The 69,137-nt window shown below is 55.8% G+C and overlaps 4 protein-coding genes across 4 annotated transcripts; 2 read left to right on the forward strand and 2 right to left on the reverse strand.

The window, feature by feature from the left end:
- The first annotated feature begins 18,485 nt into the window (after positions 1-18,485).
- LOC138062779 (olfactory receptor 14A16-like) lies at positions 18,486-21,637 on the forward strand. The gene is made up of 2 exons (XM_068921784.1): positions 18,486-19,091; positions 21,560-21,637. The coding sequence occupies exons 1-2, from the start codon at positions 18,486-18,488 to the stop codon at positions 21,635-21,637; spliced, it is 684 nt and encodes a 227-aa protein (XP_068777885.1).
- Positions 21,638-24,678: 3,041 nt separating this feature from the next.
- LOC138062780 (olfactory receptor 14J1-like) lies at positions 24,679-25,269 on the reverse strand. The gene has a single exon (XM_068921785.1). It carries the CDS (start codon positions 25,267-25,269, stop codon positions 24,679-24,681), a length of 591 nt encoding a protein of 196 aa, XP_068777886.1.
- Positions 25,270-38,873: 13,604 nt separating this feature from the next.
- LOC138062781 (olfactory receptor 14A16-like) lies at positions 38,874-39,464 on the forward strand. Its single transcript, XM_068921786.1, has one exon. It carries the CDS (start codon positions 38,874-38,876, stop codon positions 39,462-39,464), a length of 591 nt encoding a protein of 196 aa, XP_068777887.1.
- A 725-nt stretch (positions 39,465-40,189) lies between these two features.
- On the reverse strand, positions 40,190-45,476 carry LOC138062782 (olfactory receptor 14A16-like). The gene is made up of 3 exons (XM_068921787.1): positions 44,979-45,476; positions 43,294-43,367; positions 40,190-40,217 (listed from the first exon to the last, which is right to left on the reverse strand). Exons 1-3 carry the CDS (start codon positions 45,474-45,476, stop codon positions 40,190-40,192), a joined length of 600 nt encoding a protein of 199 aa, XP_068777888.1.
- Positions 45,477-69,137: the final 23,661 nt, after the last annotated feature.

Consider the following 69,137-nt stretch of genomic DNA (forward strand, 5'->3'; position numbering starts at 1 on the left):
ATGGCTTTCCCCAGGCTCAGCCTGGACAACATTCATGGGAAATGAGAACACTGCCCCAGATTTGCTCCCCAGCCTTGCCCATGGTTATGGAACATGGGAAGCACCAGGGTCCCACGTAAAGCCCTCTGGATGATGCGTGTTAAGGGCCTAGTTGCTCTTTTCTGGCATCTCATCTCTCTCCTAAGCACCACAGACTGAGAAACCTTGCTGAGGCCTTTTCAAAACAAAGCGCCTGCTTTGGTGCCTGAAGGAGGAAGGCTGCGTCCTGTCCCATCCTGTCCTACATCCTCCTTTGACAAGAAGAGTGACCCACAGGAGAAACCTGTCTCACCAGGCTCACCAAAGCATCTCAGCCCATGGCCACCCTTTGTGCTGTTTTACCTCACATGACTTTGATCCCATCTTTAAAAAGTGTCAAGCCCCAAACATAGCCCCAAAACCCAGCTTCCCGCACAGGTCTGCCTGGTTGGTGCAGGGGCAAAGAATCGACCTCTGCCGTGACCCATCTTAGATTTTTCACAGCCTTTGTCACCATCTGGTCACGTTCCTGAAGGAGTTATCAGCAAGTTTTGGAAACTAACTGGGGATGTAGGCAGGTGACTGCTTTCCAGGACATGAGGGGAAGTCTCTCTGCTCGCTCCCTGGCTGTGCTACCTCCATGGCGGTGACCTACTGAGCCCTGAGATGACACGGGCTGAGGTCACAGTGGGATGTGCCACATCAGAGAGGTCTCTCCCCGGTGCCATGGGAGAGCCCTCACTTCCCTGCAAGGCCAGGGCACGGCTCACACACTCCCCACTGCTGCCCTTCAGAGCTGCTCCACAGCAAGGAGGGAGGACAGGAGGCAGTGGTGCTGCACTGTGGGGCTCCTCACCAACAGGCACAAGAGCAGGGACACATTGGAGAGGAATTGTGGGGGAAGCGAGTCCTTTTTCCCTGGAGGGAGAGGCGAGCCGAAGGAAAGGGGCCAAACGAGATGGAGACTGCTGGACCAAGAACATTAGCCCAGACCACAGGTACTTGTTTTCCAGCGCTCCTGCAGCTCTCCACCAAGGGTAAGGGATTGAGGAACTCCTTCCTGAGGTGTCGCACAGAGACTGTGAAATGCAAAAACAGTTGTGGGACCTGGGCAGTGGGGGTGTCTGGACAGGGTTGGGGGCAGCCACAAGAGCCCTGCTGGAGGGTCCCATCTGGCTCAGGGCACAATGGGGCAGGCAGGAGTGCTGGGTCCTGGGGCTGGGGCTGTCCTGAGCCCCGAGGCTCCTGTGGGGCTGGCTCCATCCCCTCCTGGTAGGGTGGGGGGGTCAATCCAGGTGCAGGTGTCTCTGGGAGAGGGAGATCCCCCTTGGGGTCTGGCTCTGGCAGGAAAGGGGTCCTGGCTCCCAGAGGCTGCAATGTCCACCAGATCCCAGGGGGATCTCAAGAGCCTGTTGGAAATGCCCACAGAGCACATGAGACCTTCACCTTGTAATAACCCTCAACATGGCACCAGACCCACCACCAATGATGGTGGGAGGAAGGAGCTGCCTGCTGGGTCATGTGTCTGCAATGTTGCCATGGCATCGCCCCCAGTGCTGCCCTGCTACTGGCTGACAAGAGGAGGAGGTTTGGGTTGGGTTGCCTGATGTCTCTATCAGCCAATCACAGTCCAGCATGTGGGTTAAAGAGAGTTATAAGTGCAGCGGGAGCAAAGCAGGAGAGCAGGAGTGGGAGTGAGTGGGTGTGTAGGTCTGTTCCCATACTGGCCCCGGCCCCGGCCCCGGCCCCGGCCCCGGCCCCGGCCCCGGGACAGGGGCAGTGGTGCTGGCAGCAAGGCTCCTTTCCTCCAGGAGCTGCCAGCGGAGATAGGACCACGGGACAGAGTGGCCTGGGCCCAAGGCAAACTGCCTGCGAGCCAGACATGCTGGCTGGCCATGAGCAGCTGCGCCGGGGCAGCACAGTAGGGCTGGGTGAGGTTTTTCTGCAAGATGGGATTGCTCTTTCTGCCCTTGGATTGGTGGAGGTGGGAAGGGAGCAGGAGCAGAGGTGTGAGTGGATGTTCAGAGGAAGTGCTTGTTGCTCCCTCTTGGAGGACTAGAAGGAAACAGAAGGCCTGGAGAGTGGGCCTGGGTGTGATTTGGGGCATTTGAGGGGGGGTGTCCTGGCTGCTGGCCTGTGTGGTGGTGTGGCCTGTGTGTGCCTGCTGCAGAGGGGCGTGCTGGCTGTCCACCGTGTGTGAGGCTCAGGGTGGGGGTGAGGTGTGTGCCAGAAGTTGGGTGGCGTGTGGTGGGGAGAGGCGGTGGCCCCAGGGTGTTGGTTGTGGGTGCGGGAGGAGACGTGTGGAGAGAGCAGTGCTGTGCGTGGGCAGTGCCATGAGGCTGGGGAGGTGGGGAGCGCTGCGAGGTGAGCAGGTGCCTTGGCTGCTGGGGCCCCGGCTGCCCTGGTGGCCCCGTGAGCCAGGCACGCTGGCAGCCAGCTGCCTTCTGCCCACTCAGCTTCACGCCATGAGTTTCCTCCGCTCTTGCCAGGCTCTGCAGCCAGGACCCACACGAAAGTGCAGGGAGCGCTTCCCCTTGCTCTGAGAGCTGTACGAGGCATGCTGTTCCCTCCTTTCCTCTCGGTTGCTTTTTGTGGGGAGAGCTTTGGTCTTGCAGCAGTGTTGGCTGAAGGAGCAGGAGGTCGTGGGAGGTGCTCGTTCATGGCTGGGCGTTAGCGTGCTGGAAGGTGTTTGGAGGAGTGAAGGCCTTGTGGAGAGGTGTTCTTGGGAGAGGGGCAGGTGTGTTCTTGGGAGAGGACTCTCGAGGGGGGCTGATGCCTTCCGGTGCCAAATCTCCCTGGACAAGGAGTGCCTTGGAGGAGGGAAGGCAAGGCAAGGGTGGCCTGCAAGGGATGTGCAGCCCCGGCCTCTCTTCCTTCCAGCTGCCATCTCGGCAAGTTCCTGCACCGTCCCGCTGCAGGGTGAGCTCTGGGTGCTGCAGCAGGGCAGCGAGAGAGCCCCCTTGGGCAGGCATGAGTGTGCGAGGTGTGGTGTTGTGAGGTGCTGACGCGGGGAAGGTGGTGGTGTTGGCCTGAGGTTTGGGTGGGAGTGAGGAGCCCCACGGAGCTCTAGGGGCATTGCTGCGAGTCTCTGGAGCCAAGGGAGTGGTGGTGAGCACAGGCGTCCTCCCAGCAGCCTGCCGGCTTGTGGGCAGGCATTGTGGATGCTGAGCGCTGGAAGCCCTTTCCCCTTGGTGTTTTCTCCCTGAGCGCTTGGAGAGTTGCCACTCCTTTTTTGGGAGGTGGGGAGTGTCCTAGAGCCTTTGCATTGTGACCACTCTTGTTTTTCGGACTGCTCCCTGCTGACGCCGTGATGGGGTCGTGTCCTTGCAGGCCTGAGAAATGCAGGCGCCAAAGAGTGGAGCACTAGGGGCTCAAGTGCTTGCTAAGAGAAGAGAGGGCAGTGGTCCTTGCTGCAGGCTGCTGCCTGGTGCTGCTTTGGAGGAGAGCTCCTGGCGCCAAAGCTGAGGACAAACCAGCTAGGCTCTGCCACACGCCAAGCTCCTTCAGTGGGTGGCTTAGCTGGTGCTCTCGGGCTCTGCCTGGGCCATGCCCGGGGGGACCCTGGAGGCAGAGCCTGCGCTGGCTTTTCCATGTGGCACTCGCACTGCTGAAAGCTGCTGGCTTGGCTCGAGGCTTTGCTTGGCAGAGAAATCCCCGGCCTTGCTGAGCCGGGGCAAGGCAAAGGCTTGAGAGCAGCGGAAGCCTTGTGCCATGTCCCTGGTTGGAAGTGTGCTTGTCTAAGGCTGGTGCACTGGCCCTGTCGGTGCTGCTGAGTGTGTCTGTGTGCAGCCGTGTGGTCATTGGTGAGTTCCCTGAGCGTGGCCCGAGAGAGGGGGAGTGTTGCCAAAGAGTTTTGTCCTCCTGCCTTGAAGCCCCAAAGGGCCCCTCAGTAGGGAGGCCTGTGGGGTGAGGGCCTTGAGGGCACGTGAAGCAAAGCACATAGATAGGCAAGAGCTGGCGTGATGCGCCTCCTGGGAGAGCACTTGCCCTCTGCTTTGTGGAGGTGGGAAGGGAGCAGGCTCCGGGGTGAGCCGGGATGTTCAGAGGAAGTGCCTGCTGAAAGGCTCTGGAGGACTAGAAGCAAGCGGAAGGGTTGGAGAGTGGGTCTTGGTGTGTTTTGGGGCCCTTGCCCTTGGTTGCTTCTGCTCGGAAAAGCTGCCTTTCGGAGGGCTCCGAGAGAGGCTGTGCCCACGCGGCACGCCATGGCCTGGCCGTTGGTGGTGCTCTGTGCCTCTTGCTGGGCCCTGAGACCTGTGGCCCTGGAAGCAGCCTGAAGGGTGTTGGCAGAGCAGCTCTGAGCATGGCAGCTGTTGTGCTTTCCTAAGAGCCTTGGAGGCTGGGGAAGGGCCCGTCCTCCCCTTGCCGTTGTCATTAGCCCTGCTGGCGGGCCAGGGGGAAGAGCTGCTGAGTGCTGCCTCTGCTGGTGTCCCCAGCTGAGATGCCCTCGCCTCAGTCCTTCCCCGTGCCCCAAACTGTCAGGGCCCCAAATCAGAGAGTGCTTGTTGTCCTTGATGTGTAGGGGATGTGCTGGCTTGGTTGTGTTGGCCCACCCTGTGGGCTTGGTGGCCCCAGGGTGTTGGTTCTGGGTGCGGGAGGAGACGTGTGGAGAGAGCAGTGCTGTGCGTGGGGAGTGCCATGAGGCTGGGGAGGTGGGGAGCGCTGCGAGGTGAGCAGGTGCCTTGGCTGCTGGGGCCCCGGCTGCCCTGGTGGCCCCATGAGCCAGGCACGCTGGCAGCCGGCTGCCTTCTGCCCGCTCAGCTTCACGCCTGGAGTTTCCTCCGCTCTTGCCAGGCTCTGCAGCCAGATATCCCACACAGACTGTGAGATACATATAAACATGCAGCTGAGCATATTTGGAGTGGAAGAGGTCATCTTTCAGAAAGGGTTCCTTGCTGGAGATTCTTGAATTTAACACCTCTGAGATCTGTCCAACAAGTTTTATTTTACGCTAGAGGCATAAGCAGTTGCCTCTCTCCCCTAGCAGCAAAGGCTACGTGGGGGTACTACCTAAGTGGGGTACATCGTTGGTGCAGACACTGTTTTCTTCTCATGTGGCAGGTCCCCAGAACCTCTTTGCTTATAGTGCAGTAGTATCCCCCAATCAGCCCTTAATTAACTATCCAATTAACCTCCCTCCAACCCAGTGAAATATGGCAAGTGAGGGGAGAGGGTCTTCATTTGATCTTGCCAAAGGCCTCACTGCTTTGGGGCTCTCTGCTGCACCTTGCACCCTGCCCTGGGCTCAAACCAGACATCCTGGGACGGACATCCAGCAGGAGGCCACAGAGAGCAGTTCAGATCATGTGGGACTTTCTTCACCCACACAGTTCACAAGGAAATGGTCTCTCCACAGTGGAGCGCTCAGAGGTGCTCTTTCCAGGGGCGGTGCCACAGTCATTGGCCCATTTGAAATGGGCCAAATAAGGGAAACTTCCAAAGACCAAGTATTTCTTCAGAAAGTCATTGGCCTTTAAAACCACTTCTCCCAGAGGTGCCTGCTGCAGGGAGTAGTAATCTCAGCTGCCCAGAGCTCACTTTCTGTGCTGAAGACTAAGCAAATGAGCCCATTGCTTTTGGACTGGGAGAAACATCAGCTGATGCTCAGGCACTTTCCTGCAAGTCAGCAGGAAACACTTCCTGGGTCCGAGCTGAGAATCAGCGTGCCAAGCTGGAGTTGTTTGATGCCAATAACCGCCTCAGAATTAGGTTCCTCCCCTTTCCACATGCTCCTCTCTGCCCTAAGGAGGTCATTTGGGAGCTGACCCTTCAGGTGTCCAAGTGAGCACATTTGGCAGTGTGTCACTGAGCTGGTCACTGAGGCCTGCAGTTTCGGAAGCTCTTGCCAGGATCTCCAGCTGGAAAGCTGACTCAATCCCAGTGTGTCTCCTTTCTGCTAGAGAGAGAGAGAAGAGACCCCCATAGCTGGCTCCTCATGTCCCTGAGGAAGGGGAAAGGCCAGCAGGTGGCACAGAGCTTGGAAGGTGATTGTGAGGTTGTTTCTGCCTCCCCATCTGATGGGCCAGTATCTGATGAGTAGCAGACCAGCTAGCAGGCCCATCTCCTGCTGACACAGAGCCTGCAGGCCCAGAGCCCTCGCCCTGCTGCCAGCGCTCTCTCCCCAAGGCAGCCCAGGAAGCCATGGACTGCCTTCACCCTGAGGACGTGTTGCTGGCTTATGCTGCTACATGCTGCCTCCCTGGACCCCCAGGCCCTTCTCGGCCAAGCTGCTTTCCAGCTGGTCGGCAGTCAGCATGTCCTGGTTCAAGACATTGCATTTCCTTTTGTGAAACTTCCTGACCGTTCCTCTCTGCCCATGTCTGCAGCCTGTCACAATCCCTCCGAATGGCAGTGCAATCAGAAACTTGCAGGCCCTTAGGAGGCACAGGCCCATGCAGGTGAGTGTGTGGTCCCTTCTGTGTCTGTAGGTGATGGGCCAGGAAGAAGCTCCTGGGTGGGAAACTGTTTGTGAGGTGACTTGTGTCTCAGTACCTGATAGGCCAGCAGCAGGCACAATACTTGGATTTTGGTTGTGAGGTCATTTTTGTCTCGGCACGTGATAGGGCAGCCACTGGCTCCCGAGCAGAGGAGGTGCTTGTGCGATTGCTTCTGCCTTAGTACCTGATAGGCCACTTGCAGGCCAACAGCTTGGATTTTGGTTGTGAGGTCATTTTTGTCTTGGCACGTGATAGGGCAGCCACTGGCTCCCGAGCAGAGGAGGTGCTTGTGCGATTGTTTCTGCCTGAGTACCTGATAGGCCACTTGCAGGCCAATGGTTTGGATGCTGATTGTGATGACGTTCCTGCCTGAGTACCTGTTGGGATAGCAGCAGGCACATGGCTGAAAGGCTCACTGCAGGCAGGTGGGCTTGGAAGAGGACTGTGAGGTTACTGGTAAAGGATCAGCTGGTAGGCCAAAAGTCTTAACAGGTGGGGACATTGTGATGAGAGCCATTGTCTTAGGAGGTGGAGACATTGTGGTGAGAGCCATTGTTTCTCAGAAGCTCCTTGGATGGTAGGAGGCACATGGCCGTAAAGTTGAAAGTCAGGTCATTCCTGTCTCTGCCAGTGATGGGCAAGGAGAAGGCACATGGGTGGGACCTCACAATCAATGCTGCAGCCGTGTCCCCTTTGCCTGCCTCTCCCCATCCTGTAAAGGAAGCGACCTCACTATCAACACCACAGCTGTGTCACCTCTGCCTTCCTTTTCCACTCCCCTCTTCTGACCTCTGCCTTCCCCCTTCCGCTTCTCCTCCTCTCTCCCAGCCATCGCCCCTTTACTGGCACCTCCCTCTCCCCTGTCCCCATGGGATTTTACACGTGTGGTGGGTAGTTCACACTTCAAGATGAAAATGGGCTCCAGAGGAAGGCAGGCTGGGACAGTGAGGAGGTGGAGATGTGCTCTGTGCAAGAGGGTGGCTGGAGTGCACAGGGCTTTGCCCTAGAGATGGTGACGAGCCAGTCCAAAGCACTGCACAAATGGACCCTAAGGCAGGTGGAAAATGGGCTGGACCACTGGGCCAAAATGCTGTGACCAGTGGCACAAGGTCCAACTGGTTTCTGGTTACATGCAGCATCCCTCAGGGATCTACATTTTAGGCAGCACTGTTTAATGTCTTCGTTAACATGCTGGACATTAGGATGGAGCGCACTCTCTGTGTGTTTGTGGACTAGGTGCAACGGGGGCAAGCCTCTGAGCAACCTGCTCTAGTTCTCTCGGAGTGAGTGGGGGATGGTATTAGATGACGTCCAGAGGTCTCGTCCACCCTAAGTGCTGTGATTCAGTGAATCTTTCCCTGAAGAGCTCTGGCAAGACAGAATAGTGAGAGGAAGCAGAAAGGACAGGGAGGCAGAAGGCGGCAGAGGAAATAGGTCCCTCTAAATAAAGTAGTTGCTCAGAACATAGTTTCTGCATTCAGAGGGTTGGTAGAAAAGGTATTGGGCTGAATAACTGGTCACAAATATCTATACTCCACTAGAAGGAGGAAATACTGCACTGCATGCACTTGGTGCTGCTAAAAAGAAAGAAAGAAAGTCAAGATTCATTAGAACTGGTAAAACATACTTGACCTTCTGGAAATGGCTATGTGCCAGTTTGGGCACAGAGTAATTTTTTGGATAGGTTTCAAGTTACAGCTACACATTTTGATTCAGGCCTTTACTCCTTTGCCCTCGTATAGAGGCTGCTGCTGCCTGAGATGCCCTGGGGTGACTGAGTTCCCATGACTAGAAAGGGAAGGGCAGACACCTGGGTTAGGCAGAGACATCTGCCCTGGAGGGGTCAGGCATGGGGTGAGATCAGTCTCAGCCCTGTTGTCACCTCAGATGGGGTCGCACTTCACTGACAGTGCAGGGAAGGAGAAGGGAGTGTGGCTAGACTCATTGGGACACCTGTAGGACGTCACTGTGACACAGGTATGCTGAGATTTGTGCAGATGTGGCCTTCCAAGAATACAGCATTTTCTTGAAGCTGGTCAGCCTGCTTTCCTCTATCAGGCGAGAGAGCTCGGCATGTCAGAGGGTGACTCGCTCTGTGCAAAGAGTGAGGGGTGGCACGGACAGTTGTGTTCAGGGAGAGGTTTTATGAGCACTGGGCTCTGTGTGAGACACAAAAAGTTCTTTTTTAATGGTGTGGGCCTGATTATAAGAGAACTGTTAGGAAAATTACATGAAAAATGAAACAAGAAAGAAATTAAGAACAAGATTTAAAGCAAAGAAGTGTTTTGTTATACTTTCCAGCTTCAAATTTTGTCTGTGTGTGTGTTCTTATTGTCTTTCTTAATTTCTTTTTCTTTTTAATTTAGTGATCTGTTAGTATGATTTAGTGGTCTTATAATTTTTTTTTTTATTATTATTATTTAAGGAAAGATTTTCAGAACTGGGGTAGGATGCTGTCACAGGGTCACGGACACCTGGTGCCATTGCAGGTGCCCGAGTCCCCTCTGCCCAGCCTCCCTCTGCAGCTCTGAGGGGCTTCGGTTTCCCACAGGTCCCCTGGGAGAGCTGCCAGGTCCGTGAAGGTATCTCAGAGTCACCGGGGCCTCTCCAAGCGCCACTGGCTGCTTCTGGTTCGACACCTGAGCTCTGCCTGGAAAGGGGAAGACTTGGTTTTGACGTTTCAAAAATATGAACACGCTTTCATCAGCTGAAATGATTGAATAATTTTAATGTCAATGATTTCGTATGATGAAATAGTGGAAATCTTCAGGAAGGATATTAATCTCAGGAGAAGAAGTACTGATCTGCCCTCGACCTTATGTTTCCACTGCTCGGTGTATTAGGCTGTGGATGTCATCTCAGTCGTCTCCCACATATTTCCACATGTCCTGCCTACATATCAATGGAAATGGCTATGTGCCAGTTTGGGCACAAAGGAGCAGAGACACTTCTGAGGTCAACTTTGCATCAGACGATCTGGGCTTATGCACTTCCCATAGTTTCCCAGTTTTCCTCCTCCCCTTCCTCTGTATCATTCAGGTACCTCTCAACTCCCTAGTTGCTGCTCTGAGGTTCAGGGAGTCTGAAGCTTGTCTCGTCTTTCAGCACTCTCATTGTCTCTTCAACCAACCCCTTCACTGTGTTTCTATCTAGCCTCCCCCATCTATTTGTCAAGAACATGTCAAGGAAGGTTATTCCTTCCAGCCTTGTGGACCTGCCTGGAGGCAACTTGCCCTTGACATACACTTGAGGATTGTTTGTTATTTCTTAGGACACTGCATCATGTTTATTTGTGTTGGATCCGAATTGAGACAAATCCTTCTGTTTCTGTTTGCAGCTGATTTTCTAAGGAAAGCAGGTGGGAATTGGTGCCCAGGAGCTGTAACATTCAGCTACAGGCTTGAGTGGGAAAAGGCTAGATGTTAAGCCGAGTGAGGGAAGTCCCCAGGGGCCGAGGAGAGAAATGTGAGGGCTGGGGGAGGTGAGGAGGAAGGTTGTCCATACACGTCTCCTATCAGAAATACTGCTTTTCCTACATGTCCAGGCTTAATTAGGAAACACTGTGGGTCAGTGTGAATTGGAGAAGGTGGGTATCACTTCCCCTGAAACCTGAAGACTAAAGAAAGCTTAAAAAGCAGACAACTCTCAGGTGCTCCTTGAAATTCTTCTCTTTTCAATACCCTCCTGAAAACTTGCCAATTAGCCACAGAAGAGCTGAAGAAAATGATGGAAAGAGGCATGGGTTGTTAGGGCTTTCTGCATTTTAATGACCCCTCAGGTGTATTTGGTGCTGAGCCCGTGGACCTCAGATGCTGAGAGGAGGCTGAACAAACCTCTCCAGAAGTTGAAGGGAGAAGTAAATCTCAAAGTTTCTTGGAGTGTTAAGGAGTCCCACTGAGGGCTCATTACTGACAAAGTCTCCCCAGGGGGCTGATGAGAGCACAAAGCTGGAGGCTCTGATTGCAGGTAGGCCAAGGCAATGTGCAGGTGGCTGTGATGCCAAGTCAGCCTTGATGTGTGTAATGAAGCAGAGCAACCAGGCCCTGACACCCAGCCCTTGTGAAGGGTGGTGATTTCCCTCACACGTTGCTCAGAGCTCTTTCTGGGGGTCAGTGTGAAGGTGGGCATGTGCAGCTCCAACTGCAGGACAACAATATGGCATCTCTTGGTTCCCCGTGGACAAGGAGGTCCCAGTGGTTTAAGGTCCCAGTGGTTTAAGGAAACAACTTCTCAGAGGCCTTAGGAGCAGAGACACCAACCATAGCCAAGAGGCCAGAGACCTCGGTTCTGTTGGAGGCTTTCAGCCATGGCAGTGCCCTCAGCCGTCTCCACCACAGGCTGTCCTACACTGTCCCATGCCTGTGCCTGCATCCCTGCACCCTGTAGACACCCAACATGCTTCCTCCCCTTGCTCTATCCCCAGGATCTCTCCATATTCACTGAGGTCTCTCTATCCTGGCTGGTGTTCTTTTAAACACAAAGGCATGGGGTGACCTCAGAGGCCTCTGGGTGACCTGTTGCACCACAGCACTACTCTTCAAGTGACATGTCTTTTTCCTGAAGCCCAGGCTGTACCTCTCAAGATGCAGTTTGTGACCCTTTCCCCTCTTCGTGCTCTTTCCTACTACCAACAAAAGCTCCATCCCCTCTGGAACCACCCTTCAAGCAGTCACAGGCTACTACTATATTCCATTTGTCTTTGACACTTCACCTGGCTGAAGAAGCTCAGGTCCCTCTGCCTCTCCAAACAGGCCGTGGCCTTCAGGCCCCCAACCCCATCTTGGCAGACCTCCTCTGGACCCTCTCCATGTTCCTCCCCATTCCTCCAGCACTGGGCAGCCCACACTGGGACACACTATCCCACATGTGGCCACAGCAGTGCTGAGTCGAGGGGGATAAGAACTGCCCTTGTCTCGATGGCTATGCACTTCCTAATGCAGCCCTCTATGCAGCTGGCCTCATTTGTGGTGAGCACGCAGCACTGGCTCATAGGGCATCCCTCGTGTAACATCTAGGCCCTTCTCCTCAGGGTCACTCTTCTCCTGGTCAGGTCTCAGCCTGTCCTGATGCACAGCCTGTTCTGCCCCCTGAGGCAAGGTCTGCCACTTCTCCTTGCACAACATCATGAAGTTTTTGTTGGACAAAACCCCAAGTTTCTCAAGGCCCCTCTGGACTCAGGCTCCTCTGGGTCAGCTGTTAATGTATGCGTACTGATGGCTCATCCTATCTTGCAGTGCCTCTGGCAGGGTAACAGCATGAGGACCTGCAGGACACTACACGTAATAAAAGGCAGTACCAGTTTCAAGGCCCTAGTGGTAAAAGTAGAAATCACCATGGCAACCATCTCAGACAAGCCAAATGAATGCACAAAGAAAGGAAACCCAGGGCCAATGGGGAAACAGAGGTTGGCTGACTGCATGGGAGGCGAACAGGATTGTAAAAGAAGAATTTAGAAAGGAGAAAAGAGGGACAAAATGCAATAAAAGGTGAAGGAAAAGAAAACTGAAGGTGATTTGGGGGTGGCTGCCAAGCAGCCCTCAATCTGAATGCCTCTGACCAGAGCGGGACAAGGAACATGCAGCTGATCTGGTGATCCTTTTGGGAAATCTACTTCCATGGTCACGAGGAAGCTGAAGGTTTTCCCTAAGGTCAACAAGGGAAGACCCAGGGTGGAAGGAAATGCTGAATCATTCAGGCAGGTTGGGAGGGGCCTGAGGAGGTCTCTAGCCCAACCTCCTTCCCACAGCAGGGTGTGTATCAGCTCTAACCAGGTTGCTCAAGGCTTTACTCCTTTAGGACTTCAAAAACTTCTGAGGATGGAGATGGCACCACCTCTCTGGAAAACCTGCCCCAGTGCTTGACTGTCTGGATGGGTCAAAAGTTTCTCCTTACACCCAGCCTGAAGCTCTCTTGTTTCAGCTAATGCCCATTGGGGCCTCATCCTCCCATCATGCACAATGGTGAAGAGCCTGACTCCATCTTCTTGGTGACATCCTGGAAGGTATGAGGAGGCTGTGATTAGGTCTGCCCAAAGCCTTCTCTACTCCAGGCTGAACAAACCCATCTCCCTCAGCCACTCCTCACAGGACAAGTGCTCTGGTGCCTGGGCTCCTTGGGGGTGTGCCACTGAACTCACTCCATGAGATCAATAGTGTTCTTCTACACAGGACCCCCAAATGCCCTTCTACACAGGGCCCCAAATGCATGTAGTATCTGAATGTGCGCTAACAGGTGTTGAGTAGAGGGGGATAATCCCTTCCCTCAATCTCCCAGCTGTGCTCTTGTTCAGGCAGCCCAGGACACTGTGGCCTCCGTTGATGCCAGGGCGTGCTGCTGGCTCTCTTTGCTGCCCACAAAGACTCCCAGGTCCTTCTCTGCAGAGCTGCTGCCCACCTGACCACTCCCCAGCCCAGATCACTGCAGGGTGTTTTGTGTACCCCAGGTGCGGGACCTGGCATTTGTTTCATCTGTGAATTCCATAAACTTCCTGGCAACCCATTCCTCCTTCCTGCAGGGGTCCATCTGGATGGCAGCCCTCAACCATATAGTGTGAGACAATGATGTCAAACCCCTTGCTAAAACTGTGGTAAATGACATCCACTACTCTCCTCTCCTCCACAAGGACAGGCCTTTTATCACAGAAGGTAATCAAGTTGATCAGGAAGGCTTTACCTCCACTAAATTCCTGTGGACTGTTCACAGTCACCTTCTTCCTGTGCCCAGAAATGTAAAGCGAGAGAACTCATTCCATGACACATTCCTCACCAAAGTGTGGCTGAACGGCCTGCAGCTCCCTGATTTGTCCTTGTGGCCTTTTTTGAAGATGGGCACAGCATATGCCTTCTTCAGCTCATTGGGACCTCCCCTGATCTCCACAGCCTTTCAAAGGTGACAGACAGCAGTCTTGTTGCGATAGTGGCCAGCTCTCTCAATGTCCTCAGATGCAGCCCACCCAGTCCTGCAGACTTATATGGGTTGAGTTCTTGCAAGTCATCCCTCGCTTCGTCATCACTCACTGTTGGTTGTTTTCCTCTGCCCGATCCAGCAGTGAGCCAACATTTTCCTTTTTACTCTTTTATTGACCCTGAAGCAGTAGCAGCTCTTCTTCAAGCCTTTGATGTCCCCTTCAAGTGTCTACCCTTGGGGAGCTTTGGCTTCCCTAACACCATCCCTGCTTCGCTGGACAATATTTCTGAATTCCTCCATTGCAGCCTCTCCCTCCTTCTGCTTCCAGTATGCTGCCTGATTGCCCTGGAGTTCAGTCCTGACTTCCCAGTGCAGCCCAGCCACTCTCTCGAGGTGTCTACTAGTTTTACTGAGTATTGGGATGGAGCATCCTTGTGCTTGCCAGGTGCTGTCCTCAAAGACCTGCTGCCTTTCCTGAGCTCCTGGACCCTTCAGAGCTGCCTCCCATGGGATCTCCCACCACTCCCCTGAACAGGCCAAAGTCTGCTCCTCTGAAGTTAATGGTCTGTGCTCCACTCCTGTCCTTCCTCACTCCCCTCAGGATCTGGAACTTTACTTCTTCCAGGTCACGACAGGAAACTTTGACACTGAGTATCCCTTCCCTGGTCCGTTCCTCCCTGTTGGAAATGTCCAGCTACAGAAAAGCATCATGAGTATTGGCCTGTCGTGTGGATGTGCTAAGACGCTGTCCCTGATGCCTTCCAGGACTGTTTGCCCTTCTTATTAATGTCTGGGAGAGTAAAGTCCCTCTGATAAGAACCAGGGCCTGTGATCCACAGACTTTCTCATGTTGCTTCAAGGAGACTGCATCCACCTCCTCACCTTCATTGGGTGGTCTGTAGCTCCCATTGCGATGTCACCCTGACTCTGAGGCTCACCCACAAGCTCTCACCCAAACCCTTGCCCCTCCTGTGGAAGACCTCCACACATCCAAGCTGCCTCTTCAAACAAAGGGCATCCTCCTTCCTCATCTTCCCTGTTGATCTGTCCTGAAGAGCTTGTACCCCACCCTCTGTGCTCTCCAGTACTGTGACTGACCCTACCACATCTCAATTATTCTAGAAATGTTAAAGTCCAACTGGCCATGGTGAAACCTGTTACCAAGGGCCAAGAACACTGCGTGTGCGATGGTCCCACTTCAGAGCAGAGAGATGCTGGCGTAAAAAGCAGGTGGCAATGTGCTGGTGAAAGGAGGTTCCCCCTGAGAGGGCAAACCCGGCAGTGCCCAAGGCCAGGGAGAACCAGTGCTGGGCTGTGCAGGAATGGCAGGAGAGGGGTTTTCTGCCTGAGCTGATTCTGCTGCACCTTGGGGCCTGTAACAGAGGTGAACCAATCTCCAGGAAGGACAAGGTGCCACTGAGGAAGTCCCTAGGCCTGGGCAGCCTTTGATCCAGACATCCCGAGGACATCATTAACACAGTCCTTGTTCATATCATGTGAGGGGGTGAGAAGAGGTTCAGGGGGAGAAGAGCTAGGAGGGTTGGAGAGTGCAGAGACATGAGTGGAGACCTTGGTGTGATGTGCCTCCCAGTCCTGCAGCACCCCTGGGTGTCGCTGGGAAGGACCTTCCCTCCATGCCATGGTGTTGGTGTTCAGTTGCTGGCATGCAGGCCCCAAACCCCTTTGAGAGACTCTGTGGGGTCAGCCCCAAACACCCTCCACCAGTCCATGGCTTCCCTGGAGGTCCTGTGTGGTATGTGCCAGCCACTTGCGGTTCCTGCTGGGCACCCCAGGCACCTGGCATGGTGCTAGAGGCTCTTTTTATTGCCTGAAAATGAGAGCCCTGAATTAACCAGAGTATCTGCAAAGCCAGGATGTGCCTGTGTCTTAGCTTTGTGGTGACTTGAGCGGCAGTATATACAGCTGGTGGAGCCTGGAGAGTGACCTGGCTGTCCTTCTGGTGAATTCCTCCTTTTGGTCAGCTGACAGCTCTGTGGACTCCATAGAAACACATGGCTAAGGAAGGTTCAGACACTGAAAATATCTGGTGTAGTTTCAGATGGCCAAGGGAACCCACCCCACCACCCCTCTGGCCCACAGCTGAGGCTCAGGCAGGATGTGGGTGTCTCAGAATTGCTCCATCACAGCTGGCACACACACACACACAGGACTTGGACCAAGCCTGGAGTCTCAGCCATCACCAGGGCTGTGGGTGCGAGCTGCTGACTCCCCTCTCCACCCCTATTGCTCATGGTGGCAGCTCAGACAAGGGCTTGCATGCAGGCACCTGTTTTGGGCACAGCTGAGCTGAGGCCAGAGGGATCCCACCTGCTAAGGGGTTGTGGGCTGCCTGGGAGGGAGCTGAATCCCCCTGCTGCCCAAGGCCTGCCAAGCTGAGATGAACCACCTGCATTTGCTCCTCTGAATCCCTGCCCTGTGCAGGGGAAATGACCCCCTCCCTCTCCCTCTCCCTGTCCCTCTCCCTGTCCCTGCCCAGGTCTCCTGCCTGGTATGGGGACAGGAATAGGGCTTGAGAGAGGGGAACCTGTCCCCCTCTCTCCACCTCTGTCCCCTGATGGGATCAAGCACACTGCTGAAATCAGTCTCCCTCCACAGTCCAGAGAGGGACTGGAGGTGATGAGCACACTTGCAAGAGCATTTCCCAGAGGGGACCGTGCTGCCGCTCAGGAGCTGTGAGCCTTGGAGCCCCAGGACAATCGCGAGGGAGCCCGAGGGGCAGAGAAAGTCACGCCTGCAGCTGGGCCCCTGCTCCTGAGTGGGGCCAGGCTCCTGGGAGAGAGGGAGCTGGTGGCACCGTGGCAGCAGTGCCCATGTGCCCAGCTGTGTGCAGGAGCAGCTCCTCTGCCAAGAGCAGCAGGGCTGTGGGCACTGCCTGCTGCTGCTGAGAGGAGGTGAGAGAAGGCAGAGAGAAGTGGAAGACAGTGTGTAGTGGGAGGAGAGAGGAGAGCTCCTTGTGGGAGACATCTTCCCAGCCGTTTGCTGGGAGGTGTAATCCCAGGGCTGAGCCTCTTCACCATCACACTGAAGGGTGACAACACCTGCAAGGAAGCTCAGCAAGTGCCTTCACCACCCCTCAGCCTACAGGCACCACCTTGCCAGTCTCATGGGAGATCTTCTGGTCTGCTGTTTAGCTCCTGCACACAGGGAGATGCTGCTGGGCAGCTTCCTGCTGCTTGGAGGTTTCTGTAGGGCAGAGCTAGGATCACAGCAGGTGGGATGGGGTCTGTGTGGGGACAGAGGAACAGCTCCCAGCAAGGACACCTCCAAGCAGCAGAGAAATGATCCGAGAGGGAGAGGAAACTGCTACCTGAAACCTCATGCGAGGTTGGGGTGCAGGAAATGCTCTGCCAGCCCTGGCAGTGCACATGCTTTCCCCTCCGCAACCCCCCTGCATCTGTCCCCTGCCACCCAGCAGAGCCCTCTGCCCTCCAGGCCAAGGGATCTAGCACCCTAATTGCTTTTTCAGCACCCAGAGCCCCAGAAGAGGAGAGGAGCAGCTCTCCTGCCATATGCCCATTTCCTAAACCGTGATCGAGGGACTGAGGACAACTGCCCTGTGATGTCTGCATCTGGGAGGTGGTGTGCACAGCTGGGTTAGGGCAAGACCTTGCTCAGTGTCCCTCACTCTTTCTCTCTTTCCACCCTAGGCAGAAGCATCAAGGTGTTGCTCCTTGCTTCTCCCCCTGTCCGGGCCGCTCTTGTTCTTGCTCGGGGGCTTTCTGGGGATGACATTTGCAGCTACAGAGTCTAAAACAAACTCTCCTGCTGCAGAGCTGTCTCTGCAGATGGAGTGAGAGGAGGAAGTCTCCTTGTTGCCTTCGGGGCTCAAAGGAGCAGAGTGTGTGGGGCTGGGGAATGAGCTGACTGTCCCTTCAGGACATCCCTCCTTTAAGACCCTTGACCCTTCCCGGGACTGTGCTGCTTGGCTATGTGCTGCCCTCGAGAAGGGCACAGCTCTTCTGGAGGACATGTGTAATAGCTGAATGTCCCATGCAGAAGCCGCAGCGGTGCTAAGGAACTGGAACTGCTGCTGGCGGTGGCTGTGTGTGGGCAGCAGAAATAAGCCCTGTGTGTCTTTGGCTGCAAGCTGACTGTTGAGACCTCCCTCTGTGTCAGAGCCACATCACCGAGTCCTTCTTCTGATCATCAGAGCCATGCGCGATGTCACACCCTCTCCATCACTCTCAGAACATCTGAGCTGAGAAAGGGAGGAGAGTTTGGAGATGTGCGCTGTGCAAGTGGACACCACTGTCAGCACAGGCCACTTTCCTTTCAGGGTATGATGTGGCTGAGATTGTCCTGTGGCTGAGAGAGGTGCACGCGCAAGGCATCTGGGACTGGGACTGCTGGGGAGACCAGTGTGCTGGCTCTGTCGTAGGGCACTGAGAGAGCTTTGGCCTCTCACGACTCAATTGTCTTCACTCTGAGAGCAGTGTAGAGGGTGCATATTCCTTCCCTGCAGAGCAGACCAACAAGCAAGCCCCCCTCCCCTGCCCCCCACCCCAAATTGAAGCTGTTGCTTTGCTGGACAAAATGCCTCCGATTTGGGTGTGAAGATGCTGAAAAGTCCTTCTACATTAGAGCAGGACTGATGCCTCTGGAGGCCTCGGGCAGAGGTCCCTGCTCCTCATGGCACACTCAGCCAGCACAAAGTGGAGCTCTGGACAGGGAGTGGAACAAAGGTGCTGCTGAGAAGGAGAAAAGCGTGCGTGTGTGTGTGTGTGTGTGTGTGTGCGTGTGTGTGTGTGTGTGTGTGTGTGGGTTGGCGTATCTGTGTGAGAGGGAAAGAATTTTGTCCAGAGAGGGTCTCTCCTGACTTGTCCATGTCTTTTCCTCTTTGGAAGGTCCCCTTGTCCCAGAGGAAGCAAAATGTCCAACAGCAGCTTCCTCAATGAGTTCCTCCTCCTGACTTTTGCAGACACACGGGAGCTGCAGCTCTTGCACTTCTCGCTCTTCCTGGGCATCTACCTGGCTGCCCTCCTGGCCAACGGACTCATCATCACAGCTGTAGCCTGCGACCACCACCTCCACACCCCCATGTACTTCTTCCTCCTCCACCTCGCCCTCCTCGACCTGGCCTCCATCTCCACCACTGTCCCCAAATCCATGGCCAATTCTCTGAGGGACACCACGGCCATTTCCTACGCAGGATGTGCTGCCCAGGTCTTCCTGGTTGCCTTCTTTTTGTCAGCCGAGTATTCTCTCCTCACAGTCATGGCCTATGACCGCTACGTTGCCATCTGCAGACCCCTGCACTACGGGACCCTCATGTGCACCAGAGCTTGTGTCAGGATGGCAGCAGCTGCCTGGGCCGGTGGTTTTCTCAATGCTCTCCTGCACACTGCCAACACACTTTCCATTCCTCTCTGCCAAGGCAATGTCCTGGACCTTTTCTTCTGTGAGGTTCCCCAGATCCTCAAGCTCTCCTGCTCACAATCCTACCTCCGGGAAGTGGGGCTTCTTGTGTTTACTGCCTTCTTAATGTTTGGGTGTTTCATTTTCATTGTGCTGTCCTACGTGCAGATCTTCACAGCTGTGCTGAGGATGCCCTCTGAGCAGGGAAGGCACAAAGCCTTCTCCATGTGCCTCCCTCACCTGGCCGTGGTCTCCCTGTTCCTCAGCACCTCATTTTTTGCCTACCTGAAGCCCCCCTCCATGTCCTCCCCAGCTCTGGATCTGGTGGTGGCTGTTCTGTACTCGGTGGTGCCTCCAGCAGTGAACCCCCTCCTCTACAGCATGAGGAACAAGGAGCTCAAGGAGGCCCTGAGGAAACTCTTTCAATGGGTACACTGTCAGCACCAGTAACTGTCCAATCTGCAATCTCCTCCTCATTCCCATGGCATCTGGCATCAAGGCTACATCTTGTTCTTTTTTTTTTTTTTTCCCCTTACTTTCTCTGATCCATGCTTGCAAAAAGAATAAAAAGTGTTGGTTCATGCCAATTCTCCTCAGAAGTCTCTCATTTGAATATAATCCAGAGACCATGATGAAGCAGGAAGCCAGGCTTCCCCCTTCATCCCCCATAGATGGGGGAACCTCAGAGCCCGCTAGTCTGAGCTCCCTCGGATGCCCCCAGGGCAATGAGGGGAGTTTCCCTTTGTGAGGTCTCTTTTGTGATGCCAAGGGAGCACAGAGGCAGGCTCAGATGAGTATAGGCAGGGTGAGACCTTGGGTCCCATGTGCATTAAGAGAGCTCAGCTCCCCAGCTGCGATCTTCTTCCAGGTGTGATCTTCTACCTCTCTCCTGCAAGGGTGGCAGCCGGCTGTCACCGTGGGCTGGTCCCTTCCCTCTACAGAGCTCCAACACTCACAGTGGAGCAGGAATGGAGGGCGAGGAGGGTCTGGACAGACCCTCTGCTCTGCAGGACCATCTTCCCACTACCACAGCACACATTTCCTCACTGCTGCCTTTGAGTGGAGGCTGCAGGCTTCCTGCCGACATGTCCACCAACAGCAGCAGGAATTGCTCTTGTCAGGGTTGCTCTCCTCATTTCCACCCTGTCCTGCTCTGCTCTCATGTGCGTAGATGGCCTCAGTGCTCTTGTGACATGGTGTTTCCATGGGGTGGGCAGTGAGTGGAGCCTCACAAAATGAGGGAGGATCCATGGTGGAGTATCCAGAAGACAAAGCGCTAGATCCGGGTATGCTTGGGGAAACGAGGGCTCTGCAGTCCCCAGAGAGGCAGGGGGGGACCCAGGAGGTGCAGGGAAGGGGGACGGGAGAGTGATTCCTGCACCCTCAGTGAAACACCACAGGCTGGACACCACAGTGCACACCCAAACACATCTCCTGCCTTGGGCAACACCCTGGGCGTCACTCTGAGCACCATCGATGAGCATAGACAGATGGCAGCAGTGTCAGTGGTGATGATCCCTGTCCAATGGGGTCTGCTTCCCACCATGACCTGCTCTGCCAGGGCCAAGTCAGGAGTCACCTGATGGCCCCACAGCCCCACAGCCTACTCAACCTGCAGAGCAGCACCGCCAGCCTGGGGCCCTGTGGGGTGCACAGTGTGGGGGTGTAGGGTCAGCTAGGCCAGCACAGACACACTGGCCTGGGGAAAGGCTCTCTGGGGAGCAGGGACGTCCCAGGAGAAAAGCAGGGTAGCAGGCAGAGAGAGAAAATGAGAACGAGAAACAGGTTTCTCTGGGCACCAGCTCGGGGCAGGTGGCTCTGTCCCCGGGGCAGCAGGAGGTGCCGGAGGGGCTGCAGGGCCAGGGCTGTCGTGGTGTGCTGGGCAGCGGGGTGGGCATGGAGGGTCTGGAGGCAGCCAGGGAGGGGGATCTCATGGGCACAAGATCAGGGGAGACAGAGTGACCAGCCTCACTGTGGGGCCTCGTCCCCTTTGCCGGGGAGCTGCTCCCCTTGTCCTTGGGCCGTGTCGGAGTTATGCTGTTGTGGCAGCCCATGCCAGTAGTGCACGTGCACCACGAAAAGGGCATGTTGGATAGCCGTATGTGCCACTCAGAGATTCTTTAGCTGACCTGGGGGTTGCCTTCTTGAGGTGTGAGGGGGTTTACAAGAGCCAGCGCACACAACACTTAACAGTAAACAAACTTTATTCCTCCTCTCATAACAGTAACTGTATATATATGTGTATGTATAGATATGCATATATACATAGACACAATATTTATATACTAGTACAGAAATGAAAATTGACAATAATGACATTATTTCATATCTAAGTGTGCAGCAACAATAAAGAAACAACCTTTAGAAAGGGGAACAAGGTCGTGGAAGGGGATTGATGCCCAAGCTACTAGATGGCTGTGGCTAGAGCTGAACCGACAATGAACACGGCTGGGAGGCAATAGCCCCAGAGGGAAGAAGGGACACCTGCGTGCAGGGCCTGCTGCAATTATCCCTCCGGACGGGGTATTCTCCGTTCCCGGGAACGGAGCAGCAGCTCCCTAGCAGGACTGGGACACACGGCTCTTGCCGGAAGAAGCAGCACTCAGAGACCTCCCAGAAGACCCTCCGGACGGGGTGACACCTCATTGTAGGAGTCGGAGTGGGAAAGGTCAGGCTTCCTCTCCACGTAGTGCAGTGCCCTCGCACGGCGCCCCAGTTGAGGGGGTGTTGGTGACGAAGTCCCGTGGAGCATCTCTTCCGCCGCTCCGACGGTGGCCAGCCGCAGCAGCTGCTCGGCGTCTTCAGCCGGGGAAATGTGCCTGTAGGAGGTGGCTGGGCGACTCGAGAGCTCTGACAAGAGCTGCCGCAGCCTCTTCTTCCCCGGCCGCATCGACCTTCGGTGAGTGTCCACCTGCCTTCGTGAGTTCAAGCTCTAGGTCTCCAACACGCACACATGTGCTTTTATCCGGGGGTTTTTATAACTAGACTAATCCAGTAGGTAGTCACCCAGGAGGACTAACCTGACCAATCAAAACATGCACTTTCAATCCAGCCATTTGCATACCCGCTGCCTTGCCAGCCTCCCAGAAGGTTCCTTTGGTCGACAGCCCAGACCACCTCATCTGGGATGCCCTATCAACTTAAAAGGAAAGTTGCCGGAACCTTTTGGCATGGTATCGGTCCCGCTCCAGGTTATAGATAGGGCACGGTGATTGGCCGTTCATCTTCTAGTATGTTCCTATGGTGGGGAGGGGAGTTAATTCACCACAGCATCCCATCACTCCATCCCATCCTCTGCATCACTCATAAAGGCAAACAGCATTGGCTCCAGTAGTGACCTCTGAAGAACATCACTGGTAGCCATTAGTCCGTTGGACTTTGCACCACTGTTCTCCACCTTTTGGGCCAGGTGGCCTCCAGCTAATTTCCTGCATACTCCAGTGCTTACTGCTGCATTGCACATCTGCCCACTTTGGCGACAAAGGTGCTAGGGAAGATCATGTCAAAGGCCTTCCTCCATTCAAACTATACAGCATGCAGGGCACTCCCCTTGTCCACACAGCCAGTCATCCCATCCCAGAAGGCAATCTGGGTGGGTCAGGCACATGACTTCATGCTGGCTGATCCCAATCCCTTCCTGGGGCTGGAAATCACTCCCAGGAAGATTTGCTTCGCAGGGGCTGAGGTGACACGGAGCAGTCTGTCCTTTCCCAGAGGCTCTTTCTTGTCCTTCTGGAAGGTGGATGTAATGTTTGGGGGGAAGGTGGGGAGGGCTGGGACTGGAGAGCAGCTGTGGGGCTGTGCCAGCTCCTACCACACCGCTGCTCCCTGTGGCTTGGGGAGAGGGGAGATGGGGCAGCACGGGGGTGGTGGCATGGTCAGCAGAGGAAGGGCAGGGAGCAGTGGGGGCTGCAGTGAGGGGTCGTGGATGGTGTTTGTGCAGCACAGAGTCTGGCGCGTTCATCTCACATGTGAAAGTCCCGCACTGACCCCAGGCAGAAACAGGCCACTTCCCTGGTGCCCGGTGCCACCCTCCCAGCAGGACAGGGACATAGGAGGAGGGCGCTCTGCCTGTCCCAGTGCTCAGGACCTGCTCCCCGAGGCCGGCACAGCTTTGCCTGAGGGGCCTCTTGGTGCTCGGCCTCTGCTCTGCCGTGGCTGGGGCAGGGACAAGAGCTCGTGGGGCAGGGCTGGGAGAGCTCTCCTGGGGGTTTCTCTTTTGCAGGGGAGCCGTGAGGAGCATTGGGGCTCCCAGTCGCACCCTGTCCCTGCACCTGCGCACGGCCCCATGGCCCCGCTGTGCAGGCACTGCCCAGGGCAGGGTGTGTTCAGGGCTGGGGACATGTGCCCCTGGCACCGTCCCCCCACAGCCCTCCTGCTCTGGCACCCTCCCCCAGCACCCAGACCCTGCCCAGCCCCGACCGTGTCCCACGCGGGGGTCAGCACACAGCCATGGCCCGGGGTCTGCCGGGGTCGGGGCTGGGAGAGAGGCCGGGCAGGGCCGGCCGTTCCCCTCCATACAGGCACTGAACCCAGCAGGACGGAGCAGCCAAACACACCCCGAAACCTGGGGTGAGCGGCCAGGGTAGGGGGGATGTGTGTCTGCCGTCCCACCAGCCTCCCAGCTGGAACTGGCCCCAGTGGCACCAGGAGGCAGGCCACAGGGACACTCTGGGTCCCTCCTTCTGGTGTCCAGGAGATGCCCTACCCCCAGGCTGCCTGCAGCCCCCCGGGCCAGCCCCTCTCTCCACGACACACCAAGGCCCCCTGCCCTGGGGCACCTCCGGCCGCTCCTGCTGCCCCAGGGGCACAGCACCCTGCCCTTCCTGGACACACAGAGAAACACGTTCCTCTTTCTCCTCTATTCCTCCTTGCCAGTGCACAATTGCTCCTTTCCTCTTCTCCAGGGACCTCCCTGCTCCCCGCAGAGCCTTTCCCCACCTCAGTGTGTCCAGGCTGGCCTGCCCGGCCCTTCCTGGACCCTTCCCTGGGCTCCCCGCAGGGCCCTGGGCTGGCGGTGCTGCTCTGCAGAGGGAGTGGGCTGTGGGGCCACGGGGCCATGGGGTGACTCCACGCTGGCTGGGGTGGTCACGGTGGGAAGCAGACCCAGCCGGACGGGCCTCATTGCACCTGACAACCCCCACCAAGGGGTCTGTGGCCATGGACAATGCTCTGAGCAATCACAGGGCATTTCCAATGGCTCAGGCTGTGTTCAGGTGCGTCCCGAGATCCAGCCCGTGCTTTTTCATTGAAGGTGACATGAAGGACTCTCCAGGCTCCCTTCCTGTGCCTGCTAGGTCCCCACTGGCTGTGGTGTGATTTCAGAGCTCTCACTCACCTGTACATCCATTGGGTTTGCCCTTTAAGTGTGGGTGACTGCACTTGATTTTGTGAAGCTCCATTCACTGCCCACCCCAGGGCACATGGTGCCCTTGGAGATGCCCTGGGCTCTCCTGGAGGCTCCATACTGCCTTAGAGAAGGACAGGCATCCGTCTCCAGCCCTGTTGGATGGGAGATATCACCTGACCATCCACCACCTCCAGGAGCCCTGGGCACCCACAAGTGACAGCTTAATCCCACCTTCTTTCACTAACACATCACCTATGAGCTCATCACCTTGAGCCCACAGAGAGCCCCAGAAAAGCATCGGGGTCTCTCAGTGTGGAAGTCTTCAAGCACATTTTTGACTCCAACTTTGGAAGGAGAGCCCAACCTGAAAGCATTGCACAGAGGAAATCCTCTTTTATTAGAGCTAAGCCAGCTCTGACCCTGTGACAGACATTCACAGATTCCTCTGTGTCAAACAGGCTGGTTTTGGGCTGCTGGAGAAATGGGATGAATTCAAACCCTTCTGTACAAACACGATTATCACAGAGACAATGCCCACTGCACAAAAGCTGTCTGAGACAAACAGGAAATTGCTTGTGAGGAGAGATGGGCACCTTATTTCTGCTGAACTAGAATCATTTGGATCAGTTTGTTCAGGGCAGCTTTGAGCTCCTTGTTCCTCATGCTGTAGAGGAGGGGGTTCACTGCTGGAGGCACCACCGAGTACACAACAGCTACCACCAGATCCAGAGCTGGGGAGGACATGGAGGGGGGCTTCAGGTAGGCAAACATGATGGTACTGACAAAGAGGGAGACCACAGCCAGGTGAGGGAGGCACATGGAGAAGGCTTTGTGCCGGCCCTGCTCAGAGGGCATCCTCAGCACAGCTGTGAAGATCTGCACATAGGACAGCACAATGAAAACGAAACACCCAAAGACTAAACAGGCACTAACCACAATAACCCCGACTTCCCTGAGGTAGGAGTGTGAGCAGGAGAGCTTGAGGACATGAGGAATCTCACAGAAGAACTGGTCCACGACATTGCCTTGGCAGAGAGGTATGGAAAATGTGTTTGCAGCATGCAGGAGAGCATGGAGAAAACCACTGGCCCAGGCAGCTGCTGCCATCTTGACGCAAGCTCTGGTGCCCATGAGGGTCCCGTAGTGCAGGGGTCTGAAGATGGCAATGTAGCGGTCGTAGGCCATGACTGTGAGAAGAGAACACTCAGCTGACATGAATAAGGCAAACAAAAACATCTGGGCAGCACATCCTGAATAGGAAATGGCCGTGGTGTCCCTCAGGGAATTGGCCATGGATTTGGGGACAGTGGTGGAGATGGAGGCCAGGTCGAGGAGGGCGAGGTGGAGGAGGAAGAAGTACATGGGGGTGTGGAGGCGGTGGTGGCAGGCTACGGCTGTGATGATGAGGCCGTTGGCCAGGAGGGCAGCCAGGTAGGTGCCCAGGAAGAGCGAGAAGTGCAAGAGCTGCAGCTCCCGTGTGTCTGCAAACGCCAGGAGGAGGAACTCCTTCAGGGAGCTGCTGTTGGACATTTGCTCTGCCTTGCTTCAGGACACTGTCCAAGGAGGAACAGGCATTGACAAGTTAGCACAGGCTTCTCTGAGCCAAACCCATTGCCCTCCTCAGAGCAACCCCCACATTGCCTCTCTCCTTTACCTTGTTCTGCTCCCTTCCCTCACCTCTGCTTTGGGCTGAGTGTGTGGTGCAGAGCAGGGGCCTCTGCCCATGGGCTACAGAGGAGTCAGCCCTGGGCACCCTGAGCTGAGTGGTGGGGATGTGGTCTGGGAAGCGAGGGGAATATTCTGTTTTTCTCATTGGGAGAGATGAATACAGCGCTCATGCCAGCTGTGTCTGAAAGAGAAGGTCCCTGCGGGGGACGCATCTCTCCCAACCTTGCCCTCTTGATCGGAGCTGCCTGTATCTGAACCAGTCGCACCAGATCCCACTCCAGCATGGGAGAGAAACAGTGCAGTGAAGGCAGGGGCTGACCCAACCCTTCCTCAACCTCTCTGCCCCACTGACATGGACCCTGCCCTCACATCAGTTCACCCTCTGCACTCTTTCTTCAGGCACTGTCAGGGGAGTGGGAAGTTCCTGCCTCCGCTGCAGCTGAACCCCCTCCTTAACCCCACCGAGCGTGAGAGCAAGAACCAGAGCAGCACAAAGAGGTGAGGAAACTGTGAGGACTACTGTGACGCTCCGACCACAAGGAAAGCAAGGAGCAAGACACAGACGGGCTCTCAGGAAAGCCTTCAGCTCACCCAGCTGTGCTCACCACCTCCCAGACAGCAACCAGAGCAGGACAGTCACTCTCAGCCCCTTTGTCCCGCAGTGAGAAACAAAGCTCTGCTGGAGGTCGGGCTGCTGAGGAGGGGGCTCATGCCCTGCACCCCCTGGCCTGGAGGGCAGAGGCTCTGCTGGGTGGGAGAGGAGACACAGAGGGGCTTCCTTAGAGGAACATGTCTGCACGGAAGAGGTTAACGGGGAGGTCTCCACATTCCCCCTCCCACAGCATTCACGTTTCTAGCTTCCTCTCTTTCGCTGATCAGATCTTCCCTGCTCAGAGCTTTTCCTCCTGGGAAATAGGAGCTGCATCTCTATCCCTCGTCTTCTCCCTGTCACCGCTCACAGACCCCATCCAGAGCAGGGAAAGAGTTTTCTGAGGTTCCTCGCAGACCTCTTGATCTCTCTCTGTCAAGTCTAGGAACGTCAGTCTGTTGTCCAAACCTGGCAGCTCCTTTTCCAACCCTCCCACCTGCAGAAAGCAGGAATCGGAAAGCAGAGACTCAGGAAAGCTCCTGATCTTCAAGGCAACCCCTGCCATGAGTGACCTCCCGCAAAGGTCCCTTGGAAATACCATGGGGGTAAGCTGGAGCTGAGAGCAGCCCTGATCCACACAGCACCCTCTCGATAGCAGAATGAACCTGCTCTGAAGGGGGTCGCTCCTTCCACCCAGACCTTCTCCCCACAGCACTGTGGGGAGCTCCCCGGGCAGGCTGAGGGCTGACCCACGCAGGCAGCAGAGTCACTGCCCCAAGCACACAGCACCCTGGGGTGCAGGGCTCTGCTCTGAATTACAGCCCTGCGCACACCTGGGGGCACTCCCTGGCTTCACAGCCCTGCACCAGCCCTGCAAGCAGGTAGCCCTCATGCCCTGTCCCTGCAAGCAGGTAGCCCTCATGCCCTGTCCCTCTGACCGTGTGGCAGCGCATCCCTGCTCTCAAGCACCTCCTGCTCCAAACAGCAGAAGCTGGGAGAGCCACCCGGACAGACGCTCTCAGCTGTGGAAGGTGCCAGCTGCAGAAGAGCCCTCCGGGAACCACAGCAGCGGTGCCCTGCAGCCAGAGACTTACTGTGTTAGGGGCTGTGAAGGTTCTTCCCTGCAGTGAGCTCTCAGCCGTCCTCCCGCTCCCAACTGCCTTTAACTTCTGAGTCGCTCATCTCCTCCTGGCCCCTGCAGGCAGTGCCCTGAGTCTTGCTGCTCCATTCAAAGGAGCTGCACCTGGACAGAGCTGTCTCTCTGCAGCGCCTGCCAGGTTGCCCTGGGCTCCGGCAGTCCCAGGAGCCAGGCCCAGCTCAGGAGCAGAGGCCCAGCTGAAGACGTGACTTTCTCTGTCCCCTGTGCGCCCTCGAGATGGTTCCAGGGCTCCAGGGCTCAAAGTTCCTGAAAGGCAGCAGACTGATTCCCCCCTGACTGATTCCTCATGCTGTGATCTTCTCAGAGGCACCACAAGTCAGGGGGAGCCATCTGCACACACACAGTAACAGCTGACACAAGAGACCTTCAGTCTAGGGGACCTTCAGAAACTTGGGGAACAGGAACCTCATGGAGTTTTACATGGGGAAAGGGCAAGTCCTGGCCCTGGGGAAGGGTAAATCCCATGCATCAGGGCAGGTTGGGACCTTACCGGCTGCGGTGTGACCCTGAGGAGCAGGATGTGGGCGCTGTGAGAAATGCCATATGAGCCAGTGGGGCACACTCATTGTGAAGAAGGCCAGATGACCACGGGCTGCCTTAGGAGGAGCGTGGCCACCCACACAAGGGGAGCCATTATCCCCCTCAACACAGCAGACCTCCTGCAGGCAGGTGGCCTTGGAAGAGACTGTGAGGTTACTGGCAAAGGATCCGCTGGTAGGCCAAAAATCTAACAGGTGGGGACATTGTGATGAAAGCCATTGTTTCTCAGAAGCTCCTTGGATGGTAGGAGGCATATGGCTGTAAAGGTGAAAGTGATGTCCCTTCTGTCTCTGCAGGTGATGGGCCAGCAGCAAGCACATTGCTGGGAAAGTGGCTGTGAGGTCACTTCTGTGCAAGCATCTGGTAGACCATTAGGAGGCGCATGGATTGGATGTTGCAGCAGCTCATTTGCTTGGATGCTCATGGTGAGGTCACTGCTGCCTGAGTACCCAATAGGCTACCCACAGGCACAGGGCTAGGGTGCTGATTTGGTGGTGTCTCCTGTCTTTGCAGGTAATAGGCCAGCAGCAGGCACAAGGCTTGGATGTTGATTGTGAAGCCTCCTCTGCCTCAGGACCTGACTGGATAACAGCAGGCACATAGCTGGTCACGTGCATGAGAGAAGCTGGAGGGCCAGCAGTAGGCCCCTTGGCTTGGTGGATGATTGTGAGGTGACTTCTGTGTGAGGAGCTGAGAGGTGAGCCTTTGGCTGCGGCCTAAGGCAGGTGTTTGTGAGGTCACTTCTGCCTGAGGATGTGGTTAGACAGCAGGCGCAGAGCCTGCAGACCCAGAGCCTGCAGGCACAGAGCCCTCGCCCTGCTGCAACACTCTTCCCACTGCAGCTCAGGAAACTGATGCAGCCTTTGCAGATCAGGACACTTGTCTGGCTCCTGCTGCTTCATGTTGTCTACCAGGACCCCCAGGCCCTTCTCTGCCAAGCTGCTTTCCAGGCAGTCAGCACCCAGCATGATGGTGAGCGTACTGGATTCTGACAGAGTGAGAGTCCCACAATCTCCAAGGCCAGTTGGAGGCCCATGGCTGTGAAGGTGACTGCGAGGTCACTTCTGTCTCTGCCAGTGATGGGCAAGGAGCAGGCACATGGGTGGGACCTCACAATCAACAGTGCAGGTGTGTCCCCTTTGCCTGCCTCTCCCCGGCCTCCCACTCGTATCTCATCTTGGCTGCGATGAGTGGTGGTGTGATGTGCTTCTTGTCCTCAGAATGGCTCCTTCCACATGCTGGCCAGTGAGGTTCCTGCACAAGAAGTGACCTCACTATGAACGTCACAGCGGTGTGTGATGGTGCACTCCTCCCTGCCCCCGATGTGCTCTTCCTCCCCTAGCCTGGCCTCTTCGTAAACAGCACCTGGACAGGGGCTGAGCATGCACCAACTAAAATCCATCTAGAATGCAAATAGGACTATGAGTCCATCCTCTTTACCTCATAAATAGGGGGCTACGCAGAGCCCATTGAGCTCTCCCGCATGGTGACAGGCTGCATGGCAGAATCTCCCCTTGAGCGGGGATGCCTCTCAAGGTTACCCCTCGAGGTCAAGACATTCCTTACCCGCGTCACATCCTCGGTAAGTGACACTGAAAGCATGCTAAAGCTTTGTAACTTTCTCAAGTTACCTCTCTGCTGGATTGTGCATATAATCGTTAGACATAAACTGTTGACCACGTCTGGGAGTAAGTTTGGATCCATTAGGTCCATTCTGAACCTCGTGACTCGGCGGGAGGGTCTACTAGACACTTTTGTGTGACCCTGTCCTCCACATAGTAAATAACCATGTGAACCGTACCATTTGACCCCTGTTAAATCACTGTCTTATTTACGCTTTTACTCTGTTAAATCACTGTCTTGCCTCCACACATGTGGTGGGACAACTCATATGGCAGGATGGAAATGGGCTCCTGGGGAAGGCAGGCTGGGACAGCGAGGAGGTGGAGGTGTGCCCTGTGCAAAGGGGTGGCCAGAGTGCACAGAGCTTTGCCCTAGAGATGGTGATGAGCCAGTCCACAGCACTGCACAAATGGACCGTAAAGCAGGTGGAAAATGGGCTGGACCACTGGGCCAAAATGCTGTGATCAGTGGCACACAGCATCCCTCAGGGATCAGCAGGTAGGGCAGCACTGTTTAAGGTTTTTGTTAACATCCTGGACATTAGGATGGAGCACACTCTCCGTGTGTTTGTGGACTAGGTGCAACTGGGGCAAGCCTCTGACCAAGCTTGTGTAATTCCCTTGGAGTGAGTGGGGGACGGGACAACATGACGTCCAGAGGTCTCGTCCACACTAAGTGCTGTGATTCAGTGAATCTTTCCCTGAAGAGCTCTGGAAAGACAGAACAGTGAGAGGAAGCAGAAAGGACAGGGAGGCAGAAGAAGGCAGAGGAAATAGGTCTTTTTAAATAAAGTAGTTGCTCAGAACAAAGCTTCTGCATTCAGAGGGTTGGTAGAAAAGGTATTGGGCTGAATAACTGGTCACAAATATCTATACTCCACTAGAAGAAGGAAATACTGCACTGCATGCACTTGGTGCTGCTAATAAGAAAGACAAGATTCATCAGAACTGATAAAACATGCTTGACCTTCTGGAAATGGCTGTGTGTTCTTTTCAGTTTTGGCATAGAGTTGTTTTTTGGATAGGTTTCAAGTTACAGCTAAACATTTTGATTCAGACCTTTATTCGTTTGCCCACATATAGAGGCTGCTGCTGCCTGAGATGCCCTGGGGTCACTGAGTTCCCATGACTAGAAAGGGAAGGGCAGACACCTGGGTTAGGCAGAGACATCTGCCCTGGAGGGGTCAGGCATGGGGTGAGATCGGTCTCAGCCCTGTTGTCACCTCAGATGGGGTCACACTTCATTGACGGTGCAGGGAAGGAGAAGGGAGTGTGGCTAGACTCATTGGGACATCTGTAAGACGTCACTATGACACAGGTATATTGAGATTTGTGCCAATCTGGCCATTTAAAAATACAGTTTGCCCCTTACTCTTTATCATTCAGGTGCTTCTCCACTCCCTAGTCACTGCTCTGAGCTTCAGGGAGTCGGAAGCTTGCCTTCGTCTTTCAGCAGTCTCATTGTCTCTTCAACCAACTCCTTCACTCTGTTTCTGTCTAGCCTTGCCTATCTGTTTGTCAAGAACATGTCAAGGAAGGTTATTCCTTCCAGCCTCATGGACCGCCCTGGAGGCAACTTGCCCTTGACATACACTTGAGGATTGTATGTTATTTCTTAGGACACTGCATCATGTTTATTTGTGTTGGATCAGAATTGAGACACATGCTTCTGTGTCTGTTTGCAGTTGATTTTCTAAGGAAAGCAGGTGGGAATTGGTGCCCAGGAGCTGTAACATTCAGCTACAGGCTTGAGTGGGAAAAGGCTAGATGTTAAGCCGAGTGAGGGAAGTCCCCAGGGGCCAAGGAGAGAAATGTGAGGGCTGGGGAGGTGGGGAGGAAGGTTGTCCATACATGTCTCCTATCCAAAATACTGCTTTTCCTAGATGTGCAGGCTTCATCAGGGGACCCTGTGGGTCAGTGTGAATTGGAGGAGGTGGGTATCACTTCTTCTGAAACCTGAAGAGTGAAGAAAGTTTGAAAAGCAGACATCTCTCAGGTGCTCCTTGAAATCTTCCTCTTTTCAATACCCTCCTGAACACTTGCCAATTAGCCACAGCAGAATAGAACTGAAGAAAAGGATGGAAAGAGGCATGGATTGTTAAGGGTTTCTGCATTTTAATGACCCCTCGAGGGTATTTGGTGCTGAGCCCATGAACCTCAGATGCTGAGGAGAGGCTGAAGAAACCTCTCCAGAAGTTGAAGGGAGAAGAAAATCCCAAGTTTATTGGAGTGTTAAGGAGTCCCACTGAGGGCCATTACTGACAAAGCCTCCGAAGGGGGCTGATTAGAGCACAAAGCTGGAGGCCCTGATTGCAGGCAGGCTAAAGGCAATGTGCAGGTGCCTCTGTGATGCCAAGTCAGCCTTGATGTGTGTTCTCAAGCAGAGCAACCAGGCCCTGACCCCCAGCCCCTGCACAGGGTGATCCTTTCCATCACACATTGCTCTTGTGGGCAGTGTGCGGGTGGGCATATGCAACGCCCAGTGCAGGACCATGATGTGGCACCTCCTGGGCTCCCCAGGGACTAGGAGGCAGCAAGGCCACAGTGCTTTAAGGAAAAGGTGTCTTCTTGTGGGCCTTGGTGGCAGAGATACCAGCCACAGCCAAGAGGCCAAAGACCTAGCTCTGCTGGGAGCTTTCAGCCTTGGCAGTGTCCTCAGCCATCTCTACCACAGGCCATCCTACACTGCCCCCATGCCTGCTGCTGTTTCCCTGCAGCCTGTAGACTCCCAGCCTCCTTCCGCACCTTGCTCTCACCCCAGCATCTCCCTGCCTCTACTGATATCTTCCTGTCCTCACTTGCTTTTCCTGGAAACACAAAGGCAGGGGCTGATCACAAGAGTCCCTCTGCGTGGCCTGTAGCACCACAGCACTACCCTTCAAGTGACATTTTCTTTTCCTAATGTCACATCTAAACCCCTCAAGCTGCTGTGTGTGGCTTTTTCTCTTTCTCATGCTGTTTCCCACTACCAAGAAAAGCTCTGTCATCTCTTCAAGCTGTCACAGTCTACTACTCTACTGCCCTTCACCTCCATTTCAGCAGGATAAAGAAGCCCAGGTCCCTCTACCTCTCCTCATGGGCGGGGTTATTCCCATCTAGGTGCAGGACTTGACACGACAGGTCTCTTGTAAATCTTCATGAGGTATCTGTTTTTCCGAATCACCTTTGTTTCTCAAGATCCTTTTGGACTGAAGCACCTCTGTGTCAAAAAAACAAACCAAAAAAACCCCAACAAAACAACCCAAAAAAGCGCCAATGGGTTAAGGTTAAGCAGGGGAGGGCCAATTCTATGGAAAGAGATCAGGACAGTAAGTGAGACGAACTTAAAAGAGGGGAAAGAAAAAGAAAAAAAAAGGGAAACTGAAAGTGAAGGAAAAGATTGATGAGGACTGTTCTGGGGATCCCTGCCAAGAAGTCCTGCATCTGAATACCTCTGAGTGGAGGAGGACAAGAAAGCTGGCCTACCTCCACTCTCACAGGGAACCTGCGTGCTTCCCTGACATCAGCAAGAGAAGATCGAGAGGGGGAAGAATCGTGGACACCTTCAGGGTGGAAGGGAGCTCAGGAGGTCTCTAGTGCAATCTCCTTGCTCCCAGGAAGGTCAGCGCTGAGGGTGAGAGCAGGGTGCTCTGGGCTTCCTCCAGTCTGGTGTTGGAAGCCTCCAAGGGAAGAGACTGCCCAGCCTCTCTGGGCAACCACTTCCAATGCTTGACCATCCGTGTAGTGGAAAAGCTTTTCCTTGTCTCCTGCACAAATGTCTCTTCTTTCCACATAAGCCCATTGTCTCTTGTCCTCCCACCATGCACCCTGGTGAAGAGCCTGCTTCCATCTTCTTGAGGACCTCCTTGTAGCCATTGGAAGGCTGCCTATGAGATCCCTCCAAAGCCATCTCTTCTCCAAGTGGAACAAGCCCCATTTCCTCACAGCTCCAGCTCCCCGACTCTTGTGAGGGCCCTCAGCTGAATTCGCTCCCAGTTATCAACCTCTTCTGGGGACCCAGCACGAGATACAGTGTTCTATCTGGGGTCTAATGCATACTGACTAGCAGGTGATCATTTCCCTCGACCTCCTCGCTATGCTCCTGGTCCTACAGCCCCCAATACTTCTGGCCTTCTTTGCTGCCAGGGAATGCTGCTGCCTCATCTTTTGCCTCCTTTCCACGCGGGCCCTCAGGTCCTTTTCCACACAGCTGCTCCCCAAGCACCCAGGCCTCAGCCTGTAAAACCAGCCTGTAACTGCAGGGGCAAGAGCTGACATTTGTCCTGGTTGAATTTCTGGAGGTTCCTGACAGCCCATGCCTCCTGCCTGTCTAGGGCCCTCTGAATGGCAGCCCTCCAGCAAAGGACTGGGCCCCCCCACCTCCCACCTGGGTCATTTTCAAGTATGAGGAGTGTTGCCTCCTCTGTGTCACTAATCAAGAAGATAAACAGGACAAGTTCCTGGAGACATCAGTGGTGCTCCCCTTCTCCCTGGCCTCCAGGAAGAGCATGACACATTCACCACTGCCCTCTGAGCCTGATCAGCCAAGCAGCTTTTTAGACATCCAGTTGTTTACTCTTCTGGACTGTAACGTTCTAACATGCATGCAAGACTATTGTGGGAGACAGTGTCAAACACCTGGCTAAAGTCTAGGTGAAAGACCTTGTGGCCTTTCTTGAAGACAGAGGTAACATTTGCCTTTCTCCAGTCAATGGGACTTCACCCCATCTCCACAACCTTTCCAAGATGATAGTGAGTGGCCTTGCTGCGACAGCAGTCAGCTCTCACAGCCTCCTCATGTGCAACCCATCCAACCTCATTGGCGTGTATAGTTTGAGTTCTCCCAAGTCATCCCCCACTAGCCTCATCCACTGTTGGTGGTTTTTGTCCTCTGGAGTCTGGAGCCAAGGCACAACAGCCTGGGAGACCTTGCTTGGGAAAACTGAAGCTAACAAGGGGTGGAGTTCCTCCCACCTCTCTGCATCTGCTGCTACAAGGTTCCCTGCCCCATGTAGCAGTGAGCCCACCTTTTCCTTTTGAGTCTTTGATTCTTACTGAGGTGGTAGCAGCTCTTCTTCAGGCCCTTGACATCCCCTGCAAGTGCCAATCCTAGGGGAGCCTTGGCTTCCCTAACACCCTGCCTGTGATGCTGGACAATGGGGATGCAAAGGGATGCTGGCTCCCTTGCAGCCTACCCCTCCTTCTGCTTCTGGGATGCTGCCTGACTGCCCTGGAGCTAAGGTGTGAGGTCTCTGTTTAGCCACGCTGGTCCCCTGAGGTATCTACTAGTTTTCTTTAGTATCATGATGGATCATTTTTGTGCTTGGCAGGTGCTGTCCTCAAAGACCTGTTGGCTTTCCTGAGCTCCTGGGCCTTTCCAAGCTGCTTCCCATGGGTTCCCTGACCACTCCCCAGAAAAGGTCGAAGTCTGCTCTTCTGAACGCCAGGGCCTGTGCCCTCTGACTATCCTTCCTCATTCCCCTCAGCATCTGGGACTCCCTTGATTCTCACCCCCTTGAGGGGTGAGAGGGACTTTGGGAGGGACTTTCCCAAAAGGCTGTGGAGGGATTCAGTAGTCTGGGCACAGGCAGAAAACATGAGATGCCCTGAGGTGTTTGGCCAGCAAGCACTCCAAAGGGGCATGGCTTTCCTGCAGGGGCCATGGAGTACCTGCTAGAAGCATGCAGTTGTGCTGCACACCCCAGGTATCTGACATGGCCCTGCCAGCCTATTTCTGTGTCACTGCCTCAAGTGTCTGCATGGAATTACATCAGCTGTTTTGCAATGCAGGGATCTTCATATGTCTCGGCTTCCTTGTGAGTAGAGCTCTAGTTGTCCTAGGCATCTAGTGTCATTTCTGATGGCCAAAGAAATTCCCCACCAGACAGCCACCTCATGCTCTAGAAGGATGCAGGGGCCCCAGTTCCTCCATCAGAGCAAGCAGACACTGGCACAAGCCTTGGACCACCTCTGTCTCTTCCAGTGTCCCCAGGTGTTTGTGTGTGAGCAACTGACTCCCACTCTCCATCTCCAGGGATTATAACGCTAGCTTAGAGAAGGAGCTGACATGCAGACATCTCTGTTGTGTACACCAGCTTGGGCAAGGGGAATCCCACCTTCTGCATGTTTGTGGAGTTGACGGGAGGCATCTGAATCCCACTCCAGCGCATGGTCTTCTAAACAGACGTGAGAAACCTAGATTGACTCATCTGAATCAATGTCTGAACAATGGGTGAATGAACTCCCTTCTTGTCCCCTTCTAGGTGTCCTGCCTAGTTAAGACACGGGAATATGGGTTTCCTAGGTAGGATGTTTCCACCTCTCATGGATAACCATCCTCTGATGAGACAAATGACAGTGGTGTAACTGGTCTCCCTGTATTGTTCAGAGAGAGAGCAAAGGTGATTATTTAGGTGTTCATCAGTGAACATTTCCCAGGAGGAGGGAGCCCGAGGGACAGAGAATTTCTGCCTTCGGCTGGGCCTCTGCTCCTAACCAGGACCAGGCTCTTGGGACGGAGAGATCGCATGGTAACCTGGCAGCAGTGCCCATGTGCCCAGCTGTGTGCAGGAGCAGCTCCTCTGCCAAGAGCAGCAGGGCTCCGGGCACTGCCTGCTGCTGCTGAGAGGAGCTGCGAGAAGGCAGAGAGAAGTGAAGGGCAGTGTGGAGTGGGAGGACAGCTGACAGTTCACTGTGGGAGACATCTTCCCAGCCCTGAACACGGTAAGTCTCTGGCTGAAGGACAACACTGCAGAGGTTCCCAGAGGGGTCTTCTAAACCCTTTCCATCCCACTACTGATGGGTTTTTTAAGTATCATCCTCCCAGCTTCTCCATTGTGCAGGGGAAGAGGAGATGCTTTAGAGCAGGAATCCCTGGCACCCCATCACAGGGACAGGGCATGCTGCTACCTTCTCCCAGGGAAGGCTGCAGGGCTGTGAAGACGGGACATGCACACAGGTCTGCATGGTGGTTCAGAGCAGTGTCCCTGCCCTGCAGAGGAAGGTGAAAAAAGAGGGCTATTTGAAAGGCAAAGAGCTTTCCTCCCAGGGCTTTCCATTTCCTAATTTGAGCAGGGAGAAAAAAAGAAAGGGTTTTCTGGTTTGGCAAGGGCCTGGGACTCACAAACCTTCACCCTCAGAGATCAGGAGGTCTGTGAGAAAGCTCAGCTTCACCTCAGCCTCAACCTACAACAGAACCAGCATCACCTTTATGGGCTTCCTCAGGGTTTATGTGACCTGTTCCTTAGGACCTGCAAGCACAGAGATGCCCCTGCCCATGCCTCAGTCCCGGAGGATTTCTGTAGGGTAGAACTGAGCACACAGCAGGTAGGTTGGGGTCTGTGATCACTGAGAGGGAAAAGATGTAGGGACAGAGACAGCTCGCAGCAGAGGCAACTTCAGTCAGCCGAGATGTTCAGGGAATGAGAAGGAAATGCTGGCAGAATCATGATGGGAGGATGGATTTGGGCAAGTCATGGTCAGTCTTTCTGATGTAGATATCTTCCTCTGAGCAAGCTCCCCATGTCTCCTCTCCCACCCAGCAGAGCCTCAGCCCTGACAGCCAAGGGGAACAGGGCATGAGCTGCCTCCTCTGCAGCCAGACCTCCAGCAGAGGAGAGGGGCATCTCTCCTGCCATGGGGTCATTTTGTGCTCCCTGACAAAGGGGCTGGGAGTACCTGCCCTGCAATGTCGCTGTCTGTGAGGCAGCATGGCCAGGTGGGCAAGGTGAAGGCTTTTGTGAGTGCTCGTCTGTCTCTCTCTCCTTGCCTCCCTTGGCAGCAGGATCATGGTGTGGCCCCTTGTTTCCCCTCCTCTCCATGCTGCTCCTCTTCTTGCTCTCAGGCTGTCCTGGGGTTGGGGGGTTTCAGGTGCACTTCAGACACCGATGCTGCAAGTTGTGCAACAGAGGGGTGTGCAGGGCAGGGAGGTTGCCCCAGCCTCCTCCTGACCTGTGGAGCTCCAGGAAATGCAGTCCGTGGGACTGGGAAATGAGCTGGCTCTCCCTGAAGGAGAGCCCGTCTTCAGTCCAACAGTCCTTTGTTTCCCTGTGGTGTCCTGCCAGGCTGCGAGCTGCCCTCTAGAAAGGCACCGCTGTCTCTCAGCTTCTCTCTGATAGCTTACAGACCTATCAAGAAGGTTCAGAGATGCAGAGAGTGTGGAGAAGGAGGTGGGAGGCTGTAGGTGGGCAGCTGCAAAGAGCCCTGAGTGTCCTTGGCCAGAAGGGGAGTGTGGAGAGCTGCCTGAGGTGCCTGGAGAAAGGGTGAGGAGTTTGGAGATCTGCCCTTTGAAAGTGCACTCCTCTGCTCTCAGCAGGGGCTGGTTTTTGTTTAAGAGTAACATCATCCTGCAGCTGAAAGAGGTGCAAGCACAGGACAGCTGGGGATGAGAATAATAAACAAACGAGCTGCCCTCACTCTGCCCCAAGTGACAGTGGATGCTTTCCTCTCAGGACTCACAGCAGAAATGCCGAGGATTTCAACCTTGAAAGAACACTCCCCAGGGGTGACAGGGACATCTCAAATAAAATAATAATAAAAAGACTTAATCCCTGAAAGTAATTTCTGCAAAACTCAGACAATGGATTTCATTCGACAGTTATTGTTCCCCCCATTCCCATGTACCCCCTACGGCACAGCCAGGTAGACTCCTGCGGAGTCCATGGGCAGAGGTCCCTGCTCCTCCCGACACACTCTGCCAGCCTAAAGCAGAGCTCATGGGAAGGAGCTGCACCCAATTGGGATACTCCCAATAAAGGAGAGAGGCAATGGGGTGTTTCTAATGAGAAATGGAACATTTTATTTCTTTAATTGTTTATTTTTAAAAGTCTTCTCTAACTTCTCACTATCTTTTTCTCCTTGGACAGCTCCTTATGCCCAGGGGGAGCAAATGTCCAACAGCAGCTTCCTTAATGAGTTCCTCCTCCTGGCGTTTGCGGACACACGGCAGCTGCAGCTCTTGCACTTCTCGCTCTTCCTGGGCATCTACCTGGCTGCCCTCCTGGCCAACGGCCTCATCATCACAGCCGTAGCCTGCCACCACCGCCTCCACACCCCCATGTACTTCTTCCTCCTCCACCTCGCCCTCCTCGACCTGGCCTCCATCTCCACCACTGTCCCCAAATCCATGGCCAACTCCCTGAGGGACACCAAGGCCATTTCCTACTCGGGATGTGCTGCCCAAGCCTTTTTCTTCTTTTTCTTATGTTCAGCCGAGTATTCTCTCCTCACAGTCATGGCCTACGACCGCTACGTTGCCATCTGCAGACCCCTGCACTACGGGACCCTCATGGGCACCAGAGCTTGCATCAAGATGGCAGCTGCTGCCTGGGCCAGTGGTTTTCTCTATGCTCTCCTGCACACTGCCAACACATTTTCCATTCCTCTCTGCCAAGGCAATGTCCTGGACCAGTTCTTCTGTGAGATTCCCCAGATCCTCAAGCTCTCCTGCTCACACTCCTACCTCAGGGAAGTTGGACTTCTTGTGGTTAGTACCTCTTTAGTCTTTGGATGTTTCATTTTCATTGTGCTGTCCTATGTGCAGATCTTCACAGCCGTGCTGAGGATGCCATCTGAGCAGGGAAGGCACAAAGCCTTCTCCATGTGCCTCCCTCACCTGGCCGTGGTCTCCCTCTTTGTCAGCACTGGCCTGTTTGCCCACCTGAAGCCCTCTTCCATCTCCTCCCCAGCTCTGGATCTGGTGGTGGCTATTCAGTACTCCATGATACCTCCAGCAGTGAACCCCCTCCTCTACAGCATGAGGAACAAGGAGCTCAAAGATGCCCTGAGGAAACTGATTCTGGTGGTAGTAGTTAAGCAGCAATAATAATAACAATAATAATCCTGCTGATTCACCATGGCTGCTGGTCCCCACCATGCTGGAGGGACATGTGATTGTTCTCACATCACACACGGGCATTGGCCATCCACATGCACAAAGGGCATGGGGTCAGTTAGCCCTTGTGGGGCAAATTGCAAATTTCTCTCCCAGCACACACCTGTTGGGATCCCTTTCTCACCCAGACACTCCTTTTCATGATGCCTAGAGTTCCAAAGCACTGAAATCCCTACATTTATCATGTTCAGCTGAAACTGGTCAACAGTTATGGAAGAAGGTGGGAAGGGAGGAAGGAGCAGAACAGCGTTTTTAGAAAAGAAAATTAACATGGGCATTGAAACAAAGGAGCTCTATTTAACAAACTGCAAACTCGATAGGTACAGTAACACCATGATCACCAGTGCGTCTATGATATTTATTTTTGTTGTTCCTGCCATTACAAGAGTTTCATTTTTCCTTGTGTGCTGTCTTCTAATCCAGATTGCAAATACACTTTCTAGGGATTTCGCTGTAGTTGAGCAAGATCCCATAGTGTCCACCTGACATATGTTTGTGGAGAGCAGTTCTTTTGGCCACCACAGCACTGCAGAAACTTTCCTGGCTCGAGCCAAAGGTCCTAGAGACATAACTGAGTTTGGTAGGTCAGCAGATTTCCTGGCCAGCACAGTAAGAGAAATGGAGAAAAATAATTGGGACAACCTAACCTCATATTTTCACTTGTGCGTTTTAATGACTTCCACACTGCAATAGCAAAAGAGTAACATAAGCTTAGAGGCCTATAGATGCAGATATTGGTTCAAGTTTTCTCTTACGTTGTTTTAACAAAGCCTTTCTCAGTTTTGTTCCCACTACACAAGTCCCTGCTTGGAAGCCGGGACGGCAAAGAGGGCTACACAAATCCGTGCAGATCTTCTGTCTAAAGGGATAGGCAACACATTTCCTTGGTCTTGAGTCACTTAAGGAAGAGCATGGATTCAATCAACACACCTGAAGCTTTTGCAGACCATTTTGGTGCAGGAAGAGGAGGCAGAGTCCTTCAACTTGATCAGTAATAACAGCGTACCTTATAGGAACTCTAGGACCGAGATTCACCTTGAGGCTTACTGCTTCCCTGTGTTGATATAACCCTCTGTCCCTGACAAATTGTCTTGACTTCCTCCTCTCCCAACCCTCACTCTTACAACAGCCAAGGCTGTTTGCAAAGACCCGGCACTGTGAAGACTTTGAATCCACAGCACCCAGACACATACTTGTTGCAGTTAAGGAATGTTTCCTGCTGTTTAGTATGTATGTGATGAGATAATTCATCTTCAGAATCCTGAGGGTGATTCCTCATCACTATACATGATATCCTTTTTTAATGTGTACGATTTATTAGAGCTGAAAGACAAGAGATGTTTGTTGACTTCCCTGAGTAGTCCGCATGCCTCCCCTGCGCTCCCGCCATGTCCTGCTGCTGGCCTGCCATGTTCTCACACAGAAGTGACCCTGCCATTGACTCTCAGGAACATGGGAAAGGTTTTCTTCCCAGGAATTGCTTGCTCCTGCAGTGGCTTCCCAGGAGGCGGGAGAAGGCCTGGGAGGTAGCAGTGCCCTGGACCCAGGCACGCGTCAGCACCTTCAGCTCGTGAGCCATGGGAACTATCCCTCCTTCCGTCAGTACCTATCTGAGGCCACCTCCTCTCCAACAGCATGACAAGAGCCTGAGGTCTCCTTGCTCACCCAGAGGGCACGCTCCTGATGGGCTCTCATAAGCACTGCTGGCTGCTGGTCCCCAAGCACCTGGCCCAGGAACTGTTTGCAGGGGCCTTATCACAGCCACCAGCAGTGCAGTGCCGTGAGGATCCCTCCAGGCCTCTTCTTCCAGCACTTCCTCGAATGAAAGGGTTGCGAGGAACAGGAAGGGCCAGGACCCATCTGTGCCTATCCAGCCAGCTGCAGGCAGCACCCTGGGGACTTGTTTTAGCTCAACACCATGAAATGGTGAGTGTAGCAACAGGGCTGACAGTCACTGGTGCCTTCCTCGCCACCCCAGGAGCCAAGACTGTTCCCCAGGGCTAAGGTGCTCCAAAGAAAGGTTTAGGTGCACACAGAAAGGCAGGGAAATACTGCAGGGGTGCGTTTTGCTGCTCCGTCCTGCTGGGCTCAGTGCCTGCATGGAGGGGAATGGCCGGCCCTGCCCGGCCTCTCTCCCAGCCCCGACCCCGGCAGACCCCGGGCCATGGCTGTGCGCTGACCCCCGCGTGGGACACGGCCGGGGCTGGGCAGGGTCCGGGTGCTGGGGAAGGGTGCCAGAGCAGGAGGGCTGTGGGGGGACGGGGTACCGAGGGCTGTGGTGGGGACCGTGCCGGGGGGACGTGTCCCCAGCCCTGAACACAACCTGCCCTGGGCGATGCCTGCACAGCGGGGCCATGGGGCCGTGCGCAGGTGCAGGGATGGGGTGCGACTGGGAGCCCCAATGCTCCTCACGGCTCCACTGCAAAAGAGAAACCCCCAGGAGAGCTCTCCCAGCCCTGCCCCACGAGCTCTTGTCCCTGCCCCAGCCACAGCAGAGCAGAGGCTGAGCACCAAGAGGCCCCTCAGGCAAAGCTGTGCCGGCCTCGGGGAGCAGGTCCTGAGCACTGGGACAGGCAGAGCGCCCTCCTCCTATGTCCCCGTCCTGCTGGGAGGGTGGCACCGGGCACCAGGGAAGTGGCCTGTTTCTGCCTGGGGTCAGTGCGGAACTTTCACATGTGAGATGAACGCGCCAGACTCTGTGCTGCACAAACACCATCCACGACCCCTCACTGCAGCCCCCACTGCTCCCTGCCCTTCCTCTGCTGACCATGCCACCACCCCCGTGCTGCCCCATCTCCCCTCTCCCCAAGCCACAGGGAGCAGCGGTGTGGTAGGAGCTGGCACCGCCCCACAGCTGCTCTCCAGTCCCAGCCCTCCCCACCTTCCCCCCAAACATTGCATCCACCTTCCAGAAGGACAAGAAAGAGCCTCTGGGAAAGGACAGACTGCTCCGTGTCACCTCAGCCCCCGGGAAGCAAATCTTCCTGGGAGTGATTTCCAGCCCCAGGAAGGGATTGGGATCAGCCAGCATGAAGTCATGGAGGGCAACTTGTACCTGGTCCACCCAGATTGCCTCCTGGGATGGGATGACTGGCTGTGTGGACAAGGGGAGTGCTGTGCATAGCTTGTGTATAGCTTGAATGGAGGAAGGCCTTTGACATGGTCTTCCCTAGCACCTTTGTCGCCAAAGTGGGCAGATGTGCAATGCAGCAGTAAGCACTGGAGTATGCAGGAAATTAGCTGGAGGCCACCTGGCTCCAAAGGTGGAGAACAGTGGTGCAAAGTCCAACGGACTAATGGCTACCAGTAATGTTCTTCAGAGGTCACTACTGGAGCCAATGCTGTTTCCTTTATGAGTGATGCAGAGGATGGGATGGAGTGATGGGATGCTGTGGTGAATTAACTCCCCTCCCCACCATAGGAACATACTAGAAGATGAACGGCCAATCACCGTGCCCTGTCTATAACCTGGAGCGGGATCGATACCGCACCAAAAGGTCCCCACTACTTTCCTTTTAAGTTGATTGGGCATCCCAGATGAGGTGGTCTGGGCTGTCGACCAAAGGAACCTTCTGGGAGGCTGGCAAGGCAGCGGGTATGCAAATGGCCGGATTGAAAGTGCATGTTTTGATTGGTCAGGTTAGTCCTCCTGGGTGACTACATACTGGATTAGTCTAGTTATAAAAACGCCCAGACAGAAGCACACGTGTGCATGTTGGAGATCTAGAGCTTGAACTCGCGAAGGCAGGTGGACACTCACCGAAGGTCGATGTGGCCGGGGAAGAAGAGGCTGTGGCAGCTCTTGTCAGAGCTCTCGAGTCGCCCAGCTGCCTCCTACAGGCACATTTCCCCAGCTGAAGATGCCGAGCAGCTGCAGTGGCTGGCCACCGTCGGAGCGGCGGAAGAGATGCTCCACGGGACTTCGTCACCAACACCCCCTCGACCGGGACGCCGTGCGAGGGCACCGCACTACGTGGAGAGGAAGCCTGACCTTTCCCACTCCGACTCCTACAATGAGGTGTCACCCCGTCCGGAGGGTCTTGCGGGAGGTCTCTGAGGGCCACCTCTTCCAGCAAGAGCCGTGTGTCCCAGTCCCGCTAGGGAGCTGCTGCTCTGTCCCCGGGAACGGAGAATACCCCGTCCGGAGGGATAATTGCAGCAGGCCCTGCACGCAGGTGTCCCTTCTTCCCTCTGGGGCTATTGCCCCCCAGCCGTGTTCATTGCCGGTTCAGCTCTAGCCGCAGCCGTCTAGTAGCTTGGGCATCAATCTGCTTCCATGACCTTGTTCCCCTTTCTAAAGGTTTTGTGTCTTTCTTGTTGCTGTACACTTTGCTTTGAAATAATGTTATTACTGTTAATTTTCCTTTCTGTACCAGTATATAAATATTGTGTGTGGGTGTATATATACATATATATATACACACACATATATATAGTTACTGCTATGAGAGGAGGAATAAAGTTTGTTTACTGTTAAGTGTTGTGTGCGCTGGCTCTTGTAAACCCCCTCACACCTCAAGAAGGCAACCCCCAGGTCAGCTGAAGAATCTCTGAGTGGCACATACGGCTATCCAACATGCCCTTTTCGTGGTGCACGTGCACTACTGGCATGGGCTGCCACAACAGCATAACTCCGACACGGCCCAAGGACAAGGGGAGCAGCTCCCCGGCAAAGGGGACGAGGCCCCACAGTGAGGCTGGTCACTCTGTCTCCCCTGCTCTTGTGCCCATGAGATCCCCCTCCCTGGCTGCCTCCAGACCCTCCATGCCCACCCCGCTGCCCAGCACACCACGACAGCCCTGGCCCTGCAGCCCCTCCGGCACCTCCTGCTGCCCCGGGGACAGAGCCACCTGCCCCGAGCTGGTGCCCAGAGAAACCTGTTTCTCGTTCTCATTTTCTCTCTCTGCCTGCTACCCTGCTTTTCTCCTGGGACATCTCTGCTCCCCAGAGAGCCTTTCCCCAGGTCAGTGCGTCCATGCTGGCCTAGCTGATCCTACATCCCTCCCTGTGCTCCCTGCAGGGCCCCAGGCTGGCGGTGCTGCTCTGCAGAACGAGTGGCTGTGGGGCCACGGGGCCATGGGGTGACTCCTGACTCAGCCCTGGCCATGCTGGCTGGGGTGGGAAGCAACCCCCATCTCTGGGGGATAAAAGGGGAAGCCTGGCTTAGTGCTTCTTCATGGTGTCTGTGTTATATTCAAATGAGAGACTTCTGAGGAGAATTGGCATGAATCAAAACTTTTTATTCTTTTTGCAAGAATGGATCAGAGAAAGTAAGGGGAAAAAAAAAAAACCCACCATGTAGCCTTGATGCCAGATGCCCTTAGAATGAGGAGTAGGTGCACATGGGACACTTATTGGTGCTGACCGTGTACCCATTGAAAGAGTTTCCTCAGGGCCTCCTTGAGCTCCTTGTTCCTCATGCTGTAGAGGAGGGGGTTCACTGCTGGAGGCACCACCGAGTACACAACAGCCACCACCAGATCCAGAGCTGGGGAGGACATGGAAGAGGGCTTCAGGTAGGCAAACAGGACAGTACTGACAAAGAGGGAGACCACGGCCAGGTGCGGGAGGCACATGGAGAAGGCTTTGTGCCTTCCCTGCTCAGAGGGCATCCTCAGCACAGCTGTGAAGATCTGCACGTAGGACAGCACAATGAAAACAAAACACCCAAAGAATAACAAAAGACTAACCACAATAAGCCCAACTTCCCGGAGGTAGGAGTGTGAGCAGGAGAGCTTGAGGAGTTGGGGAATCTCACAGAAGAACTGGTCCATGACATTGCCTTGGCAGAGAGGTATGGAAAATGTATTTACAGTGTGCAGGAGAGCATAGAGAAAACCACTGGCCCAGGCAGCAGCTGCCATCCTGACACAAGCTCTGGTGTCCATGAGGGTCCCGTAGTGCAGGGGTCTGCAGATGGCAACGTAGCGGTCGTAGGCCATGACTGTGAGAAGAGAATATTCAGTTGACATGAGAAAGATAAAATGAAAGACCTGGGCAGCACATCCTGAGTAGGAAATGGCCCTGGTGTCCCTCAGGGAGTTGGCCATGGATTTGGGGACAGTGGTGGAGATGGAGGCCAGGTCGAGGAGGGCGAGGTGGAGGAGGAAGAAGTACATGGGGGTGTGGAGACGATGGTCACAAGCTACGGCTGTGATGATGAGTCCGTTGGCCAGGAAGGCAGCCAGGTAGATGCCCAGGAAGAGGGAGAAGTGCAAGAGCTGCAGCTGCCGTGTGTCTGCAAAGGCCAGGAGAAGGAACTCATTGAGGGAGCTGCTGTTGGACATTTTGCTCTCTCCATGCATGTAGGACTGTCCAAGGAGGAAAAGACAGTGACAAGTCAGGAGAGACCCTCTCTGAACAAAATTCTTTCCTTGCACACAGACATTCCCCACCAACACACAAACACACACACACACACACACACACACAGACATTACTTTTCTCCTTCTTAGCAGCACCTTTGTTCCACTCCCTGTCCAGAGCTCCACTTTGTGCTGGCTGAGTGTGCCACGAGGAGCAGGGACCTCTGCCCGACGGCTCCAGAGGCATCAGTCCTGCTCCAATGTAGAAGGGTTTTTCAGCATGTTCCCATCGAGTTTTGACCACAAAAGTAACAGCTTCACTTTTGGGCAGCTTGTTTGTTTGCTTGTCTGCTCTGCAGGGTAGGAATATGCACCCTCTGCACTGCTCTCAGTGTGAAGATGAGAGAGTCACAAGAGGCCAAAACTCTCCCAGTGCCCTACAACAGAGCCAGCACACTGGTCTCCCCAGCAGTCCCAGTCCCAGATGCCTTGGGCATGCACCTCTCTCAGCTAGGGGACAGTCTCAGTCACAACTTAACCTGAAAGGAAAGTGGCCTGTGCTGACAGCGGTGTCCACTTGCACAGTGCACATCTCCAAACTCTCCTCCCTTTCTCAGCTCACATGTTGTGAGAGTGATGGAGAGGGTGTGACAAAGCGCATGGCTCTGATGATCAGAAGAAGGACTCGGTGATGTGGCTCTGACACAGAGGGAGCTCTCAACAGTCAGCTTGTAGCCAAAGACACACAGGGCTTATTTCAGCTGCCCACACAAAGCCACCCCCAGCAGCAGTTCCAGTTCCTTAGCACCTCTGGGGCTTCTGCATGGGACATTCAGCTATCACACACGTCCTCCAGAAGAGCTGTGCCCTTCTCGAGGGCAGCACATAGCCAAGCAGCACAGTCCTGGGAGGGTCAAGGGTCTTAAAGGAGGGATGTCCTGAAGGGACAGTCAGCTCATTCCCCAGCCCCACACACTCTGCTCCTTTGAGCCCCACAGCAAGAAGGAGACCTCCTCCTCTCGCTCCATCCACAGAAACAGCTCTATGGCTAAAACCACAGGGTCTGTGTCAGAGTCTGCAGCTGCAAATGCCATCCCCAGAAAGCCCCCGAGCAAGAACAAGAGCAGCCCGGACAGGGGGAGAAGCAAGGAGCCTTGATGCTTCTGCCTAGGGTGGCAAAGAGAGAGAGACAGAGAAATACTGAGCAAGGTCTTGCCCTAACCCAGCTGTGCACATCACCTCCCAGATGGAGGCATCACGGGGCAGTTGTCCTCAGTCCCTCGATCACGGTTTAGGAAATGGGCATGTGGCAGGAGAGCTGCTTCTCTGCTCTTCTAGGGCTCTAACTGCCAAAAAGACTATTAGGGTCCTAAATCCCTCGACCTTGAGGGCAGAGGGCTCTGCTGGGTGGCAGGGGACAGATGCAGGGGGCTTGGGGAGGGGAAAGCATCTGCACTGCCAGGGCTGGCAGAGCATTTCCTGCACCCCAACATCGCATGGGGTTTCAGGTAGCAGTTTCCTCTCCCTCTCGGACCATCTCTCTGCTGCTTGGAGGTGTGCTTGCTGGGAGCTCTTCCTCTGTCCCCACACAGACCCCATCCCACCCACTGTGATCCCAGCTCTGCCCTACAGAAACCTCCAAGCAGCAGGAAGCTGCTCAAAAGCATGTCCCTGTGTGCAGGAGCTAAACAGCAGACCAGAAGATCTCCCATGAGACTGGCAAGGTGATGTTGGTGGTGCCTGTAGGCTGAGGGGTGGTGAAGGCACCTGCTGAGCTTCCTTGCAGGTGTTGTCACCCTTCAGTGTGCTGGTGAAGAGGCTCAGCCCCGGGATTACACCTGACTGCTGCTTTTCCATTCCCACCAGGCAGAGACAAGTCCTCTGGAAAACTCCACTCCCCAAATACCCTCATGGTGAGCGAGAGCTGTGGGCAGCCCTGACCCACGCAGCACCCTCTCAGCGGGACAATGAACCTGGCCTGCTGGGGGGTCCCTCCTCCCACCCAGACCTTCTCCCTGCAGCACCGCAGGTTGCTGCCCAGGCAGGATGAGCACTGACCCACGCAGGCAGCAGAGTCACTGCCCCGGGCACACAACACCCCGCGGTGGCAGGGACACTGCACCTGGGACTATACCCCAGCTTCACACCCCTGCACCAGCCCCGGCAGAAGGAAGCAGCACGCCCTGTCCCGGGGACAGTGGGGCAGGACGTCCCTGCTCTGAAGCCTCTCTCCCTCTTCTGCCCTGCAGAAGCCGGGAGAGCGATCCTCACAACCCCATTGCCCTGCAGCTAGACACTCACCATGCAAAAGGCTGGGAAGATGTCTCCCACAAGGAGCTCTCCTCTCTCCTCCCACTCCACACTGCCTTCCACTTCTCTCTGCCTTCTCGCAGCTCCTCTCAGCAGCAGCAGGCAGTGCCCGGAGCCCTGCTGCTCTTGGCAGAGGAGCTGCTGCTGCACACAGCTGGGCACATGGGCACTGCTGCCACGGTGCCACCAGCTCCCTCTGTCCCAGGAGCTTGGCCCCACTCAGGAGCAGGGACACAGCTGTAGGCATGACTTGAGTCACCAACAAGATGGAGTCAGGCTCTTCACCATTGTGCACAATGGGAGGATGAGGCCCCAATGGGCATTAGCTGAAACTAGAGAGAGCTTGAAGCTGGGGATAAGGAGAAACTTTTGACCCATCCAGACAGTCAAGCACTGGGGCAGGTTTTCCAGAGAGGTGGTGCCATCTCCATCCTCAAAGGTTTGCAAGTCCTAAAGGAGTAAAGCCTTGAGCAACCTGGTTGGAGCTGATCACTGACCCTGCCGTGGGAAGGAGGTTGGAGTAGAGACCGCCGCAGGCCCCACCCAGCCAGAATGATTCAGCATTTCCTTCCACCTCAGGTCTTCCCTTGTTGACCTTAGGGAAAACCTTCAGCTTCCTTGTGACCATGGAAGTAGATCTCCCAAAAGGATCACCAGATCAGCTGCATGTTCCTTGTCCCGCTCTGGTCAGAGGCATTCAGATTGAGGGCTGCTTGGCAGCCACCCCCAAATCACCTTCAGTTTTCTTTTCCTTCACCTTTTATTGCATTTTGTCCCTCTTTTCTCCCTTACAAACTCTTCTTTTACCATCCTGTTCGCCTCCCATGCAGTCAGCCAACCTCTGTTTCCCCATTGGCCCTGGGTTCCCTTTCTTTGTGCATTCATTTGGCTTGTCTGAGATGGTTGCCATGGTGATTTCTACTTTTACCACTAGGGCCTTGAAACTGGTACTGCCTTTTATTATGTGTAGTGTCCTGCAGGTCCTCATGCTGTTACCCTGCCAGAGGCACTGCAAGATAGGATGAGCCATCAGCACGCATACATTAACAGCTGACCCAGAGGAGCCTGAGTCCAGAGGGGCCTTGAGAAACTTGGGGTTTTGTCCAACAAAAACTTCATGATGTTGTGCAAGGAGAAGTGGCAGGTCTTGCCTCAGGGGGCAGAACAGGCTGTGCATCAGGACAGGCTGAGACCTGACCAGCAGAGGAGGGACCCTGAGGAGAAGGGCCTAGATGTTACACAAGGGATGCCCTATGAGCCAGTGCTGCGTGCTCACCACAAAGGAGGCCAGCTGCATGGAGGGCTGCATTAGGAAGTGCATAGCCATCGAGACAAGGGCAGTTCTTATCCCCCTCGACTCAGCACTGCTGTGGCCACATGTGGGATGGTGTGGTGCTTGAAGGGTGGTTCCAGAGGGGATGGAGCAATGGGAAAGAGCACAAAAAGGGGAAAGGGTCACAAACTGCATCTTGAGAGGTACAGCCTGGGCTTCAGGAAAAAGACATGTCACTTGAAGGGTAGTGCTGTGGTGCAACAGGTCACCCAGAGGCCTCTGAGGTCACCCCATGCCTTTGTGTTTAAAAGAACACCAGCGAGGATAGAGAGACCTCAGTAAATATGGAGAGATCCCGGGGACAGAGCAAGGGGAGGAAGCATGTTGGGTGTCTACAGGGTGCAGGGAAAGAGGCACAGGCATGGGACAGTGTCAAACAGACTGTGGTAGAGATGGCTGAGGGCACTGCCATGGCTGAAAGCCTCCAACAGAACCGAGGTCTCTGGCCTCTTGGCTATGGTTGCTGTCTCTGACACCACCGACTACGAGAAGCAGTTTCCTTATCTCCCTGGGGCCTTGCTGCCACCTTGTCCACAGGACCAAGAGGTGCCATATTGTTGTCCTGCAGTTGGAGCTGCACATGCCCACCTTCACACTGCCCCCAGGAAGATCCCTGAGAGACATGTGAGGGAAGTCACCACCCTTCCCAGGGGCTGGCTGTGGGGCTTGGCTGATCTGCTTGAGAACACACATCAAGGTTGACTTGGCATCACAGAGGCACCTGCACATTGCCTTGGCCTACCTGCAATCAGGGCCTCCAGCTTTGTGCTCTCATCAGCCCCCTTCGGAGGCTTTGTCAGTAATGGCCCTCAGGGGGACTCCTTAACACTCCAAGAAACTTGGGATTTACTTCTCACTTCAACTTCTTCAGAGGTTTCTTCAGCCTCTCCTCAGCATCTGAGGTTCATGGGCTCAGCACCAAATACACCTGAGGGGTCATTAAAATGCAGAAAGCCCTAACAACCCCGGTCTCTTTCCATCATGTTCTTCAATTCTTCTGCTGCTAATTGGCAAGTGTTCAGGAGGGCATTGAAAAGAGGAAGTTTTCAAGGAGCACCAGAAAGTAAAGATGTCTACTTTTCAAGCTTTCTTTATTCTTCAGGTTTCAGAAGAAGTGATACCCACCTTCTCCAATTCACACTGACCCACAGGGTCCCTTGATGAAGCCTGGACATGCAGGAAAATCGGTATTTTGGATAGGAGACATGTATGGACAACCTTCCTCCCCAGCCCTGACATTTCTCTCCTCAGCCCCTGGGGACTTCCCTCACTCGGCTTAACATCTAGCCTTTTCCCACTCAAGCCTGTAGCTGAATGTTACAGCTCCTGGGCACCAATTCCCACCTGCTTTCCTTAGAAAATCAACTGCAAACAGACACAGAAGCATGTGTCTCAATTCTGATCAGACCAATATAAACATGATGCAGTGTCCTAAGAAATAACATACAATCCTCAAGTGTATGTCAAGGACAAGTTGCGTCCAGTGAGGTCCACAGTCTGCAAGGAATAGCCTTCCTTGACATGTTCTTGACAAATAGATAAGCAAGGTGAGATAGAAACACAGTGAGGGAGTTTTTTGAAGGGACAATGAGATGGCTGAAAGACGAGTCAAGCTTCAGACTCCCTGAAGCTCAGAGCAGCAACTAGGGAGTTGAGAGGTACCTGAATGATACAGAGGAAGGGGAGGAGGAAAAGTAGGAAACTACGGGAAAGTACATAAGCCCAGGTCATCGGATGCAAAGAAGCCTTTAGAAATGATCAATGTAATCAGGACATGTGGAAACATGTGGGAGATGATTGAGATGACATCCACAGTCTCATAGACAGAGCAGTGGAAACACAAGGTCAAGGGCAGATCAGTATTTCTTCTCCTGAGATGAATACCCTTCCTGAAGAATTCCACTCTTTCATCATGCAAAAACACTGACATTAAAGTTACTCAATCATTGGAGGTGATGAATGCGTGTTCGTATTTTTGAAATGTTGAAACTAACTCTTCCCCTTTCCAGGCAGAGCTCAGGGGTCGAACCACAAGCACCGAGTGGTACTTGGAGAGGTCCCAGTGTCTCGGAGGTCCCTGCCTGGGCCTGGCAGCTCTCCCATGGGACCTGCAGGAGATCGGAGCCCCTCGGAGCTGCAGATGGAGGCTGGGCAGAGGGCACCAGGGCAGTAGAAACAGCACCAGACTTCTGTGACCCTCTAACTGTATCCTACCACAGTTCTGAAAATCTCTTTCCTTTAAAAAAAAAAAAAAAAAAAACACACACACACACAACATCCCCCTGAAAGACCACTAAACTTAAAAAAAGATCAAGAAGGATAAAAAGAACACAAACAATTTTGAAGTTGGAAAGTATAACAAGATATTTATTTACTTTAAACCTTTTTCTCAGTTTCTTTCTTGGTGCATTTTTAACGGTAGTTTCTAAAGATTTCTATTCTATATAGGGCCTACACTATTCAAAAGATATTTTTGTGTCTTTCACAAGTATAGTGTCCCACCAACCCCTCCCTGCTCACTTCCTGGACCAGTCTAGAAGTAACTGAGCCTCACTTGCTTTTATGCCCACCTCACTGGCTAGAGGGGACCTTTGTCCAAATTAGACGCAGATTCACACTTGGCATTTCATCTCAGAGGAGGGTCATTTGGAAAGAAGGGTCCACGAGTGAGCTAATACCCAGGCTGTGCCCCAGCTGATGAGGCAAGAGCTTCAGAAACTGCAGGCCTCAGTGACCAGCTCAGTGACACATCCAGCCCTCCTGTTTCCTTCTAGTCCTCCAAGAGGGAGCAACAAGCACTTCCTCTGAACATCCACTCCCACCTCTGCTCCTGCTCCCTTCCCACCTCCACCAATCCAAGGGCAGAAAGAGCATTCCCATCTTGCAGACAAACCTCACCAGGCCCCTCTCTTTTCATGGGGCACAATTTCCACACCACGCTAACACTGTCAAGCCTGGATCTCACCGCCAATGTCTAAGCCACGCTGCAGGCCTACATACTGCGGGGAAAGGCGGGACCTCCGAGTCACTTCCCGGCCATGGGCAACCGGGGCTGCGCTGTCTGCACTGACCTCACAAGCACCTTCCCAGCCACCTGCCTGCGGCTGCCCTATCAGTCACTCCAAAAGACAGGACCTCACGGCCACCTTCCCAGCCGCCTGCCCGCCACTGCCCTACAAGCCCCTGACACACAAGTGACCTCACAATAACCTCCTCAGCCATCAGCCAAATGCTCACCTCCCAGCTGCTCCAGCCAACGTCACCTCCAAAGCACGCGTCCCAGCCGTGGACAGCAACTGCTCAGCCAGAAGACACCTCACCAGCACCTCCCCAGCCACACGCCTCCTGCTAGCCAATCATGTAACCCTTGCAGAAGGGACCTTACAGACAACACGCCAGCCTTGTTCCTGCAGCTGGCCTCTCAGCTCCTCAGCCCCAAGGGACCTCAGAATCAGCAGCCGAGCCACACGGCCCCTGCTGGCCTCTCAGCTACCGACAAAGAACTGGTTGGGCAGTGGTGATTTTCTGGCACAGCTCTCGCAGACACTAGGGACCTCGTGGCTGTTGCCCCCTGCAGCTGCCCCTGCTCTCCCCAAGGCTGAGACACCTCCTGAACGGTCTCCCTCACTCACCCTGGCACCTCACACTGCTCCTAGTGCAGCAAAACACCCAGGACGGGCCAGTTCCTGCCCCAAGAGAAGATCACCTTCTGCCCAGGCAGTACCCGCACCGAGCCCGTGAAGCTCAGGAATTGGAGAAAGGCCTGCAAGGGATTCCTGGCAACATTTCCTAAGGGGCCGATTGTGTGGGAGCAGCGACCATGAAGCGGAAGACAGCAGGGCCCCATGGCCCAGTCAGAGCAAGAAGCCTTCCCGCAACTCCAAAGGCCACTTCCTGCCCCAAGGAGGGACTGAACCAAGCCAGCACATCCCCTACACATCAAGGACAACAAGCACTCTCTGATTTGGGGCCCTGACAGTTTGGGACGTGGGGAAGGACTGAGGCGAGGGCATCTCAGCTGGGGACACCAGCAGAGGCAGCACTCAGCAGCTCTTCCCCCTGGCCCGCCAGCAGGGCTAATGACAACGGCAAGGGGAGGACGGGCCCTTCCCCAGCCTCCAAGCCCTGCGAAAGCCAAACAGCTGCCACGCTCAGAGCTGCTCTGCCAACACCCTTCAGGCTGCTTCCAGGGCCACAGGTCTCAGGGCCCAGCAAGAGGCACGCAGCACCACCAACGGCCAGGCCACGGCGTGCCGCGTGGGCACAGCCTCTCTCGGAGCCCTCCGACAGGCAGTTTTTCCGAGCAGAAGCGACCATGGGCAAGGGCCCCAAAACACACCAAGACCCACTCTCCAACCCTTCCGCTTGCTTCTAGTCCTCCAGAGCCTTTCAGCAGGCACTTCCTCTGAACATCCCGGCTCGCCCCGGAGCCTGCTCCCTTCCCACCTCCACCAATCCAAGGGCAGAAAGAGCATTCCCATCTTGCAGACAAATCTCGGCCAAACCACACTGTACCGCCCAGCGCAGCTGCTTGGGGCCGGCCAGCACATCTGGATTGCAGGACAGCTCCCCTGGGGCCCAGGCACCTCTGTCCTATGGTGCTAACCCCGTGGCAGCTCCTGGAGGAGAGCAGCCCCACACGGCCAGGGCCAGCATGGGAACACACCTACACACCCACTCACTCCCACTCCTGCTCTCCTGCTTTGCTCCCGCTGCACTTATAAGTGTCTTTAACCCACGTGCTGGACTGTGATGGGCTGACAGAGACATCCGGCAACCCAACACAACCCTCCTCCTCTTGTCAGCCAGTAGCAGGGCAGCACTGGGGGCGATGCCATGGCAACATTGCAGACACATGACCCAGCAGGCAGCTCCTTCCTCCCACCATCGTTGGTGGTGGGTCTGGTGCCATGCTGAGGGCTGTTACAAGGGGAAGGTTTCATGTGCTCTGTGGGCATTTCCAGCAGGCTCTTGAGATCCCCCTGGGATCTGGTGGACATTGCAGCCTCTGGGAGCCAGGACCCCTTTCCTGCCAGAGCCAGACCCCAAGGGGGGACCCACTTCCAAGGAAACTTGGGCGTGAATTTCCTCCCACCCTACCACCCTACCAGGAGGGGATGGAGCCAGCCCCACAGGAGCCTCGGGGCTCAGGACAGCCCCAGCCCCAGGACCCAGCACTCCTGCCTGCCCCATTGTGCCCTGAGCCAGAGGGGACCCTCCAGCAGGGCTCTGGTGCCTGCCCCCAGCCCTGTCCAGACACCCCCACTGCCCAGGTCCCACAACTGTTTTTGCATTTCACAGTCTCTGTGCGACACCTCAGGAAGGAGTTCCTCAATCCCTTACCCTTGGTGGAGAGCTGCAGGAGCACTGGAAAGCTAGTATCCGTGGTCTGGGCTAATGTTCTTGGTCCAGCAGTCTCCATCTCGTTTGGCCCCTTTCCTTCGGCTCACCTCTCCCTCCAGGGAAAAAGGACTCTCTTGTCTCCTGTCTCATCACTCACAATTCCTCTCCAATGTGTCCCTGCTCTTGTGCCTGTTGGTGAGGAGCCCCAGTGCAGCCCCACTGCCTCCTGTCCTCCCTCCTTGCTGGGGAGTAGCTCTGAAGGGCAGCAGTGGGGAGTGTGTGAGCCGTGCCCTGGCCTTGCAGGGAAGTGAGGGCTCTCCCATGGCACCGGGGAGAGACCTCTCTGTGATGCGGCACGTCCCACTGTGACCTCAGCCCGTGTCATCTCAGGGCTCAGTAGGTCACCGCCATGGAGATGGCACAGCCAGGGAGAGAGCAGAGAGATTTCCCTCCATGTTCTGCAAAGCAATCACCTGCCCTCCCCACAGTTAGTTTCCAAAACTTGCTGATAACTCCTTCAGGAACGTGACCAGATGGTGACAAAGGCTGTGAAAAATCTAAGATGGGTCACGGCAGAGGTCACTTCTGTGCCCCTGCACCAACAGGTCTCTGCACAGGGCAGACCTGGCCAGGAAGCTGGGGTTTGGGGCTATGTTAGGGGTTTGCCACTTGTTAAAGACGGGATCAAAATCATGTGAGGTCAAACAGCACAAAAGGGTGGCCATGGGCTGCGATGCTTTGGTGAGCCTGGTGAGACAGGTTTCTCCCGTGGGTCACTCTTCTTGTCAAAGGAGGATGTAGGACAGGATGGGACAGGACGCAGCCTTCCTCTTTCAGGCACCAAAGCAGGCTCTCTGCTTTGAAAAGGCCTCAGCAAGGTTTCTCAGTCTGCAGTGCTTAGGAGAGAGATGAGATGCCAGAAAAGAGCAACTAGGCCCTTAACACGCATCATCCAGAGGGCTTTACGTGGGACCCTGGTGCTTCCCATGTTCCATAACCGTGGGCAAGGCTGGGGAGCAAATTTGGGGCAGTGTTCTCATTTCCCATGAATGTTGCCCAGGCTGAGACAAATCTCACCAGGCCCCTCTCTTTTCATGGGGCACAATTTCCACACCACGCACACACTGTCAAGCCTAGATTTCACAACCAATGTCTAAGCCACGCTGCAGGCCTACATACTGCGGGGACAGGCGCGACCTCCGAGTCACTTCCCAGCCATGGGCAACCTGGGCTGCTCTCTCTGCACTCACCTCACAAGCACCTTCCCAGCCACCTGCCTCCTGCTGCCCTATCAGCCACTCCAAAAGACAGGACCTCACGGCCACCTTCCCAGCCGTCTGCCCGCCACTGCCCTACAAGCCCCTGACACACAAGTGACCTCACAACAACTTCCTCAGCCATCAGCCAAATGCTCACCTCCCAGCTGCTCCGGCCAACGTCACCTCCAAAGCACGCGTCCCAGCCGTGCACCTGCTGCTGCCCCAGCAACTGCTCAGCCAGAAGACACCTCACCAGCACCTCCCCAGCCACACGCCTCCTGCTAGCCAATCACGTAACCCTTGCAGAAGGGACCTTACAGACAACACGCCAGCCTTGTTCCTGCAGCTGGCCTCTCAGCTCCTCAGCCCCAAGGGACCTCAGAATCAGCAGCCGAGCCACACGGCCCCTGCTGGCCTCTCAGCTACCGACAAAGAACTGATTGGGCAGTGGTGATTTTCTGGCCCAGCTCTCGCAGACACTAGGGACCTCGTGGCTGTTGCCCCCTGCAGCTGCCCCTGCTCTCCCCAAGGCTGAGACACCTCCTGAACGGTCTCCCTCACTCACCCTGGCGCCTCACACTGCTCCTAGTGCAGCAAAACACCCAGGACGGGCCAGTTCCTGCCCCAAGAGAAGATCACCTTCTGCCCAGCCAGTACCCGCACCGAGCCCGTGAAGCTCAGGAACTGGAGAAAGGCCTGCAAGGGATTCCTGGCAACATTTCCTAAGGGGCCGATTGTGTGGGAGCAGCGACCATGAAGCGGAAGACAGCAGGGCCCCATGGCCCAGGCAGAGCAAGAAGCCTTCCCGCAACTCCAAAGGCCACTTCCTGCCCCAAGGAGGGACTGAACCAAGCCAGCACATCCCCTACACATCAAGGACAACAAGCACTCTCTGGTTTGGGGCCCTGACAGTTTGGGACGTGGGGAAGGACTGAGGCGAGGGCATCTCAGCTGGGGACACCAGCAGAGGCAGCACTCAGCAGCTCTTCGCCCATTAGATCCCGCCAGCAGGGCTAATGACAACGGCAAGGGGAGGACGGGCCCTTCCCCAGCCTCCAAGGCCCTGCGAAAGCCAAACAGCTGCCACGCTCAGAGCTGCTCTGCCAACACCCTTCAGGCTGCTTCCAGGGCCACAGGTCTCAGGGCCCAGCAAGAGGCACGCAGCACCACCAACGGCCAGGCCACGGCGTGCCGCGTGGGCACAGCCTCTCTCGGAGCCCTCCGACAGGCAGTTTTTCCGAGCAGAAGCGACCATGGGCAAGGGCCCCAAAACACACCAAGACCCACTCTCCAACCCTTCCGCTTGCTTCTAGTCCTCCAGAGCCTTTCAGCAGGCACTTCCTCTGAACATCCCGGCTCGCCCCGGAGCCTGCTCCCTTCCCACCTCCACCAATCCAAGGGCAGAAAGAGCATTCCCATCTTGCAGACAAATCTCGGCCAAACCACACTGTACCGCCCAGCGCAGCTGCTTGGGGCCGGCCAGCACATCTGGATTGCAGGACAGCTCCCCTGGGGCCCAGGCACCTCTGTCCTATGGTGCTAACCCCGTGGCAGCTCCTGGAGGAGAGCAGCCCCACACGGCCAGGGCCAGCATGGGAACACACCTACACACCCACTCACTCCCACTCCTGCTCTCCTGCTTTGCTCCCGCTGCACTTATAAGTGTCTTTAACCCACGTGCTGGACTGTGATGGGCTGACAGAGACATCCGGCAACCCAACACAACCCTCCTCCTCTTGTCAGCCAGTAGCAGGGCAGCACTGGGGGCGATGCCATGGCAACATTGCAGACACATGACCCAGCAGGCAGCTCCTTCCTCCCACCATCGTTGGTGGTGGGTCTGGTGCCATGCTGAGGGCTGTTACAAGGGGAAGGTTTCATGTGCTCTGTGGGCATTTCCAGCAGGCTCTTGAGATCCCCCTGGGATCTGGTGGACATTGCAGCCTCTGGGAGCCAGGACCCCTTTCCTGCCAGAGCCAGACCCCAAGGGGGGACCCACTTCCAAGGAAACTTGGGCGTGAATTTCCTCCCACCCTACCACCCTACCAGGAGGGGATGGAGCCAGCCCCACAGGAGCCTCGGGGCTCAGGACAGCCCCAGCCCCAGGACCCAGCACTCCTGCCTGCCCCATTGTGCCCTGAGCCAGAGGGGACCCTCCAGCAGGGCTCTGGTGCCTGCCCCCAGCCCTGTCCAGACACCCCCACTGCCCAGGTCCCACAACTGTTTTTGCATTTCACAGTCTCTGTGCGACACCTCAGGAAGGAGTTCCTCAATCCCTTACCCTTGGTGGAGAGCTGCAGGAGCACTGGAAAGCTAGTATCCGTGGTCTGGGCTAATGTTCTTGGTCCAGCAGTCTCCATCTCGTTTGGCCCCTTTCCTTCGGCTCACCTCTCCCTCCAGGGAAAAAGGACTCTCTTGTCTCCTGTCTCATCACTCACAATTCCTCTCCAATGTGTCCCTGCTCTTGTGCCTGTTGGTGAGGAGCCCCAGTGCAGCCCCACTGCCTCCTGTCCTCCCTCCTTGCTGGGGAGTAGCTCTGAAGGGCAGCAGTGGGGAGTGTGTGAGCCGTGCCCTGGCCTTGCAGGGAAGTGAGGGCTCTCCCATGGCACCGGGGAGAGACCTCTCTGTGATGCGGCACGTCCCACTGTGACCTCAGCCCGTGTCATCTCAGGGCTCAGTAGGTCACCGCCATGGAGATGGCACAGCCAGGGAGAGAGCAGAGAGATTTCCCTCCATGTTCTGCAAAGCAATCACCTGCCCTCCCCACAGTTAGTTTCCAAAACTTGCTGATAACTCCTTCAGGAACGTGACCAGATGGTGACAAAGGCTGTGAAAAATCTAAGATGGGTCACGGCAGAGGTCACTTCTGTGCCCCTGCACCAACAGGTCTCTGCACAGGGCAGACCTGGCCAGGAAGCTGGGGTTTGGGGCTATGTTAGGGGTTTGGCACTTGTTAAAGACGGGATCAAAATCATGTGAGGTCAAACAGCACAAAAGGGTGGCCATGGGCTGCGATGCTTTGGTGAGCCTGGTGAGACAGGTTTCTCCCGTGGGTCACTCTTCTTGTCAAAGGAGGATGTAGGACAGGATGGGACAGGACGCAGCCTTCCTCCTTCAGGCACCAAAGCAGGCTCTCTGCTTTGAAAAGGCCTCAGCAAGGTTTCTCAGTCTGCAGTGCTTAGGAGAGAGATGAGATGCCAGAAAAGAGCAACTAGGCCCTTAACACGCATCATCCAGAGGGCTTTACGTGGGACCCTGGTGCTTCCCATGTTCCATAACCGTGGGCAAGGCTGGGGAGCAAATTTGGGGCAGTGTTCTCATTTCCCATGAATGTTGCCCAGGCTGAGACAAATCTCACCAGGCCCCTCTCTTTTCATGGGGCACAATTTCCACACCACGCACACACTGTCAAGCCTAGATTTCACAACCAATGTCTAAGCCACGCTGCAGGCCTACATACTGTGGGGACAGGCGCGACCTCCGAGTCACTTCCCAGCCATGGGCAACCTGGGCTGCTCTCTCTGCACTCACCTCACAAGCACCTTCCCAGCCACCTGCCTCCTGCTGCCCTATCAGCCACTCCAAAAGACAGGACCTCACGGCCACCTTCCCAGCCGTCTGCCCGCCACTGCCCTACAAGCCCCTGACACACAAGTGACCTCACAACAACTTCCTCAGCCATCAGCCAAATGCTCACCTCCCAGCTGCTCCGGCCAACGTCACCTCCAAAGCACGCGTCCCAGCCGTGCACCTGCTGCTGCCCCAGCAACTGCTCAGCCAGAAGACACCTCACCAGCACCTCCCCAGCCACACGCCTCCTGCTAGCCAATCACGTAACCCTTGCAGAAGGGACCTTACAGACAACACGCCAGCCTTGTTCCTGCAGCTGGCCTCTCAGCTCCTCAGCCCCAAGGGACCTCAGAATCAGCAGCCGAGCCACACGGCCCCTGCTGGCCTCTCAGCTACCGACAAAGAACTGATTGGGCAGTGGTGATTTTCTGGCCCAGCTCTCGCAGACACTAGGGACCTCGTGGCTGTTGCCCCCTGCAGCTGCCCCTGCTCTCCCCAAGGCTGAGACACCTCCTGAACGGCCTCCCTCACTCACCCTGGCGCCTCACACTGCTCCTAGTGCAGCAAAACACCCAGGACGGGCCAGTTCCTGCCCCAAGAGAAGATCACCTTCTGCCCAGCCAGTACCCGCACCGAGCCCGTGAAGCTCAGGAACTGGAGAAAGGCCTGCAAGGGATTCCTGGCAACATTTCCTAAGGGGCCGATTGTGTGGGAGCAGCGACCATGAAGCGGAAGACAGCAGGGCCCCATGGCCCAGGCAGAGCAAGAAGCCTTCCCGCAACTCCAAAGGCCACTTCCTGCCCCAAGGAGGGACTGAACCAAGCCAGCACATCCCCTACACATCAAGGACAACAAGCACTCTCTGGTTTGGGGCCCTGACAGTTTGGGACGTGGGGAAGGACTGAGGCGAGGGCATCTCAGCTGGGGACACCAGCAGAGGCAGCACTCAGCAGCTCTTCGCCCATTAGATCCCGCCAGCAGGGCTAATGACAACGGCAAGGGGAGGACGGGCCCTTCCCCAGCCTCCAAGGCCCTGCGAAAGCCAAACAGCTGCCACGCTCAGAGCTGCTCTGCCAACACCCTTCAGGCTGCTTCCAGGGCCACAGGTCTCAGGGCCCAGCAAGAGGCACGGAGCACCACCAACGGCCAGGCCACGGCGTGCCGCGTGGGCACAGCCTCTCTCGGAGCCCTCCGACAGGCAGTTTTTCCGAGCAGAAGCGACCATGGGCAAGGGCCCCAAAACACACCAAGACCCACTCTCCAACCCTTCCGCTTGCTTCTAGTCCTCCAGAGCCTTTCAGCAGGCACTTCCTCTGAACATCCCGGCTCGCCCCGGAGCCTGCTCCCTTCCCACCTCCACCAATCCAAGGGCAGAAAGAGCATTCCCATCTTGCAGACAAATCTCGGCCAAACCACACTGTACCGCCCAGCGCAGCTGCTTGGGGCCGGCCAGCACATCTGGATTGCAGGACAGCTCCCCTGGGGCCCAGGCACCTCTGTCCTATGGTGCTAACCCCGTGGCAGCTCCTGGAGGAGAGCAGCCCCACACGGCCAGGGCCAGCATGGGAACACACCTACACACCCACTCACTCCCACTCCTGCTCTCCTGCTTTGCTCCCGCTGCACTTATAAGTGTCTTTAACCCACGTGCTGGACTGTGATGGGCTGACAGAGACATCCGGCAACCCAACACAACCCTCCTCCTCTTGTCAGCCAGTAGCAGGGCAGCACTGGGGGCGATGCCATGGCAACATTGCAGACACATGACCCAGCAGGCAGCTCCTTCCTCCCACCATCGTTGGTGGTGGGTCTGGTGCCATGCTGAGGGCTGTTACAAGGGGAAGGTTTCATGTGCTCTGTGGGCATTTCCAGCAGGCTCTTGAGATCCCCCTGGGATCTGGTGGACATTGCAGCCTCTGGGAGCCAGGACCCCTTTCCTGCCAGAGCCAGACCCCAAGGGGGGACCCACTTCCAAGGAAACTTGGGCGTGAATTTCCTCCCACCCTACCACCCTACCAGGAGGGGATGGAGCCAGCCCCACAGGAGCCTCGGGGCTCAGGACAGCCCCAGCCCCAGGACCCAGCACTCCTGCCTGCCCCATTGTGCCCTGAGCCAGAGGGGACCCTCCAGCAGGGCTCTGGTGCCTGCCCCCAGCCCTGTCCAGACACCCCCACTGCCCAGGTCCCACAACTGTTTTTGCATTTCACAGTCTCTGTGCGACACCTCAGGAAGGAGTTCCTCAATCCCTTACCCTTGGTGGAGAGCTGCAGGAGCACTGGAAAGCTAGTATCCGTGGTCTGGGCTAATGTTCTTGGTCCAGCAGTCTCCATCTCGTTTGGCCCCTTTCCTTCGGCTCACCTCTCCCTCCAGGGAAAAAGGACTCTCTTGTCTCCTGTCTCATCACTCACAATTCCTCTCCAATGTGTCCCTGCTCTTGTGCCTGTTGGTGAGGAGCCCCAGTGCAGCCCCACTGCCTCCTGTCCTCCCTCCTTGCTGGGGAGTAGCTCTGAAGGGCAGCAGTGGGGAGTGTGTGAGCCGTGCCCTGGCCTTGCAGGGAAGTGAGGGCTCTCCCATGGCACCGGGGAGAGACCTCTCTGTGATGCGGCACGTCCCACTGTGACCTCAGCCCGTGTCATCTCAGGGCTCAGTAGGTCACCGCCATGGAGATGGCACAGCCAGGGAGAGAGCAGAGAGATTTCCCTCCATGTTCTGCAAAGCAATCACCTGCCCTCCCCACAGTTAGTTTCCAAAACTTGCTGATAACTCCTTCAGGAACGTGACCAGATGGTGACAAAGGCTGTGAAAAATCTAAGATGGGTCACGGCAGAGGTCACTTCTGTGCCCCTGCACCAACAGGTCTCTGCACAGGGCAGACCTGGCCAGGAAGCTGGGGTTTGGGGCTATGTTAGGGGTTTGGCACTTGTTAAAGACGGGATCAAAATCATGTGAGGTCAAACAGCACAAAAGGGTGGCCATGGGCTGCGATGCTTTGGTGAGCCTGGTGAGACAGGTTTCTCCCGTGGGTCACTCTTCTTGTCAAAGGAGGATGTAGGACAGGATGGGACAGGACGCAGCCTTCCTCTTTCAGGCACCAAAGCAGGCTCTCTGCTTTGAAAAGGCCTCAGCAAGGTTTCTCAGTCTGCAGTGCTTAGGAGAGAGATGAGATGCCAGAAAAGAGCAACTAGGCCCTTAACACGCATCATCCAGAGGGCTTTACGTGGGACCCTGGTGCTTCCCATGTTCCATAACCGTGGGCAAGGCTGGGGAGCAAATTTGGGGCAGTGTTCTCATTTCCCATGAATGTTGCCCAGGCTGAGACAAATCTCACCAGGCCCCTCTCTTTTCATGGGGCACAATTTCCACACCACGCACACACTGTCAAGCCTAGATTTCACAACCAATGTCTAAGCCACGCTGCAGGCCTACATACTGCGGGGACAGGCGCGACCTCCGAGTCACTTCCCAGCCATGGGCAACCTGGGCTGCTCTCTCTGCACTCACCTCACAAGCACCTTCCCAGCCACCTGCCTCCTGCTGCCCTATCAGCCACTCCAAAAGACAGGACCTCACGGCCACCTTCCCAGCCGTCTGCCCGCCACTGCCCTACAAGCCCCTGACACACAAGTGACCTCACAACAACTTCCTCAGCCATCAGCCAAATGCTCACCTCCCAGCTGCTCCGGCCAACGTCACCTCCAAAGCACGCGTCCCAGCCGTGCACCTGCTGCTGCCCCAGCAACTGCTCAGCCAGAAGACACCTCACCAGCACCTCCCCAGCCACACGCCTCCTGCTAGCCAATCACGTAACCCTTGCAGAAGGGACCTTACAGACAACACGCCAGCCTTGTTCCTGCAGCTGGCCTCTCAGCTCCTCAGCCCCAAGGGACCTCAGAATCAGCAGCCGAGCCACACGGCCCCTGCTGGCCTCTCAGCTACCGACAAAGAACTGATTGGGCAGTGGTGATTTTCTGGCCCAGCTCTCGCAGACACTAGGGACCTCGTGGCTGTTGCCCCCTGCAGCTGCCCCTGCTCTCCCCAAGGCTGAGACACCTCCTGAACGGTCTCCCTCACTCACCCTGGCGCCTCACACTGCTCCTAGTGCAGCAAAACACCCAGGACGGGCCAGTTCCTGCCCCAAGAGAAGATCACCTTCTGCCCAGCCAGTACCCGCACCGAGCCCGTGAAGCTCAGGAACTGGAGAAAGGCCTGCAAGGGATTCCTGGCAACATTTCCTAAGGGGCCGATTGTGTGGGAGCAGCGACCATGAAGCGGAAGACAGCAGGGCCCCATGGCCCAGGCAGAGCAAGAAGCCTTCCCGCAACTCCAAAGGCCACTTCCTGCCCCAAGGAGGGACTGAACCAAGCCAGCACATCCCCTACACATCAAGGACAACAAGCACTCTCTGGTTTGGGGCCCTGACAGTTTGGGACGTGGGGAAGGACTGAGGCGAGGGCATCTCAGCTGGGGACACCAGCAGAGGCAGCACTCAGCAGCTCTTCGCCCATTAGATCCCGCCAGCAGGGCTAATGACAACGGCAAGGGGAGGACGGGCCCTTCCCCAGCCTCCAAGGCCCTGCGAAAGCCAAACAGCTGCCATGCTCAGAGCTGCTCTGCCAACACCCTTCAGGCTGCTTCCAGGGCCACAGGTCTCAGGGCCCAGCAAGAGGCACGCAGCACCACCAACGGCCAGGCCACGGCGTGCCGCGTGGGCACAGCCTCTCTCGGAGCCCTCCGACAGGCAGTTTTTCCAAGCAGAAGCGACCATGGGCAAGGGCCCCAAAACACACCAAGACCCACTCTCCAACCCTTCCGCTTGCTTCTAGTCCTCCAGAGCCTTTCAGCAGGCACTTCCTCTGAACATCCCGGCTCGCCCCGGAGCCTGCTCCCTTCCCACCTCCACCAATCCAAGGGCAGAAAGAGCATTCCCATCTTGCAGACAAATCTCGGCCAAACCACACTGTACCGCCCAGCGCAGCTGCTTGGGGCCGGCCAGCACATCTGGATTGCAGGACAGCTCCCCTGGGGCCCAGGCACCTCTGTCCTATGGTGCTAACCCCGTGGCAGCTCCTGGAGGAGAGCAGCCCCACACGGCCAGGGCCAGCATGGGAACACACCTACACACCCACTCACTCCCACTCCTGCTCTCCTGCTTTGCTCCCGCTGCACTTATAAGTGTCTTTAACCCACGTGCTGGACTGTGATGGGCTGACAGAGACATCCGGCAACCCAACACAACCCTCCTCCTCTTGTCAGCCAGTAGCAGGGCAGCACTGGGGGCGATGCCATGGCAACATTGCAGACACATGACCCAGCAGGCAGCTCCTTCCTCCCACCATCGTTGGTGGTGGGTCTGGTGCCATGCTGAGGGCTGTTACAAGGGGAAGGTTTCATGTGCTCTGTGGGCATTTCCAGCAGGCTCTTGAGATCCCCCTGGGATCTGGTGGACATTGCAGCCTCTGGGAGCCAGGACCCCTTTCCTGCCAGAGCCAGACCCCAAGGGGGGACCCACTTCCAAGGAAACTTGGGCGTGAATTTCCTCCCACCCTACCACCCTACCAGGAGGGGATGGAGCCAGCCCCACAGGAGCCTCGGGGCTCAGGACAGCCCCAGCCCCAGGACCCAGCACTCCTGCCTGCCCCATTGTGCCCTGAGCCAGAGGGGACCCTCCAGCAGGGCTCTGGTGCCTGCCCCCAGCCCTGTCCAGACACCCCCACTGCCCAGGTCCCACAACTGTTTTTGCATTTCACAGTCTCTGTGCGACACCTCAGGAAGGAGTTCCTCAATCCCTTACCCTTGGTGGAGAGCTGCAGGAGCACTGGAAAGCTAGTATCCGTGGTCTGGGCTAATGTTCTTGGTCCAGCAGTCTCCATCTCGTTTGGCCCCTTTCCTTCGGCTCACCTCTCCCTCCAGGGAAAAAGGACTCTCTTGTCTCCTGTCTCATCACTCACAATTCCTCTCCAATGTGTCCCTGCTCTTGTGCCTGTTGGTGAGGAGCCCCAGTGCAGCCCCACTGCCTCCTGTCCTCCCTCCTTGCTGGGGAGTAGCTCTGAAGGGCAGCAGTGGGGAGTGTGTGAGCCGCGCCCTGGCCTTGCAGGGAAGTGAGGGCTCTCCCATGGCACCGGGGAGAGACCTCTCTGTGATGCGGCACGTCCCACTGTGACCTCAGCCCGTGTCATCTCAGGGCTCAGTAGGTCACCGCCATGGAGATGGCACAGCCAGGGAGAGAGCAGAGAGATTTCCCTCCATGTTCTGCAAAGCAATCACCTGCCCTCCCCACAGTTAGTTTCCAAAACTTGCTGATAACTCCTTCAGGAACGTGACCAGATGGTGACAAAGGCTGTGAAAAATCTAAGATGGGTCACGGCAGAGGTCACTTCTGTGCCCCTGCACCAACAGGTCTCTGCACAGGGCAGACCTGGCCAGGAAGCTGGGGTTTGGGGCTATGTTAGGGGTTTGCCACTTGTTAAAGACGGGATCAAAATCATGTGAGGTCAAACAGCACAAAAGGGTGGCCATGGGCTGCGATGCTTTGGTGAGCCTGGTGAGACAGGTTTCTCCCGTGGGTCACTCTTCTTGTCAAAGGAGGATGTAGGACAGGATGGGACAGGACGCAGCCTTCCTCCTTCAGGCACCAAAGCAGGCTCTCTGCTTTGAAAAGGCCTCAGCAAGGTTTCTCAGTCTGCAGTGCTTAGGAGAGAGATGAGATGCCAGAAAAGAGCAACTAGGCCCTTAACACGCATCATCCAGAGGGCTTTACGTGGGACCCTGGTGCTTCCCATGTTCCATAACCGTGGGCAAGGCTGGGGAGCAAATTTGGGGCAGTGTTCTCATTTCCCATGAATGTTGCCCAGGCTGAGACAAATCTCACCAGGCCCCTCTCTTTTCATGGGGCACAATTTCCACACCACGCACACACTGTCAAGCCTAGATTTCACAACCAATGTCTAAGCCACGCTGCAGGCCTACATACTGTGGGGACAGGCGCGACCTCCGAGTCACTTCCCAGCCATGGGCAACCTGGGCTGCTCTCTCTGCACTCACCTCACAAGCACCTTCCCAGCCACCTGCCTCCTGCTGCCCTATCAGCCACTCCAAAAGACAGGACCTCACGGCCACCTTCCCAGCCGTCTGCCTGCCACTGCCCTACAAGCCCCTGACACACAAGTGACCTCACAACAACTTCCTCAGCCATCAGCCAAATGCTCACCTCCCAGCTGCTCCGGCCAACGTCACCTCCAAAGCACGCGTCCCAGCCGTGCACCTGCTGCTGCCCCAGCAACTGCTCAGCCAGAAGACACCTCACCAGCACCTCCCCAGCCACACGCCTCCTGCTAGCCAATCATGTAACCCTTGCAGAAGGGACCTTACAGACAACACGCCAGCCTTGTTCCTGCAGCTGGCCTCTCAGCTCCTCAGCCCCAAGGGACCTCAGAATCAGCAGCCGAGCCACACGGCCCCTGCTGGCCTCTCAGCTACCGACAAAGAACTGATTGGGCAGTGGTGATTTTCTGGCCCAGCTCTCGCAGACACTAGGGACCTCGTGGCTGTTGCCCCCTGCAGCTGCCCCTGCTCTCCCCAAGGCTGAGACACCTCCTGAACGGTCTCCCTCACTCACCCTGGCGCCTCACACTGCTCCTAGTGCAGCAAAACACCCAGGACGGGCCAGTTCCTGCCCCAAGAGAAGATCACCTTCTGCCCAGCCAGTACCCGCACCGAGCCCGTGAAGCTCAGGAACTGGAGAAAGGCCTGCAAGGGATTCCTGGCAACATTTCCTAAGGGGCCGATTGTGTGGGAGCAGCGACCATGAAGCGGAAGACAGCAGGGCCCCATGGCCCAGGCAGAGCAAGAAGCCTTCCCGCAACTCCAAAGGCCACTTCCTGCCCCAAGGAGGGACTGAACCAAGCCAGCACATCCCCTACACATCAAGGACAACAAGCACTCTCTGGTTTGGGGCCCTGACAGTTTGGGACGTGGGGAAGGACTGAGGCGAGGGCATCTCAGCTGGGGACACCAGCAGAGGCAGCACTCAGCAGCTCTTCGCCCATTAGATCCCGCCAGCAGGGCTAATGACAACGGCAAGGGGAGGACGGGCCCTTCCCCAGCCTCCAAGGCCCTGCGAAAGCCAAACAGCTGCCACGCTCAGAGCTGCTCTGCCAACACCCTTCAGGCTGCTTCCAGGGCCACAGGTCTCAGGGCCCAGCAAGAGGCACGCAGCACCACCAACGGCCAGGCCACGGCGTGCCGCGTGGGCACAGCCTCTCTCGGAGCCCTCCGACAGGCAGTTTTTCCGAGCAGAAGCGACCATGGGCAAGGGCCCCAAAACACACCAAGACCCACTCTCCAACCCTTCCGCTTGCTTCTAGTCCTCCAGAGCCTTTCAGCAGGCACTTCCTCTGAACATCCCGGCTCGCCCCGGAGCCTGCTCCCTTCCCACCTCCACCAATCCAAGGGCAGAAAGAGCATTCCCATCTTGCAGACAAATCTCGGCCAAACCACACTGTACCGCCCAGCGCAGCTGCTTGGGGCCGGCCAGCACATCTGGCTTGCAGGACAGCTCCCCTGGGGCCCAGACACCTCTGTCCTATGGTGCTAACCCCGTGGCAGCTCCTGGAGGAGAGCAGCCCCACACGGCCAGGGCCAGCATGGGAACACACCTACACACCCACTCACTCCCACTCCTGCTCTCCTGCTTTGCTCCCGCTGCACTTATAAGTGTCTTTAACCCACGTGCTGGACTGTGATGGGCTGACAGAGACATCCGGCAACCCAACACAACCCTCCTCCTCTTGTCAGCCAGTAGCAGGGCAGCACTGGGGGCGATGCCATGGCAACATTGCAGACACATGACCCAGCAGGCAGCTCCTTCCTCCCACCATCGTTGGTGGTGGGTCTGGTGCCATGCTGAGGGCTGTTACAAGGGGAAGGTTTCATGTGCTCTGTGGGCATTTCCAGCAGGCTCTTGAGATCCCCCTGGGATCTGGTGGACATTGCAGCCTCTGGGAGCCAGGACCCCTTTCCTGCCAGAGCCAGACCCCAAGGGGGGACCCACTTCCAAGGAAACTTGGGCGTGAATTTCCTCCCACCCTACCACCCTACCAGGAGGGGATGGAGCCAGCCCCACAGGAGCCTCGGGGCTCAGGACAGCCCCAGCCCCAGGACCCAGCACTCCTGCCTGCCCCATTGTGCCCTGAGCCAGAGGGGACCCTCCAGCAGGGCTCTGGTGCCTGCCCCCAGCCCTGTCCAGACACCCCCACTGCCCAGGTCCCACAACTGTTTTTGCATTTCACAGTCTCTGTGCGACACCTCAGGAAGGAGTTCCTCAATCCCTTACCCTTGGTGGAGAGCTGCAGGAGCACTGGAAAGCTAGTATCCGTGGTCTGGGCTAATGTTCTTGGTCCAGCAGTCTCCATCTCGTTTGGCCCCTTTCCTTCGGCTCGCCTCTCCCTCCAGGGAAAAAGGACTCTCTTGTCTCCTGTCTCATCA

This window comes from Struthio camelus, chromosome 29 (genome assembly GCF_040807025.1).
Source record: "Struthio camelus isolate bStrCam1 chromosome 29, bStrCam1.hap1, whole genome shotgun sequence".
In the NCBI taxonomy this organism is placed as follows: Eukaryota; Metazoa; Chordata; class Aves; order Struthioniformes; family Struthionidae; genus Struthio; species Struthio camelus.

What these genes read in the sequence shown, in the direction of transcription:
- LOC138062780 (XM_068921785.1), bottom strand. Translation starts at nt 25,269, where the DNA reads ATGGCCTACGACCGCTACATTGCCATCTTCAGACCCCTGCACTACGGG.
- LOC138062779 (XM_068921784.1), top strand. Translation starts at nt 18,486, where the DNA reads ATGGCCAATTCTCTGAGGGACACCACGGCCATTTCCTACGCAGGATGT. An exon ending in TGTACTCGGTGGTGCCTCCA is followed by an intron (nt 19,092 to 21,559) that starts GCAGTGAACCCC and finishes ATGTGCCTGTAG; the next exon opens with GAGGTGGCTGGGCGACTCGA.
- LOC138062781 (XM_068921786.1), top strand. Translation starts at nt 38,874, where the DNA reads ATGGCCTACGACCGCTACGTTGCCATCTGCAGACCCCTGCACTACGGG.
- LOC138062782 (XM_068921787.1), bottom strand. Translation starts at nt 45,476, where the DNA reads ATGGCCTACGACCGCTACGTTGCCATCTGCAGACCCCTGCACTACGGG. An exon ending in TGTACTCGGTGGTGCCTCCA is followed by an intron (nt 43,368 to 44,978) that starts GCAGTGAACCCC and finishes ATGTGCCTGTAG; the next exon opens with GAGGCAGCTGGGCGACTCGA. An exon ending in CCCGGCCACATCGACCTTCG is followed by an intron (nt 40,218 to 43,293) that starts GTGAGTGTCCAC and finishes TTGCTATTGCAG; the next exon opens with TGTGGAAGTCATTAAAACGC.